We start from the raw sequence: 71023 nt of genomic DNA, 5'->3' as shown, positions 1-71023 counted from the left end.
ACAGAGTTGTGAAAGATGTTAACTTTGAGTATTTCAATTGAAAAAAGAAAGACTAACAATGGTCGAACAATCTTAACTCATGCTGAACATGGCACCAAGAAAAAAAAGAGTTTGTAGAAAGAGGAAAGAATGTAATGTATTAAGAGGAAAACATGAGTATTGAAAGCATACTTGAAACCTGGTACCGCAAGTGGCCAGTATTTAAGGTTTCTATATTGAGGAGGGTAGGTCATGAGAAACATGAGGTCAGCCCAATCCAATTTCTGATCTTCTGAGAACACAAAGGCGTGCCCATATCCCTGTAAGTCATTTTCTGCCATTGAATATTTCTGTTTGTCCTCCATTTCCAGATCGAAGAATCCTGTTGCTGCACCATTCATCTTCTGTAGCAACTCTTCTCCCACCCCATGATTTATTATCTATATAAATGATTCCAGAGGCTATATTTAGAATTTTCCAACACAATACTCTGTTTTCACGCGTAATCAAAGAATCATTAAAAACCTCAAATAATGCTTTCACTAGTGTACCTGGAAGAAACCCCACTCCTTGCAGGCAGAATCAAGCTTCTTTTGTTCATGTTGGTCTCTTTCGGTTAGCAATGAGAAATCTATGACAGGAACTTCAGAAGAAATTGAAGAAAGAGGATCAAAAATTGGTCTGTCTTTGTGGTCTCTTATGTATCTGTGAGGAACAGCGTGAGGGTCAATTTTCACCATCTCTTGCACGCTTGGGACTGATAAGGACTTTCCCACCCTAAACCCTCATCCTTTTCCATGCAGCTTTTGCTTTCTAATTTCACTTCCAGTGTTGCTTCCCACTCCCCAGATCATTTCTCACCATAAAAATGAAGCTTTTCCCTTTTGTTTTATAGAGCAATCTGGTATTAGAACCCTCTTCCTCCTTGCTTTTTATTCAGCCTGCCTTCTTTTTGGATGTTCTAAATTAAAAAAAGAAGAAGAAGAAGAATCTATGTGTAATTTTTTTTTTCCTGACAATTTTGTGATCAGATTCCTCATGAGAACATGTCAAAAGTCAAATGAATGAGGCTCCAATAATGTCAAAAGCTTATGACAATGAGGAGACTCCAATTTTGCTCTAATTTTCTCATTTTCTTAAGGACAAAATAGCAAATTGACCTATAAATTATTTGTTTAGGAATATCTCGAATCCTAAAATTATTTTGTGAAATATTTTTTTAATTTTTAAAAAAAATACAATTTGACCCTTTTCATTAATAAAAGTTAAGTTTAACTAATTAGAAAATGATGAAAAAACACCTTAAAAATTAAAAAAATTACAGTTAATAACTAATCAGATTGTAGACAAGGATCTAAAAAATTATAAAAAATGACCAAAAAAATTTTATTGATTCTTTTCTATAAATTTTGGATGTTCTAAATTAAAAAAAAAAGAATCTATATGTAATTTTTAAAACATTTTTGATCAAATTCCTCATTGGAACAAGTCAAAAGTCAAATGTCCGACGCTCCAATAATGCAAAATGTATACATTTCTATTGAACTACGTACTTGTTCTATTTTAAGTGAATCTTCTGAAAGTGATGTATGGCTGTATGGGAATAGTATTCAAACAACAATATTGAAGTACGCGTCTGTAAGTATTAAATATTTTTTTTAGAGTTAATTAGGTAGGTTGGCTTGTTTATTCTGTGGATTAAGTGGGGTTTTATTTTCAACCCTTGATATTCTAGTGGATTAAATTCCAATTTGTTTAGCCTATGAGTTGGTTTGTTTTAGCTCACGTAGCCTTTTTTGCTCTATGTGCTTCATTTTATATGTAACATGCAATGGATGTTATGCAGAAGGCAAAACTAGTCGCTGCCCACTTCAGGCTAATTTTATATAATGCCCTCCAGTTAAAACTGAAAGATATTCATATGTTTTAGTAAATAAGCTTTAGATTATAAGGATTAATTTTTTTTTCATAAAATATGGAGATTAAGAGTATAGTTAAGTCTCTTGTTATATATTAAGCCTGATCCTTCTCAGTTTTGTATTATGTTATCAACTTGACCATTGCTCGAATATGAAATGACTTGAGAAAGAAAAGTGCACCAGAATTTTTAATCGGCCTGTTATAAATTCTGGCATTATTTGTTGGCCTGAAGCTTAAGAAAATGAAGGGCTTTTCCATTGAGTTCCCTGCCCAAGAAGTGCCTCATATAGTCAATGCACTTGATGCTTCTGTACATGGCAGGAGCATCACGCAGAATTGGTTCCAGTGGGCCCATTTCTGCTTCATCATGTGGAGACACACACGTTGCCATTGAAATTCTTTCTCTTCTTTCATTTGTCACTGCTCTGTACTGAAAACTCTTGTACCTCCCATTGCTCCAAACCTGCAATATGGTATTCAACTCACAATCACATAGCTGATATTATACACCCTTTATTAATACAAGCTTGAGCAGAAGACTGTATATATGTAGGTGAATTGAAATTGTGGGCACCTCAAGAGCATCACCGACGTTGACAACAGAAGCACCAGGAAGAGGTTTGACAGGAATCCAACGGCCTTGGTGATGGATCTGAAGAGCAGTGATGTGATCGTCTTGCAGAAGAATACTAATGGTGCTACTATCTGAGGACTGATACCAAGAACAAGGTCAGGTTTGGGGCATGGTGGATAATAGTTCATACGCATGCCTAGCTTCACAACTTGGTGCAACTCTTCTAGACCTTTATCTTACATTACACCGATAAATTCCCAAGTGTCTCTTCATTTATCCTGCTTATTTCTCTTGTGTAATCTTCCAGTGTTTCCCTGTTCATGTGGGTTTTGTTTATTATGAAGAAAATTTTTTGAAAGATATTAACTTTCCAAGCAATCTTAAGCCATACTGTAACATTCCATGTAAAAATAGTTACATTGGAGGAGAACATAGGTATTGAACAAATACTTGAAACCTGGTATTGTAAGTGGCCAGTACTTGAGATTTCTATATTGAGGAGGGTTGGTCATTAGGATCATGATGTCAGACCAATCCAATATCTGATCTTCTGAGACCACAAAGGCTTGACCATATCCCTGTATGTCATTATCTGCCATTGAATATTTCTGCTTTTCCTCCATTTCCAGATCAAAAATCCTGCCCCTGCTCTCATCATTTTCTGCATTAAGTCATTATCTATACAAATGAATCTAGAAGCTGTATTTAGAACTTTCCAACAGAATACTGTTTTCATGAGGAATCAGAGAATCATTAAAAACTCCAAATAATGTTTTCACTGGTGTACCTGGAAGAAACCCCACTCCTTGCAGGCAAAATCGAGCTTCTTTTGTTCATGCTGGTCTCTTTTCGGCCAGCAATGAGAAATCTATGACAGGAACTTCAGAAGAAATTGGAGAAAGTTGACAAAAAATGGGTCTGCCTTTGTGGTCTCTTGTGTATCTTTGAGGAACAGTGTGAGGGTCAATCTTCACCATCTTTCGCACACGTGGCACTGGTAAGGATTTTCCCCACCCCAAACCCTCATCCTTTTCCATGCAGCTTTTGCTTTATATTTTCACTTCCATTGTTTCTCTCTTGTTGCTTCCTCACCTTGGAAATCAATCTTTTGCATTTTTGCTTTTATACTTCAATTTGGTCTCAAGATTTGAACCCTTTCCATTGGTTTGTCAGCTGGCGTTCTTGTTCAAGGTTCTAAAGAAAAAAACAAAAGAGGAATCTATATGTAATTTCATAATATTTTGTGATCAGATTCCTCCTTGAAACTTGTCAAATACACGATGCTCCCACAAGAAACTAGTGTATAGTTTTTTAGCCAGATATACGTGTTACATTTTATTTGAAAAAGTTTATGACAGTGATATATGAGAATAATACTTAAATTTACACATTGGAGGTGTTCATGTATATTAAGTATTTTAACTTTTTTCAGTTAGGTGGTTAGGCTCAGTCAACCTACTGCATAAGTAAAGTTTTGATTTTTAATTATCAAATTAAAGTGAGCTAAATGAGCTAACTTGTTGAATTTACATCTTATTGTGGGTTGGTCTCTTTAATTCACTTGCTTCATTTGGATGACTCTAGCTACTCCATCATGTATATAACATATATTAAAAATAGGAAGCGATCACCTGAAAAAGGGGAGAGAGGAGAAATGGATAAGAGTAGTGGAAAGACGCTATATTTTAACTCAAAATTTCAAAATTCAAGTTTATGAATCTTTTCTCTTCTTATATTAATTATTAAGCTCAAAACATAGAATGTTTTCTATATTTTTTTAAGTCCACTTACATTTGGGCAACCTAACAACATGTAATTTTTTTTTAATATTCCATATTAAAATTTGGAGTGGTATGTGAAAGGGGGAATGACAGTTTGGGGTTGATAGATAAATTTAGTTTCATTTTGGAATCGAGACATTACAAAATTACAATTTAGGACCTTCGGCTTAAAGTTCGCAAAATTATTAGTAGCAAGTCGCCATATCTTGTATAAAAGTTGGGAAAGTAATTGTCAAATCCCTACACTTAAAATTTAGAACATAAGTAGAAAATTTTTATATTTCAATGTCAAATTGTGGAAAGTAACTATACAGTTCTCTACTTAGATTTTTTGAAAACCAAAGGTCCTAAACTATAATTTTATAATGTCTTAATCTTAAAATAAAATAAAATTAATATATTAGTCCCATAAGGAAACGAAAATGAAAGTTATTGCACGCCTAACTGAGTATGATACTTGTGTTAACTTTCAAATCCCACCCAGCTTTGGTGATACTGCCTCATGTTAATTAGCATATATATAACACTGTCAAGTTTAAACAGAAAGATATTCATACGCTTTGGTAAATAAGCCTTCAAATATTTTTCATAAAAATAAACATCAAGAGAATAGTTAAGTCACTTATTATTCACTGACGAAAGATCTTGAAAGAAGAGGCATAACATAAGAACTTTGACTTGGCCCTGTTCTAAATTTTAGCATTATGGCCTTATGGTCTAATAGCATGTAAACTCCTTTATAAGTGGAAAGTCGCGGGTTTAATTCTGCTTGCAACTTCATGCCGTTAGTGTTTGACCTCTAATTCGAAAAGAAAATCGGCATTATTGGTCGGGTTGGAGCTTGAGAAAATCAAGGGCTTTGCCATCGAGTTTCCTGCCCATGTGGTGCCTAGCATAGTCGATGCACTTGATGCTTCTGTACATGGCAGGAGCATCACGCAGCATTGGCTCTAATGGACCCATTTCTGCTTCATCATGTGGAGCCACAAACATTGCTATTGAAATTCTTGCTCTGCTTTCACTTGTCACTGCTCTGTGCTGATCACTCTTGTGCCTCCCATTGCTCCAAACCTGCATTATTGTATTCAACTCACAATCACATAGCTGATACACCATTTATGAATGCAAGCTTGAGCAGAAGACTGTATACAGATGAATTGAAATTGTGGGTACCTCAAGAGTATCACCGAAGTCGACAACAAAAACACCAGGAAGAGGCTTGACAGGAATCCAATGGCCCTGGTGATTAATCTGAAGAGCAGTGATGTGATCATCTTGCAGAAGAATGGTTATGCTGCCACCGTCAGAGTGAGGACTGATCCCAAGAACAAGGTCAGGTGTGGGGTATGGTGGGTAACAGTTCATACGCATTGCTAGTTTGATATCTTGGTGCAACTCATTGAGACGTTCCTCTTTCATTCCCATCAACACTGATAAATTCCCAAATATCTCTTCACACATCCTGCATATTTCTCTGGAGTACTCTTCCACTGTCTCCCTGCCCATACAGATTTTGAACAAAAAATGGAGGGAACAAAATTAATATAATATAGCCTGAAACATGAGAGAACAAATGAGGAGTACAAGATTCTGTTTACACATACTTGAAACCTGGTACTGCCATTGGCCGGTATTTAAGGTTTTTATATTGAGGAGGGTGGGTCATGACTCATGAGAAACATGAGGTCGGCCCAATCCAATTTCTGATCTTCTGAGAACACAAAGGCGTGCCCATACACTTGAATTTCATTTTCTGCCATTGAGTGTTTCTGCTTTTCCTCCATTTCCAGATCAAAGAATTCTGCCACTGCACCCTTCATCTTCTGTATCAACTCTTCTCTCACCCCATGATCTATCATCTACACAAATAATTTCATGAGTAATGAAAGAACCTTAAAGGTCCCCCAAAAAAAACAAAAAAATTGATCAGGGTGTCCTGGAAGAAATCCCACTCCTTGCAGGCAGAAGCGAGCTTCTTTAGTTCATGTGGGTCTCTTTTGGCCAGCAAGGAGAAATCTATGACTGGAATTTCAAAAGAAGTTAAAGAAAGCTCGTCTAAAACTGGTCTGTCTTTGAGGTCCCTTGTGTATCTGAGAGGAACAGTGTGAGAGTCATTCTTCACCATCTCTTGCACACTTGGCACTTGTATGGATTTTCCCCACCCTAAACCACCATCTTTTTCCATGTTGCTTTCAGATTTCACTTCCATTGTGGCTCTTTATTGGTTTCTTTGTTTGCATCAAGCTCTAGCTTTTCTGGTTGTCTTATAGATCAAAATGGTGTACGGATCCCCCTTCCCCCCCTTTTATTTTTTTATTTCTCGGCCGGCTGGCCTTTTGTTTCTTGTGTAAATTTTTTTTTTGGAAAAAAGGTGTGTGTGTGTGTATAAATATGTTTTTTAATTGAAAGTCAACTTTCATAGATGTAAGAACAATTTACAAGATTATATTATACAAGTTGATAAAACTAAGCTGCTGAAAAATGTTGTTCCATCTAGGAAGCTTGGACCTAGGCAGGATTTCTTCTAGGACTACCTTAAAGAGATGTAATAGTCTTCGTATTTGATTAATGAAGCCTTTGAAGATCATCTACTCAATTTCGTCAAGAAAAAAAACCTTGCTTATTCAGGATGGATGAAGCATATGGTGATTTCAGAGGGTCCTGATGGACCAAAATCATAAACATTAAGTATCCTGTTCAGATGATGCACATGAACCTTTTCTGGAGGCACGGACAATTCATCTGTACTAAGGAGCCGTTTATTGACAGCTTGTATTGAAGAAGCTCATTTTTGCCGATGCTTTGTATGGGCATGACAATTGTATTCCAGGTCACTTGCAAGGTTACAAATATGATTTTGATAATAGGAATCATCGGTGTTCTTCCATTGCCCTTTGACTCCAATAAAACAGTAGCCAACAAAAATAAAAAATATGTTGAATCAAAAGAATCTGTCTACAGCCACAGGCATCTCTCACCAAATATATCCAATCAAAATATATTTGGCTGTATTTTATAGGTTTATTATATTTTAATTAAGTGTAATGATCATTACCCTACATTACATATCCTTCATTTCTCAGGGCTAAATTTAAAGATTTTAATTTTTTTGGATAATTAAACATAAATCCTGTGGAATAGACTTATTTACAAATAAGCATCATAAAATTGAGAAGCTACAATTAAATTTTTGAAGACTTGAGTGTAATTTAAAATTAAAATAAAAAAATTGTAATGTCTCTATTAAATATATATACATTACATCTGTCAAATAATTTACATTTACTTTATCAGTAATTTATAACAATAAATTTAATTTTTTTACAACTGTAACTTTATATATCTAATAATTAATTAATCTATTTAATTGTTGAATTAGTTATAAATAATTAATGTTAAACTTTGATACTAATGTATGATTGTTAAACTATTTATGTAAAGTTACAGTTATAAAAAATTAAAATTATAGTTGTAAATTACTGATAAAATAGATATAAATTAATTAGTTGATGATGTAATGTATGTTTAATAGAGATATTATTCTTTTGGTAGTCTAATTTTAAATTATACTCAAGTTTCAAGGAATCTGGCTATAGTTTTTAAATTTCGTGAGACTTATTTATGAATAAATCTACTCTACGGGACCTATAGATACTTTTCCTTTTATTTTAATATTTAATAGGAGTGCTTGGTTAGCTTGTGGTTTGAAGTGAAATGGGGTGTATATGAGATTACTCAAGTAGGATTAGAAAACAACAATGGCTAACTTTTATGAGGTATTATTTTTGTTTAGATTAAAGTATACTTTTAGACTTTTAATTTTAAATAAAGTTTTATTTTAATCCTTTAATTTTATAAAATATCTATTTAGTCTTTTAATCCTAACATTATTAATTTTAAATGATTATTTTTATATCAATCATTGGTATTTTTTAAAATTAAACTTAATATGTAAACATTTAAAAAATATTTTATTAATATTTAAGATTTTAACTTAAAAATTTTTATTTATAAAACTAATGGTGTTATGATTAAAAGATTAAAAAATATCTTATAAAATTAAAGACTAAAATAAAATTTTATGTAAAGTTAAAGAATAAAAAATATATTTAAATTTTTATTATTGTTATGACTTTGATGGCATTCTTTAAATGCTACATGATGGAACTCAAAATAATTTCTAGTTAAAAAAAAAAAAAAAAGTAAACGGGCCGCAAGCCTGAAGTTACCTTAGATTGATAATCAGATAATGTGACCAGTGCCATCCCAATCCCATCTCTTCAGTAGAGAAGCAGGGTATATAAATAAAAAAGTTTTAAATACTTTCAAAGATCCCTCTCAAATATATAAGAATCATGTTGCTTAGACCCTTTAAATACACACTAGATTGTTTTAGAAAATGCTGAATATACACTTTAACAGAGATCATATCCGCATCGTTACATCCTATTAATTAAAACTGAGTTTTAATGGGCTAGCTTTGTTGAAATTAATTTGTTAATTAAATATTTTATAGTTAGCAATCTGTTAATTTACATCCCCCTAAAATTGATCTTTGGTGAACTAACCTTTGTAATAGTGCTATTATTAAATTGAAATGGAAATTGAAATGGCCATAATAAAAAAAGAGGAAGAGCCCATATTCCATACTAGCAAGATCTTCTAAAAGAATCTGATAATATAGTAGAACTTGTTCAACTAACTTAGTTGTTCAACAACTTTCATGAAAAATAACCAGTCTATTTATACCTATTACAAAATTTTTCATGGTAATTTAAAATTTTATCAAGACTAAATGCAACATGTGACAAAAAGAGATTAATTTGTCAAAACCTGAACACGTAGTTGTCAATTGCAAAGTTATAATTATTGAATTTGGAGTGAAATGCTTCTTTCCATTCTTCAGCTATATTTTCCTTTTAATTCATTTATTAGGGGTATTTTTATTATTTCTTGTCGGAAAATAATTGCATTTCAATCTATCGGACTTGTTGACGAATTTCAGAATTGTTTAAACCTTTGATGTTATTATGTTACTCTTCCATAATTTTTTCAAGGGACCCAAGTGTTATTTTTCAAATATAATAATAATAATAATCTTAGATGGATGAGATGTATCCAAATGGATGAAACATAACCGCGTAAAAGAACAAACGTCTAAGTAGATTAAAGCCAAGTGTAGGTAGACTCTTGTGTCCAATGGAAGCTTTAGTGGAATAGGGCTATTAGAAGTGAATTGTTGTTTTTAGAATTGAAAAAGAATATGCTTTGCATGAACAACATAATATATCTATTGTACGTGAGTCTTTGCTCTTGTGGCCCGGGGAGATCACTAGCTCTAGAGATTGATTGAAGGAGAAACGACAGCGTCTAACTAGTGATCCTAAATTTTGATTACAGGGCAAAATTTTATCACTTTAAATGAGTTTATTTTATTTTTTTGGATTTGTCAAGATATCCTCACAATTAACAGCTATTAGACTAATTCTTCAAGGATTTGAGTGCTATTTAAGAGGTTGTCCTCTTTTTTTGAAAGCTCTCTATATACATTTTCAAAAATTAAGCTTTAGAATTATGCTTAAGGAGTTCAGACCACTACCATTTTTACTATACCTTCTTGGTTATATGAGTTAATTTTTATTAACTTGATATAATGATTTTCATAACTGAGATAATAAAGAACAACAATGTCTTTTTAATCTAAAAATAAAAGCTTAAGAGGTTAACTTTCAAGTTAAAATATTAGGGAGGATATATACAGTTGACATGAAGTTAAGAGAGGTTGCGTATATTTTAACATTTTTTTTAAATTAATGTTATAATTAAATATTTCAGAGTTAGAAAACGGCGGCTTCTTTTTTTTTTTTTTTTGTCTTGAATGGATTTGCATAAACTTGTAGGCTGGGTCTCCCCGTCAATGAATATACATTTAAAGTTAACATGCCACTCAATGTTACATTCTTGAAACATGACAAAAGTATTTGCCAGACATAGTCACTGATTTATATGAGAATTATTAAATTTCTTGTTCTAGCTAAAAATATTTTTAAAATGAGATATCCCTGAAGCATGAGAGATTAACTTATTACTAATACAAAATCTTGGTAAAAGAAGAGCATGCAATTAAGATGATTATGTTAAGGAGGCATACACTTTAGAAGAGAGTTAAGACATAATTGATTCTAAAAGTCTCAAAAGAGGTTTAGATACCTGAAAGTAATAAAGAGAGATCTCAATAAGTCATGTCACACTTAGAAAAATGGAACTGAAAGTATAAAGTTGTCGACAATAATTTTGATGATAATATCGCATGATTAAATGAGGATATTTTATACAAATTTCTCATGAAAAGTAGACAAACAATGATTGGCCAAATAAAAAAAGACAAAGGAAAAGAGGAAATATGAGTAGAATTATATTAATTTTTAATATGTGAAAATCATGAACATGCAGTCTAAATATTTTAAATGTAAATGTTATTATAGGATAAATGAATATTTATGTGACAATAAAGATTTTCACAAATATCTAATGATGTTCAAGTGTATTATCTTGTGGTGAATTTTTGTATATATTATTAATCTAATAGTACATGAAATTGAAATATAATGCGTCTATTAAATATTATAGTTAGTATGTGTGTGTGAAATTAAAATATAATGCGTGCATTAAATATTATAATTAGTGTGTGTGCACGTGCGTCTATTAAATATTGCACGCGCGTGCGTGCATGTTAAAATAGTTCAAACATGTTTTAAAAAAAATGATAGATTTTGATCAAAAAAATTTGACAATAAAATTTTGATATCGAGTTTGGATTTAACTTATTGATTTAATATTTAATACCAATGATTATAAAATCATTATGCTATATTTATTTTGTCTATGAGACTATGCTAATTTGATTGGTCTTGAAGTACCATATATTTATTAATATTTATACATTTTCCTAATATTGTATATGATATAATTTTGTTAGCAAATTTAAATTCCTGGTGAACTAACAGATATTGAAAACGAGATATATTTTTAATATATGAGAAAATATATTTTTAATCATATGAGAAAAGCATTATATCCTGAAAATATATTTTTAATATATGATAATGCATTTAGTATGGTTTGATTAGGAGTAAGATCTACTTGAAAAAAATATTGACAGTCGCATTTGAGAAATTAATATATTATCTTGAAGTACAATAATTTAAAAGTGATGTTGTCATAAGAGGGAGTAAATGCATGTTGTACTTTTTTTTTTCTTAACCAAAGTTTTGTTCTATTGAGCTTTTCTTATAAGATTTTTAATGAGGCAGCATTAGATAACATACAAATAAATGATGTACTCTTTTTTTTTATTATATTTTTGTCTCACAGAGTTTTTCTTAAAGTTTTCAATGAGGTACATTCTTACATAATGGATATCCAAGAGGGAGCGTTATGAATATTAAATGTCATGTGAATGTCCATCTCCTTCACCCTTTCATCTATTCTCATGAAATCCCACCATTTGATGAGTGTTTATTACTCTTTGTTTTCTATTATTACTTGTGTAACCCTTGATATAAGTTTACGTTAGTAAAATAGGGCATGTTATTTGCATTGTAAAGAATGGAAAATGAATACAAGAGAGGTTATGCCTATTTCTATTGCCTCTATTCTTTCTCCTCCTCCTCCTCTTCTCATTTTCATTCTCTCTATATTTTATTCATAACAATTACTGATTTTTTTCCTATTTCTTTATTTTTTTAAAAAAAGTTTTATTCAATCATGTTTTTCAGGGTTAAATACAAACTTAAGTGAAGTTTCCTTAGCAGATGATTGTTAGAGTAGAGGAAAAAGAGAATCTTTCTAAAATAGATGGATCCTTTTTCGGAGAATTATATTGACTCACAAAAGCATATTCCATGGCATATGAAAACAATTCAAGAGCCGAGACATAGAGACGACAAAGAGAAAAGCATGATTTCAAACAGACATGGTTCACAATATTACACAAAAACCATGACGGATATTCATCCGAATTTGAAAAGATGAAATTAAAATATTATTTGATTAGATTGTCTCAAATATAAAATAGCATGTTCGTTTTGGCACCACGAGAATGCTTAGAATTGATACAAGCAGCTTCCGTCATCACTCCTGGCAGTTGGGTCAAAGTTTGCGGCATTTGGATCAGTACATCCTTCCGGAACAGGTATGTTTACTTGCTGTGCTGCTTGGCCTGGATAATAAAGACACAAGCTCAAATTTCAGACCATTTTTATCTCACCCGAACCATCTTTCTTAACTTTGATTTTATCCTAAAATCTCGGTCCTGTAAGTTAAGTGTACTTGATGAAATGCATGGGTCAAGTTCACTTCAATTTGAAACTCAGGAGTTGGCATGCAACACAAGCAATGTGCCACTCAACCCTACACAGTAATACAACACACACATAGGATGGGGCCCAACCCACCCAACAAGTGGGGCCCACTACCTCATATTGTGTGTGTGTGGTTTTTTTTTTTTTTTTTTGCAGCAAGTGCACACTGCTTCAGTATTTGACTATTTGTATTGTGGGGGTGTAAATCAGTCAAAGTTCAAGCATCAAATATTTAGCTTAGCTAAACTCAACTAGTTTTCAAAACCTGACTTGACCCGATTTATTAACCCAGTAAAGCTAGGAATTCAGGGTATCTATTGTCCTCTCTACTTCTACTAATACCCAAAATCTGAGCCCTTCATTAAAGGAAATTAGATAAAATTTCTCATCAATAGAGCATGATATGAATGGTTGAGATTTTAGGTATTAATTCGGTGGACAGCACTGAAAGCAGCAAACACTCCAAATCCAAAACGCTGATCCACTTATACTCAAATTGATCGTGTGTGTGTGTGTGTATATTATCCAAAAATCATGACCAGTACCACTTGTTGATTCCAATCCATATAAATATAATTTATAGACTCTACAAGTATTTTTTTTTTTGGTGCAAAATTGTTGATGAATGAAATCATGCATGTGACATATAACATGATCATCAAGTGATAACTTTAAATATGAGTATACATGAGAGAACTAATGAAAGGTGAGAAGGAAAAGTGAGAATAAAAAAAGAAGGAACAAATGGGCAAACCTCCCCATGAGGGCCAGCAGGAGGGAGGGGAGCTAACCGTAGAAAGTTCCTCTTGAAATAGAATCTTGGTTGGCGTCACCAAGTGCAGCCTCGCTCAGGTACTTATCAGCCAATTGGACTCTCTTCACGTTCTCTTGTTCTTGCACCAACATGTTTCCGTACTCCAACAGCTTCTCCACCGACATCTTCGGCTGCTCGAACGTCGGTGGCCCTTCCTTCGAGTTCACCAGCTTCTTCCCCACGTCCTCTACTCCTATCCCCGATATCCACTTCCTCACTTCGTCGTCATACACTCTTGCCCTCAAAGCTCCGAAGAAATCTGCACACACACACTCATATACATGGCGTCATGGGAATTAAGAGGATGTATTATGTGTGTGTGTGTGTGTGTGATAAACGCACGTACCGATGGATTGGCCTGGGAAGGTATCGACGAGCTTGACGATGTCCTCGTCGGCGACACCGTCGGTGCGGAAGATTCCCTTGCAGACACCGATGCGGTCTTCTCTGGTGGGGGCCCAGTAGAATTTCTCCATACGACCGTCACGGATGAGGGGGGCGTAGAGGGTGGAGAAGTCGTTACCGGTGACGATGATGGGGACACGTGGATTCTCTTCCTTGTTGTACATACCAGGGAGTTGCACGTTGGTTGGGTTGTCAGCGATGTTCATCAGAGTGGCGTTCACCATCTGGTTGTTCACTGTGTATTGGGTGGTTCCTCCCATACGACCAGCTCCGGCGTCCAGATCGTTGATGAACAGACAGCACATCTTTCCCTTCTTGATTATGTCTGCTGCTTCACGGTACCTTTGCCTGATCAGTTTTGCTGGCTCTCCTGCGTTCCCGCTCTCCAGCTCTCCGGCACTCATCATGATGGGGCTGTGTGTGTATAACATCAAAATCATGTCAAGTAACAGAGCGTGTATGTATGCGCGCGAGCGCATGTCATCAGAGCATAATTAAGACATATGACAGTGTGTGTTGGAAGAATCTGATACATATGAAGTGTTTGCTACATGTGTATGAATCTTCTCAAGGTGATCTATGGCTCTATGCTAAGGAACTATATATGTGTATAATATTGTTGCAAATGGAGTTGTCAATTGATGAATTCCCAAGTACTTGGGTCATCTTCGGTGAGGAATATAGGAATATGAAACACAACACTAGACACTGTAATATAATACGACCAAGTGTTAATTTAATATTTTAAGACTGGTACACATGGCATCTGAAAAGAGTGTCATAGGCCCTATGTGCAGCTCAGGCTCTGAAGAATTTTTTCACTAGTATAGTGTATGGTCAAGAACTTACTTGATTCCCATCTTGGCGAAGACAAGCTCACACTGGAAAGATTTTCCTTGACCTTTGCCTCCCCATATACCGAGGATGAGAGGAATCTGTGAGTAAATATAATGAAAAACACATGTATTAAGTGAATTTCTATACCCCAATTCAATAGGCAAATCATAGAAATCAGAAATATCATGTGTCTGGACTTTCTACGCGGACCTTGATGTTAGGCAGGGTCATGAAGTTCTTGGTGATGTGAACAACAAGCTTGTCCATGAAGGCAGGAGCAATGTAAAAGCCGTCCATGTTGTTGTCAAGGTTGTACCTGAGACATCATAAACACGACCAAATTCAGATGAGAAATTAAAGAAAATTGACTGTGTGATGATACTATAGAGTTTCCAAAGTAAAGTGTCCCCACTGGCGAAGACCGGCGCTGAGGTACTCGTAAGAGCTCATGACAGCATAGTGAGTTCCAGTTTGCATGGGAGCTTGGAACAGAGTGTCCACCATTCCCTTCCCTCTGGTGATGTCTTGCTGGTCATCTGACATGTCATAAGCAAGACCCTTCCATCTGTCCTTCTCTGTCTGCTGCTTCTCATCAATCTCTTTCTCTGCAGCAACAACCTTAAAGTTCCCAGATGAAACCTTGTAGGGAAGCCTTGAAGCCATGACCTTCTTCAAGCTCGTGCCCATGAAAGCTGAGCTCGGAACCGAAGCTCCAGCTCCAGACCCATTAATGCTCAGCTGCAAAAACACACCGTAGAGTTAGTTCTTACTCTCTCAATCAAATCTAAAGGACAGGATCTGATGAGACTACATAAACATGCGTATGATGAAATTAAGGTTGGAGAGGCACGTACTGGAGTTCTGTTGACTGCTCCGACAGTGGAGAGGGAGGCAGCCATGGCTGAAGTGTTTGTTTCTTGTGGTAAGAGAGAAGGCGAATGGACTGTTGTAGTTGGGAGGGAATGCAGAGCTAGGAGATGAGTACAGGGGAGAGAAGGACTTATAGTTGGGAGGTGTAAACGAGTGTACAAAAATGCATATCCAGGGGATTAGTGATAGAATCCTTAGCGTCCACACAATGAAGATTACCCTGAATGCCACGTGGCAGACAGACGGTGCATGGAAATTCTCACATCAACCTTGGGAGCTTGACCGTGAGGTTGTGTTTGCAGCTTTATCCTGCTCCACCAATCTGGAGGCGACTTTGTTACCACACAATTTCAGAGGAGCCATGAGAGCTTCTTATTAAACTATTGGTTACTGTTTTTTAGGCCAATATAATCAAAGCATTTGCTTGCTTGTGTTTTCTGCATAATTACAACGTCAAATTTCTTAGTGATAACTCATATTGCATGACATGCTAGCGCGTTATTATCTTAAAGAAGAAGACCAAATTTAGACATGTTTTTTTAATATATTTTGGGAAATTTTAAAAAGGAGGAGGGTTATTCTTGTAGCCTGATATACTGATAACATTGAAATTCTAATGCTAAATTATCCTTTTTTAATTAAGATCTTGCAAAAAGAAAGAATTTCACATTTAAAAATAAGTTAACACTGAAAAGTGTTAAAAAAATAAGGGATAAGTGAGACAAAAAAAAATCCACTAATTAGAAAATAACACATTAAATATTGATAAGATGAAGTACTATGTTTTTTTTACTAAAAATTAAAAATCGTTAAGAATAATTTATATTGAAAATAAAATGACAAAATTCTGCGGTAAAAGAAATAAAAAATGAAATATATTCAGCCAATGAATTAAAACAGGATATTAATGACTTTTAATAAAATAATGGTGTTTATTTTGATGTTATTATATTATTACTCCTCTAGCCGTTGATATAAGAAGAAATTACTTAATTCCGCACTTATTAAGAATTTTTTTTGATAATCCATTAAGAAATTTAATTATTATAACTTTGAAATTGTAAAAGAATATGTGACTTTCTGATTTTATCCTTATTTACCATTAATAATTAATAATTATAATAAATTTCTGTTGAGAAATTTAAATGATAATAAATAAATAAGAAATAAAATTAAAAAATATTAAAACTCTAACTTTATCTTATATTAACTATTAAAGATAAAAAAATTTAAATTCTATCTTATATTAAGTAATGGAATAGTATTATTATTTCCATTTTCTAATTTTAGTAATTCTTTTTCGCTGGTTCTATTTTTCTGATCCCGGTACTTTTTATCTGTAGCTGTCATCTACACAAATATCAGAGGGATCATTTACTTGGAGCTGGAGTATAATTACTTCCCCACAAATATAGTTTTCAAAAATTTCAAAAACATTATCTTTTCATTGAACAGAAATGAGAAAATCAGTGACTCAGATGGTTTCACGAAAGTGAGTTCATCCCCATCACTTCAGACCCTTGCGATGAAGACAACATTACATGCATTTTCTTCTGCACTCTCTCTCTCTCTGCCTCTAATCAACTCAGATTTCTTTATTCATCGAAATTTTCTGCTCAATTTCAGAAAGTCAAGGTTACCACAACTTTTGAGTTTCTTCATTCATTCTTTGGCCATAGGACACTGTCTCGAATATTCTGGATCCCACACTACAAATATGACATTTTGGAATTTTTCATGAGTTTGAATTTTCTCAGCCGCCCAAAAAAAGTTGATTTTTTTATTTCTTTTAAATGTGCATCACATATATTCTGTATTTATCCTCGTTCAGAATAAATATAAAGGAAAAAAAATTCAAAGCTCAAGTATTCCTTTCGTTTCCTAACTATTAACCCATACAACCCCCTCCCCCCCCCCCAAAAAAAAAAAAAAAAAAACTCTGTGTATATGTGTGGGTGCGCATGTTTATCTTCTTCTGGTAAATGTCTTTCTGTTATATTCCGACAGGCAAAATTTATTTCGATTGATTGAAATGGCCGTTGCTTGAGCCTCTTAATTACCTCCATGTCAATCATCAATCACTATATATAAGACTTGACCGAGGGTTTTTTTTCCCCCACTTTATTGGCTAATTAATGAGCCAATGAAACACAGAAACTCTCCACTTGCCGAAGACCAAGTTTAGGAAGCCAATCACCACACGTTATCTTCTCTAAATGTGCCACTCAGTCGAAATAATTGTTGGAGCGTATATGATTCATTGCCTTGGAGTTGAATGCCCTTTTGTCGGAGACCACATGCGCACGTATAATTGTGTGTGTTCTATATATGCTCAAGTCTGCTGGATTTTTTTTTTTTTTTTAATAAAACAAGAGCAAGCAGAAAGCTTGAGAAATAACACGAGGACAACTACGTATAAGTGAAAAGAAATCAAGATCAGGTGGACGTAAGTCAACCAACCTCTCGTGTGCCAAAAAGCTTTCTAAGTATTGAAGTGTCACCATAGGCACCAGGAGACGTCCAGGCGTATCATGAAAACTGTTCTTAGCCATTACATCATTGCACTTTATGTTCTCTTGTCTTGTGAAAGACTTCAACCTCCCGTTCTCCATAGAGCAGCTCACAAATGTCAACAAGTAAGGCTTTGAGGGGATGGATGCCCAACAAATCTCTTCGAATCAGGTTTACAGTGTCCAAGGAATCTGAAAAAATCTGTATCTTAGTCAAGCCGAGAAACCTGGACTGTCAAGTCTGCTGGATGTTGTGGAAGAACAAATGCAACAAAATATTTATTCCAGAGCGATACATAGATACTGATCTATGTGGTATTCCTCCCTCTCCAGATCATAATCGGGGACATGAAGCTTGAGAATTTAAAAACCACTGGATTTCACCTGAACTCGACCGTGTGAGACTTGACATTAACAGATCAATCAATAATGCTAGACATGCTTCTTGCAGTGGGTTAATAAGAGACAATGAAGGGAGATGGAGATTTGACTTTGCAAAGAAATTTGACTATATATGTCGATCACGAGGGTGAAGCTTATTACCATTTACGAGGGGTTACAACTTTAATCTGTTAGCCCATGAGTTCAAAACGATTAAATAGCTATGCACCGATTCCATCGGAACTATCCAATCATGACGCACCAACCATCCGGGCTGCAACATTGTTCAAGACAGGTGCACCTTTTGATGCGAGATTGGGAGATTTCCCGTGAGCTTGTGTATGCAGTGGCAAACCTACATTGGAGGGTCACTTTTGCAAAAATTACATGCAAGACGTAAAATTTACCTTTTTTGACCCCATTAAATTCCAATTTTAATATGTTGTCATTTTACCGCCACTAACTTAGGGTTTTGGATCTGCCACCGTGTGTTTGTATAGAGCAGCTAACACCTTAATTTAAAAAAAAAAAAACAAAAGTTAAAGTATAATTTTGCCCGTAATTAAAGTATTTTTAAAGAAGTAATGTTACCCTTAAATTATTCATCATAGTAATGTTGCCCCTACATTAATTAAATTGGAGTAATATTGCCCTCTCTATTTAAATATTTGTTAATTGTAGTTAGTAGGACTCACTTTTCATAAGTTAAGGTATAATTTTTTTCCTAAACTAACAAATTTTCTAAACTAATTAAATCCGAGCAACGTTGTCCCTGTCATCTAAAAATCATAAATGTCCATTAACCAACGAAAGATAATAAAAATTATTTTTTATACCAGTGTCATTCCATTTACATCCCTTTTAACGTCTAATTTTATGTAAAAACATTTATCTATATCATGATATTCCCTACCAACATTCCAACGAGTTATGAACTATACATTGAGAAGAAGTTCAATGTTTGTACTAATTTTCTTTAGTGACAAATATGACAATAGTTGAAGTATAAATTTACAATGACAACATTATAAGAAGAGCTCTTGATCCAATAGAAAGCATATAAATAACATTTCTAGGTTAAAAAAGCAGCTTCTTATTGTTTTGAATAGATTAGCCTACAAAATTAATTATCATAAATAAATATACTCTCTTATATGCATTATAAAAAAAAAGTCTATTCATAGACCATCATAAAGTGGTTATTCAAAAACTAATTCAGCAACTGAAATGTCACAATCTAATTGAAATCCTAACCTGATTCAGTATTAATTAGAGAGATGGTAATGAAAAGTGCATCCCATTAGCTATAATTAACAGATGTTCCTGATTTTTAAACAACAAGAGCAACATTATTCCTTTGAGAATAGTTTAGGTACACCATGAAAAGTGAGTCCCACTTGCTACACTAGCAAATGTTTTAACAGCAATGGCAACTTTGCTCCGATTTAATTAATTTAGGAGTAATATTACTATGATGAATAGCATAACAGCAAGATTGCTCATCAAAAAATATTTAAAGATAAAATCACACCATAACTCAAAAAGAATGTCTTTTCAAGGATAAAATTGTCCTCTATGACCCAAGACATGTATTAACAAAAATCTGATTTTTTCAATTTCTCTAAATACAATCATGCATAAGCTTGGCCAATAAAAATAAAGACCAGGCATAATTAATTTAAAATAAACATACAAATAATAAAATAAGTGAGCAAGAAATACTTAATTGGTTGATAGCTACTTTGAGGGAGCTACTAACCTCAAAGGGAATTCGAATCATCATCAACATAAAATCAAATCCATACTTTCAGGAGCAATGAATAGTATAGCTTACTTTAAATTGCATGCAATACATTAAAAAATGTCCAAGTTTTGAAATATCATGCTCCCTCCATACTACAATATAGAGCATCTTCCAAGAGTCTTATTTAATTCAAAATATAAGGTATTATTATATTAGGTAGTTTTTATAATTATTTTTTCATTTATTCATTACTCTTTTTTGAAAAAATATACATTAAAATTTCTATTGTCATTATTATGTCACTTTGCGCATAGATTCTTTTTAAAAAAAGGGTCAAAAAAACTAATAGCGTATTTAATGAGAGTGTAATTAAAAAAAATGTAATTTTTAATAAATTAATAGTTTATCTATTGATTTTAACCATGAAATAGTTAACAATATCCTATATTTTGGTCCAGATAAAGTATATCTTTCTTTAAACTATAATGAGATGTTTTGATGTATGTTTGGCATTATTTTAAGTATGATTTTTTCAATATAATTGAATATATATATGGAAATTTTAAATTTTATGAATTTTAATTAAGATTCTAGTCTTATATTTATATGTGTTTGTTTTATAAAGCGTCTTCATTATGAAGGCATGTATAATTAATTAGCAAGGAGATGGTGAAAAATAACAAGAACATATAAGAAAAAAATGAGAAAATTTAGGTACTTAACTTGGGAAAATAACAATTAAGAACTCATAAGACTATTAATTATAACTTAGGACTAAATTATTGAAATCACATTAATGAACCATGATCCTTATTTGAAATTAAAAATATCTATGAGTTTACAAAATTGCCCTTAAGTAAATGTAAAAAACAATTAATTAAATCTCACTTGAAAAAAAAAGACACTACTAAAATTACTTCTATAAATTGGGACTATTATTAATTTGATAATTTCAGTTACAAAAACCAGGATGCACACTTAGGAATAAATTTAACAATAGTCACAACGTATAATAATAATTTCAGTAGTCTCAACTCATAATACTTGAGATAATAATTTTTTCAATTGAGATTAATACTAGTTCCAACCCATGATAGTAATTTTAATAATTTTTTTCTTAAATTTTTAAGTGATTTACCTATATATTGACAAACATAAAAATTCACAAATAATTGATTTCATATTTAGAAGTAATTGGTAAATTTTCAAGAAACTATTATATATTCACAAGTGCTTTTTGCAAATTTCACAAGTGAATTTTAATTTTATATTGAGAAATAATTAATTTCCAAGTGTGGATCCTATTTTTTCTAATTAAGATTAACAATAATCCAAACTTACAATAATAATTTTAGTGGCATCTTTTTTTTTATTTTTTAAGTGATACTCGAGGATAATTTTGTAAATTTATATATGTTTTTAATTTCAAATAAAGATTATGGTCTATTATTGAGATTTTAATATTTTAAAATTTTTAATTGTAATTACTGGTCTTGTGAGGTCCTTGATTTTCGTTTTCCCTAATCTGAAATACTTCATGCACGCACGTTTCTTAATTCTGATCAAATTAGTACAAGTAAATTTTATTTTTTTAAAAAAATATAATTAATTAAAGTTACTTTTTTAAAAAATAATGGACAATTTATTAAAAATCGCTGATCCATTACCAATTACCAACAAAGACTCATTTCTAAATTAGATTAGGCCACAAAACAAAAACAAACAACAAAAAGTAAACATAAAAACATAAATAAAAAAAATGGAGCTTAGAGACAAACTCAAGTTCCCAACTAATCAAACAAATTCACTGTCATCTTGATAATATAGAGATCCTTAACCCAACAATATAGCAACTACATGAACAGATAGCTAGTTTTGTGGTTTGGTGCCCAAAAAGCATAGATAAGAGAACCAAAGGTTCTTGATAGAGAGCCACAAAGGCTAACGAGCAGCAATAATATGCCAGAACCTTATAAAAAATTGCATTGCCTAAACTAGATCTTGCATCATTTTTGTCCTTGAATGTTTGAAATGCATTGTCTTATCACCCCACTGTTAACACACATAACTTCAATTTTAGTTAAGTGAGTCCCACCATTTTTTATTATTTTTATAAAAAAAATATTAGATTAAGGGTTACTTTTATCCCTAAACTTTTCCCTCATCCTCTTTTTGGATGGAAAGAAAATTAGAAAAAAAATATTATCACTCTTTATATTTGGATAGATAGAAGAAAATAGGGAGGAAAGAAAATGAACAACTATCACAATGATTATAATATCCTTATATCAAAATATATATGTTTAATGTAATTACATGTATAAAAATATATTGAAAATGATTATATAAAAATTAACATCATCAAAATAATTCAAAATCAAATTAGTTTGTAGAAATTGCTTTCATGTTATTATATTTTAAAACTAAATAATTTAATAAAAATATGTTATTTTTATTTACAAAATTTAAAAGTGGATATTTTTTAAAATTAAATAAAATAAAAAATGAATGAATTTCAACGTAGCTCTTGATTTGTTGGTAAGAGCATTTTGCTTTTACTTATAGTCATGAGTTCTACAGTGAACATATGAAACTAAAACATAAAATATAAATTATATATAAATAATATCATAAAAATATATATGAAAGTCACACATTTATAAAAATATGTAGTTTGCAGAAAAGAAAAAGACATGCACAGCAGTAAGACAGAGCAATATCAGATTCATTTTTAAGCCAAAGACTTTTATAATCATAAAAATCACTCCTTATATTAAAAATTATAAGGCATTTTCAACTAAATTTTACCCTCAATAAAGTAGTTGTTTATTTTCAAACTAACCCTATATTTTTATATTTATTCTTATTTAATAGGACATTTCATCCTAAAATAAATACAAAGTAATTTATTTAATAAAGGTACTTTAAAAAAAAGGTAATAATCACACTTTCAAAACTAAAAATATGTTATATTTTTTAACATACAACCTCACAAAAAATACCTTACATTTTTTAACAAAAAAAGTATGTGAATCAGTGTTAAATTATTTTTATAATAATTATTGTCACTTATCATGATGTAGCAAATAAATTATTGTAGCAAATATAATGTGAGTTAGAGCACTAAGGTCTTTAAGCAAAAAATGGAGGGGTAGAAGATGATGAAACAAAGACTCTTATGCAAAGGAATAAAAAGGCAGATGTAGAATAAATATTTTTCTCCCAAAATCTCTTTATTTGTGAAGAGAAAATATGATGGGTTTCACACCCCATTTTTTTATCCACTTTTCCTTCTTTTCACTTTTTCTTTGATAGAAAAAAAAAGTTACTTTCTCTCCTATTTTGTCATCATATTTTATCCTCATCTAAATAAAACATTAGAGTCTACATATATCATAAACAAAAAAAGCAGATTCTTACCAATATTTTATTATAAAAAATATTTAAAAAATGATGAAACCTCCTTACCAAAATAGACATTACACGCATTAACAATGAGGTGACAAGATAATGCATTTCAAATGTTCCGCAATAAAAATGATTCAATATCGAATTCAAATTATCCACAGACCCTAGAATAAATATTTAAATACAAAAAATTACCCTTACCCAGTTACAAGCGCCACCCTTTTCGAATACCTCTAAATAATGCACAACACTAAACACTAAACACTGTTATATGTCAACAGCACACACGAAAAGCAAACCGTACGGACTTCAAAAATTCAGCTTCATCTTTCATATTTTATCCAAACAAGTACATGTTAGTTTCCACTTTTCACTATTTCTTTACTTCTCGATAAATCGTTTCTCTTCCCCAGACATTATAAAAAAAATTAAACGAATTACATAATCTCACACAATATATTTAAATATCACAAGATCAATTGATAACTAAGCAAAATAATAATAATATACAATTGTTAATATATATTATAATATTTAATTGTATTGTATAAGATCTCAAATTAATTCTTCCTAAAAAATTTAAATGAACAAAGTACATATAAATACCGACAGGCAAAGGAATCACAATGTCTCAATTTATAAAATATGTTTTAATAATATTATTCATACTAATAAAATTTATTATATGTAGCTTACAATTTTAATTTTTTTTATAAATTTTCAAAACTACCTTTTATTAATAAGAGGGGGGAAGGAGGTTTATTTAAAGAATGAAATAATGATAGGTAATATTAAAATAATTATCATTAATAAAATTTTATACTTTTCACTAATATGTCTTATATTTTGGGATATCAATTTTTCTCAAAAAATATCTTATAAAGTAGAAGGGGGAAAGTACTTTAAAATTTTCTGAGAGAATTTAGGAAGCAAGAAGTTCCTAAATCCTGATCCTAATTCACATCTTTAGAAGCAAACAGTTCTTGAATACAGAGCAACAGAGAGTCACAGACAACAAAAGTAGAGTAAAAGTAGGTGATGAAAGTAGATTCGACACGTAGAAAAAGGAATAACGTACCAATATAGCTAGCTACACAAGATGACAAAGCGACACCACGAAATAAGGTCCATGAGCATTAATCGTAGTGAGTATTTGCTAGAAGCTGGCAAGCTATAACGAGAAGTACTGCTTCTAGAGATACAATGAATGATCATTGTTGCATGACAGAGAAAGACACTTCCATCGTTAAACTCGAAAGCCGAAAGTTCACATCCACCATCTCATAACCCTTCCCCTTCTCATCATCCTCCATGTGTCAAACACAACAAAACAAATTAAACGGAAAAGAAAAAAGAAAAGGAAATGTTCACCTTCATGACTATGACAGAAACCTGAAATTCATCAAGTGTGACAGGCACTGTCTCTAATGAATTCATTTCACCTTTCAAAACCTTTCTGTTCTACAACCGCATTGGAGGTCAGGGAATAAGTTCAGCAACCTGGAACTGTTGCTGATGGATGTTTTATGAGCTAGTGGCCAGAAAGAGTCAGAAATGAACACTTCGAGAATATCAATGGTTATTTTACCACTAAAGACCAAAGTTAAGTGGCCAACAGCCAAACCTGAATTAGCGTAGAATGACATTTACATGTGCGTGTGGAGAGAGAGAAGGGGGGAGGAGAGAGAAGGAATGTAACGCGCAAATGATTGACTGAGTAATGAACATCAATATACAGACAAAAGGCCGCAATGAGCCATGCACTCTAGGTTAGAAAATTAGTTTAAGCAAAGCATGCACGATAATTCAAGCTCATGGACCGACCATGCAACTTTAGTTGGGTTGAGAGCATAAAAATATATTAATAAATGTATCGAGTGGATTGTGATAACTTTCACAGGACCCGTTACTTACACAACTTGGATCCGCTCAGCAGCAACTAATCCAAAAACAAGATAGAAGGAAACAAAAGAACTTTATCATGTCATCATTTTGAGGCTTTCCTTCATTTGAGCTGTTATTTTCTGCAGAGTACAGATAAGCATCTTCAAGATGTATTCATGCATGTAAATCTCGTTCAGTGGAAAGATACATTTTCCCAAGATAAGGTAAGAAGAAGCTGAAATAGTTTATGCATCACACCTGTCAACATCTATTCCCTACCTTTTCTCATGTTTCTGAACCCAAATTGGCATTCTGTCAACAGTAAAACATTAGAGAGAACATTCATTTCGAGGCATAAAAGAGGAAAGGTTTTCCCTAAATGACAATGACAATGTAGGCCACAAAAGAGGCCTACAATAGCTATTTAAACTAAAGTATATCCTGTGGAGACAACAACAAAAAAGAACTCACCCTTCTAAGTGATCACTATAAAGTGAGTAAACTTTGAGTTCTTAAACAAACTAGTGGCAATATTCATACTACTGAAAAACAACCGTCGACATGCAAAAGTACAAGGTTAGGACAACGACAGGGCTTAGCCCTTCATGTGGAGCATGCAAGTTCCTCAGGAGAAAGTGTACTACTGACTGCATATTCGCTCCTTACTTCTCTTATGACCAGGCTGCAACCCATTTTGCAGCAGTGCACAAGGTTTTTGGTGCTAGTAATGTCTCTAGGTTACTGCTACACCTACCAGTGCAGACTAGGAGTGATGCTGCTGCCACCGTGTCTTATGAGGCGCTGGCTCGGATGCATGATCCTGTATATGGTTGTGTTGCTCAAGTCTTTGCCCTGCAGCAACAGGTACATCCCCAGAACTTATTATATCACATCACACCATAATTTAAGTAGAGAAATAATTTTCAATATTCTGCTATATCCAGGTTGCAAGCTTGCAAGAGGAAATAGATAAACTTGGTCATTTGATGGCCAACTCTCCTGTTTGTGCTGCCAATTCTGGTGGTGGCAGTTCTCAAGCCTCAACAAGCAGAAACATAGATGGGATAGAATTTTCTTGGCAGCAAGATGCAACAAATACGCAGCTTTATCATAATCAACTAGCTTCTTTACTTTCTCACCAAGGAAGTGTTGCGGCGTACCAAGGCTTGGAAGGACAGGTGAATTTGGATTTGCCAGATGCTCTTCAGTTGGAAGACCACTTATTTGATGAGTCCGACCTTAATTCATTGGAGAAGCTCCTATCAGGAATTGACCAACAGGTTTTCATCAATCATCCTTGATCCTAAGTCCAACCATTTCAAAAGGTTAAAATATCAAGCCTGGAACTAAAACATCTGTTTATCACGTGAAGTACCTTGCATGATAAGACTGCTTAAAATCGAGCTCTGTTGTGAGTTTTAACAACCATTTTACCATCCAAGGAAAGCAAGCCGCCTCTCTTTTGAGCTGGCTTTATCCCAGTTTGGTCACCCAAATCACTATCATTTGCAGAAATATTTAATCTCATCCCACAAGTTTAAGTTGCACTTTGTATTTACTTGAAATGTGCTAAAGCTTGTTCACTTATGGTCCCACACATGCACATCCTGGACTACAAGCCTCAAATCTCACGTCAGAAGTCTTAATCATTCGAATAAGATTTATGACAAATTATTTTATTTATGACCAATTATTGTTAAGTAACAATAATTGGTAGTCATGAGTTTAGTTACCATACATCCTATGTGACAAATGTAATGTGTTAAATATATTATGACAAAAATAATAAATAAAACAAATAAATAAGAAGCAAGCATAATAAATCTGTTGTGGTGCTCACAAAAACTAGATCTCTCGATCCAGTATACGCTAATGTTTAAGTATACTTGTAAGCAAGAACAACACTAGAGAAATTATACTGCAAAATCAGAGAGCACTCCAACTTAACAATTTAAAGTGAGCAAGATCAAAAGAGAGACCTCCCCACAAGGGCATTGGCAGAGCACTTGAATATAGATGTGCTTAGACCCTCATAAGGCTATGCCACTATGTTCCATAAAAACCAAGTTTATTACCACAATATTACCATCCTACGGCTCACCTTGCTTCTAGAACAATGTGGCTTACCTCAGTGGAAATAGTCCAAAGTTATAGCTAGCATTCACTATGCACAGGACAGTCGATATACAGGGTAGTAGTAAATTAACTGAAATTCATTGACCCAAACTAGATCTCAGATCGAGATCAAATCAAAGTCAGGTCACTATTTATTGACTGACAAGGAGAGGATTGAGACCAAACAGGCAACGGACTGAGCTAATATTGAAAGGAAAGCAAATACATCCAGCGAATTTACACAATCCAATATAGATAGGAAATTAAATATTTTTAGTCAATGTAAGAATACAATGTTAATATATGCCAGCAAACACATCAAGATGACAAGGTCAATCCTTTCATCCTCTGTTAATACTAGGACTGTTAATACTAGGAGGGAGATGCTTCTTCTTCCTGTTTAAGTGAAAGAAGCATCAACATTGTATAATCCTCCAACAATATTGATGCCAAAATAAAGACACAAAAACAAATCAGTTCCGCAACATTGTGCATATATAATTACCATTGATTCAAATTCACTGTCACCAACCGAATGTCGTGCTAAGATTCAGCTTTTGTCCAGTTACGTAATCAGATAAATTGTGGCCGGTAATGATTGATAACAGATTATCATCCCTTCAATAGATCTTTCCTTTTTCTTTTGGACTATTCCCTTCAAGAGATCATAAATCACAATTATTACAATAAAATTCATTCTATCAAAAAAAAAACAGAGCCAGCATCGACAAAGAAAAGAATAAAGAAACATGCGATGAAATACACAATACTAGTAGCAAAACATTTACTATAAGACAAAATGTGTTGAAATTGTTTGCTTAAATTATAACTTAAGACATAAGTAAAATTGCACTGGGAGAAAAAAAACAAGAACAGAAAACAGTAATTAAACTTCTTTTGCATTTGCGAAGGAAAAGATCTTCCTTCTACTCCACAAAGGGAAGAAATTTTCCCGTAATCAATCAGGTGCCTTTGCTCATTTGCTGTATGAATTAAGAGGTGGTCTCAATTCATCACTAACAAAATGCCATTACTCAAAAAGCAACAATGACCGTTTACCTCAGTGCAAATGGATGTCCTTCCATTCCATCATCTAAGTTGCATTGTGAACCTCTGAGGGAAAACTTTTAACGCCACTTCAAAGGGCATCGATCCATTTTGCTTGGAGCTTTTGCTACAAAGTTGAATAGCTCATTGAGCGAAAGAAATCAGCATCCATGGCATAAGCAGAATTTTTTTTTTCTTTTTCAAACTAACTAAATGTCGCACTAATAGATGGAGAGAACCAATATGTCAATTGCTGCAAACGGCATTGGTCCACTCTATAATTTTGAAGCCCAACTTAAATAAAATTGTATTTATAAAATTAGGAAGGCCTCTTGAGCTAGAAGCCTGGAACGATGCATGGGTACATCCTCCGTTGTAACTTGCAAGAGGAAATAATCTTTGGGAATGTTACGGCTAACTCTCTTGTCAGTGCTGCCAGTTGTGGTAGTTCTCCAGCCTCTACAAGCAGAAAAACACACTCATTAGAATTTTCTTGGCAGCAAGTACACATTTATCACACAACTGGCTAATCTATTTTCTCACCAAGGAAGTAGGGTAGCGTCTGAAGGACAGGTGACCTTAGAGTTTCCTGATATTCTTCAGTTGGATAACCAGGTATTTGATCCAACCCTAATCCAACAGAGAGGCTCCAAGCATGAAATGGATCAAGACAATTCATCAATCATTCATGGTCCTAACTCCTAAGTCACACTGTAATGCTGGCATCAAAAAATTCCATTATCAAAACTGGGACTAAAAGAATCTGTTTAGCACGTGCAGTACCTTTCTACAAAGTGGATTATCTCATAATGACAATAAGATTGAATTAACATCAAGTGCTGCCTTGGCATCCATTTTACCATCATAAAGCTCGCCTCACTCCCACTCTATTCTACAAAGTAGGTTGCCTCATGCAGACAGTAACAGTACAAAGTTTAACGTTTACTAGTTAATATGTTAATAGTGAACTTAGTCAAGGAATATTACATAATATAATATAATTTAATATGATACTTAACAATATATTGTTGAATCACAGCCGCAATACATTATGCATTTATGTTACACTTAGCTTACACTCCATGAACAAATGCAACAACAATAACAACAATGCTAGATGGAATCGGCAACATAGATTATACAACACCATTGTGCTCTATCATCAACCAAGCTTTTTTGCATGAATAAATGAAAAAAGGAAATTGAGAGTTGCACACTTTACAAAAAGGAGATGAAGACAAGGCCTAGCTGTGATGAAAGTGTTAAGTGGAGAGGCATTATTTTTCTCATCTATATGTTTTGGGGGGAGGGAGAGGGAGTTATTGTTTCTGTTTTTCCTTTGGCCAAGTGCTACTGTTACGATTTTGACCACTAATAAAATGATGCTACTTCGTGAAAGTATGAAACTTTCTCATATGGGGAGCACTTGGCAACACAAACTTTTCCACACTGGCTCAGATATTATTTCGAGGAAAAAGAAAACAGATAAGAAGAGAAACAAGGTAAAATGTGTCTCTCTCAAAGATGCCTGCAAGATATTTGAAAGCCATGCAACTCAAAATAGTTAAAACTAAATTTTATCACATTAGATATTATTTTCACTTCCCAAGGAAAGAAAACTGAAATATCTAGCAACGAGTTTCATAAATAGAGAAGACCATAAATTCAACTAGACTGCAGTTGACTATAAAATATCTTCAAAACTGAGCAACCCCAATCCCACTTTTCAGCAGCTGAACAATGTGTCAGAAAGTTATTGAAGCATAACAGGGATTAGTTAACAACCAAAGCAAAGGAAAACGAACTCCAAAAGTGACAACTAGCCATTTCATGAACACCACTCTCTAGCATTCTGGAACATGCGCAGCCACGGACTAGGCCCCTTTTTGTCCACATCCCACTGCTTTGGATACCATGGAAACTGCCACATTAAGAAGCAACGCTCCGGATGAGGCATCATGGCAAGATGTCGTCCATCTGGAGAACAAATAGCTGCAACCCCTAAAGGAGAGCCATTTACATTGAAAGGATATTTCTCTGTTGGATTGCCGCCATCATCACAATATCTTAGAGGAGCTAACTCAGAATGAGCAATACGATCTAGCACACCTTCATCTGGGAAATATGCTTTTCCCTCGCCATGTGCAGCCCACACCCCAAGAGTACTACCCTCCATGCCCTTAAACATTATTGCCGGAGAGTCCTTTATTGTCACACTTGTAAAGCGGCACTCAAATCGCCCAGACTCATTGTGAATGAATCTTGGTTGTGAAAGGTCCCCACCAACACCAAGAACTCCTCCAACCTGTGGGCCTGGTACCCATCCCAACAAAGCCATTAGTTGACACCCATTGCAAACTCCAAGGCTGAAAGTATCTGAACGGTTGTAAAACTCTTGAAACTGCTTTATAAGAGGCTCATTAAATCTTATACAAGCAGACCATCCTTTGGCAGAATCAAGCACGTCTGCATAACTAAATCCACCAACAAAAACAGCCCCATGGAACTCTTGCAAAGAGATCACTCCATTAAGAAGGTCTGACATTGTAACATCCCATGGTTCAAAACCAGCAGCATAAAATGCTGCAGCCATTTCTCTATCTCCATTGCTTCCTTCTTCTCTGATCACAGCAACTTTTGGTTTTGAAGTTGCAAGCATGTACTTTTTGTCAGTGAAGGAAGGAGAAAAGGACAATTTCCATGAAGGTGCACATCTATGTTTTAATCCTTCTCTTTCCATGTCAACACAAGATGCCAACCTTTGGAACTTTTCCAGCTGAAAACTGGTTTCTTCCCACATATCCCTGAGGATAGAAGTACTTTCTTTCAAATAAGTCACCCCATCAACCTTAACTTCTATCAAAGAACTAGCAGTTACTTGTCCTACAATCTCACCAGTAACACCAGCATTGTTCAACTTACCTAGCACAATACCTAAATTTTTCTTGCTCACCTCGACAATCAACCCAAGTTCTTCTGCATAGAGGGTTTCAAAAAGACTATTTCCTTTTGATGTCAAGTCCAAAATAAACCCACAATTTCCAGCAAATGCCATCTCTAAAGCACAAACTAGCAACCCCCCATCACTTATGTCATGTCCAGCAGAGATCAATCCATCAAAAAGAAGATCTTGGACAGTCTCAAAGACCCTTTTAAAGTAAGGAACATCATCAAGATCAGGACATTGATCCCCAATTTGGTCAAACACTTGGGCAAGAGCAGATCCACCTAGTCTTCGCTTTCCCTTTGCCAAATCAATATGAAGCAAAATGCCATCATCTTCAAGTTTCAAATCAGGAGTCACTGTTTTTGTAATATCAGGACAAGTGACATAAACACTAATTACAAGGTTTCCTGGAGCCTTAACAACTTCACCTCCAGCATGAGCTGCCATAGAAAGGCTGTCTTTCCCACCATCAATAGCAATACCAAGTTCAATCATAGCTTCTGACAAAGATAGAGCAGCATCGTACATGGAAGCTCCTTCCCCATCAAGCTTGGCAGCATACATCCAATTACCGCTTGCCTTAACATCAGAAAGGGAAGTGACCTTTGCCCACACAAGATTTGTGAGTGCTTCTCCAACAGCTAACCTTGCCATTGCTTTAGGATCTAGCAAACCTTTGATTGGTTGCTCCCCAATGGCACATGCACCTCCAGTCACATCAGTAAAAGTCTGAGCAATAACTGCAACGTCAGCAAGAGGAATTTGCAAAGGACCAACTGTTTGCTGCTGTGCAACAAGACCAGTAACACACCGATCAACTTTTGTTGTCAAGAAGCGCTTTGAGCAAACAGATGGCAAATGCAATACCCTCTTCAAAGAATCCATTACCATGACCGTTGGAGCTAGATCAAATGGATCTTGCTTATAAACAACTCGGGAAAAATTAAAAGATTTTTTAGGCATGTCACCAAGTACCTTCTCCAATTCAAGATCCACAGCAGGGGGAGGAGGGGGAAGTCCACTTGATAGACACTTATGAGTTGCTAAAGTGTCTACTAAAACAACACGTCCGCTGCCACTAATAGTTCCAATCACAGCCATTGGTAACTTTTCCCTATCACAGATTGATTGTAAAAGGTTACGACTTTCAGGCCTCACCAAGATTGCATCTTGCTCTTGGTATTCTGCACCCCAAATTTCTAGAACAGACATTGTGTGATCACCAACAACAACTGCTCTTATATCTATCTCAGCACCCTTTGGGTATATAATTTCCTTTACAACATTGCAATTCCCACCAGCCCCCTGATCATGAATGCTAATAATTGGATTTTTCTCTCCCATCTCTATGCAAGCACGAACAACACGATACAATTTTTGAGCCATCTCAGCATCCCCACGTTGTACGGCGTTGAAATCAAGCTCTGCGTCATTCTGGCCACTGACCATGCTAGAAGCTGCCCCACCTCCCATACCAATACGATAAGCAGGGCCTCCAATCTTAACAACTAACATTCCAATGTCAGGCTCTCCTTTTGTTATATGAATATGGTCGATCTGTCCAATGCCTCCACTAAACATAATTGGTTTTAACCATTCCCGCCTTTCCCCACTAGGAAGTCTCATTCCAAAAGTCCTGCAAAAGCCTTGAATCAAAGGCTCTCCAAATTTGTTGCCATAGTCAGATGCACCATTACTAGAATCCAGGAGGATCTGCAAAGGTGATGCAAGATTTGAAGGATATGTAAATGATGAGTCTTCCCATTGAGCATAAGACTCAGGCATGTTGAGATTCCCAACACAATAACCTGCCGTAGCTGCCTGGACAAAAGAACCCCTTCCAGTGGCATGTGTATCCCTAATGCGACCTCCTGCACCTGTCTCTGCACCAGGATAAGGAGCAACTGCACATGGAAAGTTATGGGTTTCAGCTGTAAATAAGATATCCAGATCACATGCTGTCAAGTTTAATGGAGATGTTGACCCAGGCCAAACTGGTCGCAACTGCTTCACTGGGAAACCCTTAATTGCGCTAGAGTTATCCTTAAATCCAATAACTGAGTTATTTGGATTTACTTGTAAAGTTCTTTTCACAATCTGCATCAGTGACTTATCCATGAGTTGCCCGTCAATGATAATCTTTCCAGTAAAAAACCAGTGCCTGCTATGCTCACTGTTGGATTGTGCAATATCAAACAATTCAACATTAGTTGGATCACGCTGAATATCCTCTCTAAAAAGTTTAGTATAGTATTGTATATCCTGGTCATCAAAAGCTAAACCCATTTGTTGATTGATTTCTTCTAATGCCTTTTGCCCCTTCTCCATGATGGGAATATAACAAACTTCCTCTGGAACTACACTAGCCTCAAAAGATGTTAGCTTTTGGGCGTAAATACATTCAGTCATTCTATCATGCACCATTGCTGCAAATTCATTGATTTGAAAATCTTCCAAATCACCATGAGTTATTAACAAGTACCTCCTAGAACGCTCCAAACGTGTCACCTCTGTCAATCCACATGCATGGCAGATTGCAACAGCGTTAGTTGACCAAGCTGTGGTAAATGACAGCCTAGGGCCAACCTCTATTATAACAGCACTGAAGCCTTCCTTCCCTCTTTTCTCAAGAAAGCTCTCAGATTCCAATGCTTCTGGTTCATATGTTTCTTGAAGAAGCCATTTAAGTACTGAAAGTTTTTGACTTGAAAGTTTTGCTTTAATCCCAATGTTGAAACATTGCTCCGTTTGCAATGCCACTATCTGATCAGAGATTTTAGTTTTAATCTCCTTGAGAAGTTCAGTAGCTGCACCTTCTTGGATTAATGGAACCCGGTAAAAATGAATAACTTCCATGGCAGGCTTCTCAACCAAGCTAGATTGATCATCTACAGATTTACTAACACCCCCAGAAACCACAGCCTGGGGATTTTTTTGAGCGTGGCACCTCAAAGATAAGGCTCTTCCGGTGGAACCCCATACTTGATCTCTTCTCCAAACTGTACCCCAAAGCAAATTACTCCTCTGCCGATGAGATTTCTTCACAAAAAACAGACTTTGTCTATAAGTACCCTGAAATCATTGATACATAAAACAAACGAACACAATAGCATTAATTCCACAAGACCCATAGAATGTTAATCAATTGGTCAATGAGAAACACGAGTGAAACTGAAATTTACAAACCCACCCACAAAATTTTATTACAGCCATACAATGTGCTAGAAAGTCCCAACAAAATAATGGATATTGTATGATGATATGAAACTCTGGGTGAATTCAAATAAAAGGCACAAAAGCAAACCTGAAGGAATTCAGCAGCCCCAATTTCCCCAGCAGCAGCCATGTTCTTAAGAACACCAATCTGAAAGGAACAAGGCAATATTCTAACTCATTAACATGCACTCAGCGAGTCTCAGAGACTACAAGAAGGGGGATATTATATATATATATATATATATATTCAGAACACACCAAAATCAGATATAGCCTACAAAAAAACATTAAACATATAGAAACTTGGGACCCGTTGACTCTAATTTTTACTTACATGGTCTTGAAACAGATTTTTTCACAAATAAGTTTCAAAAAAATTAATCATTTTTTTAAAACACATTTAAAAACAAAAAAAAAAATCATGTGTAAAAAATTGATTCGCAAAAGCGAGTTCTACAAAAAATGAATTTTTTGAAAGGAGGTCAACATCACAAACAAAGAATCCTAAACCCAAAACTCAATATCTAAGTTCACGGAATAGTCACGCCCAAACAAGATATAAAAGAGCAAAGCCAATTAGAAAAACCTAGCAGCCCACTTCAGTAGAATCAAGAGAAACAAACCTGGGATATTGAGGAGCTATGCTGAAGCACTGTCTTCTTCTGTGTGTCTTTATGCTCAACTTCAAAGCTGGTAGGGAGGAGCTATCTTGAAACACCGTCTTATTCCATGTGTATTTTCCAACTGGGAGGAGAGAGCTGCACAAGATGATGAGAAGGAAGACTGATTGCGTCTTGTGAAATTTACATAATTGCCATCATGTACATAATTAGGATAAGACAGCCATTAGACACATCTGAGAACCAAAAAAAACAGAAAACCCGTATTTTTTAAATGAATTTCTTGAACTGAGGAACTAAGAAATATTTCACAAAAGGTTATAAATAAATTAAAGGTAATCAAATTACAAGCTTCTTCACTTGAAGTAACAATGTTTTTTCTGCATTCCACCCAAAACCAGCGTGTTGCAAGAGTAAAAAAAATTCACGATGCATACTCCGCAATCTATCTTTCGCTTTAGTTTTTTAACACTAAATAAACCATTAGTTATGCATGGAATTTCATATCCTCGGGTGAAAGCTTTAGCTATTGCGTCATACCACGTCTTCGAATCACTTTCCATCTAACATAAACATGAAAGAACCAAATATAGCACAATTTCTTTCCGAAAATTTATTCAACCCGGATAAAGCATAAACATGATAGTAAATTTACAATTAAAAAAGTGAAGATCACTTCATAAAAATCTATACCAAAAGAACAAAAAAATGAAAAGGTTTTGCTCAAAAAAGTAAATGCCAGAGAGTATTGGTAACATCAAACAACGGTAAAAGATTGAGTAGTTTCAATTTTCATGCTAGGGCTTGGGATCAGTAAACATCCTCTCCAGAAACCTTGCTCAAGATTCTGCAAGCCTCCTATATCTTTCGTACTCTACTTATTGAAAGAATATGTGAAACTAGTTATTCTTATCTTATAATTTCTGTCCCTGACCCTTTATGCAATTACAAAACCAAGAATATCATTGTGTACCAAACTCCCAAATGGAAACGGAGGCATTCACATATTCCTATTTAAACTAATGCAGATGATTTGGCACCTTTTCCCATTACTAAACCAAACCGGTGACATTTCATGCCGTAGTTTAACCCAATTAAGTTGCCGTACTGTGACACAACTCATCAATTTAAGGACAAGTTGAAATTTCAAGACTACTTAATTGCCTTACAGTAACAAGAAAGACTTGCTGTGGATGAAAGTCAAAGACCCATTTAAAATTTATTTACAAAGTAAATGATCATAGTTTTAATTTAAATTTGCAAAAGAAAATCACTAGAAGACCCATTTAAAATTTGAATGCTAAAGGACTTAATTCAGATGAACATCTCCGTCTACCAAATCAGATGAACAAGCAGATGATCGAACCCAATTCTGCGAGATGAAGACGATAACGTGGAATAGGGATACGTGAAGGAATCAAGACGTTTAATATCAGTACACTTCTGGTATTTATTATAACCCGATATTCTCACATATGACTAGCCAATTATGTTTGTCATTATTAACAGAAACCGTTATATCTTCCCTCCTAACTAATAGAACAGACTTCTTAGAGCAATCAACATGGAACAAAGACGAAGCTGAGAGTGAGTGACAGTGAAAGAGAGAAACCTCACCGAAGATGATGAACAAGCTGGAGCACGAAAGTGGGTTCAAGCTGAGAGTGAGAGCGAGGCCGGAGAGAAGAGACGACGTCGGGAGGAGACTGCGCGGCGAGAGATGAGCGAGTGAGGAAGTAAGAGACGAGAGAGCGGCAAGAGAGAGAACAACAAGGAGTCAAGAACTGAAACCTATGATTTTTGGTTTTACTTTTAACAGATTTGAATAATCTGATACGAGAATGTCATAAGAAAAGGATACGGAAACATGCAAAAAATTTATAAAAAATCTTTTGATTAAAATTTTTATAAAATTTTAAAATAACTGAATAAACACATATCTTTCAACATGCCATAAAATTTTAAAATTATTATACAATAACTATTTTTTATTATTATAATCAAATATGTAATATTTTAATCTTTTTATAAAATCTCTAATCATTTAAAAGTTACATATTTTTAATCATAAACAAAGAAGTCCCACATTTGATCGTACGGATAATTTTAAAAAGTTTAATTAGAAAATAAAATAGAGATTTTTAATAAAAGCTTAAAATGTCAATTTAATTTTTGTAGTTGGTAATTAAAATAACGAATTTTTTAACATCATTAATAATACTAATTATAAAATTTAATTATTTAATTTTTTTTATTATTAATATGTGATAGACAACAGTTGACTCTTTATTGTATAAATATAAATATAAAATTTATCTTAAACAAGACATATTTTATACTTTATATGGATAGTAAAAAAACATATAATACAATAACAATTGAATCTAACAATAGAACTATAGAAGCTAGTCTCTCATCATACAATGAATCAAAATTTAAATTTTAATTAAAAGAGGTGTCTATATTTATTTAATATCTAATTGCATTTCAAAATTTTAATTGAAAAAAACAGCCGTGCCCAATAAAAAAAGGGAGAATAATAATTAAGGACCTGCTAAGAACATTAATTTCAATTACAGACCATGAAATTTTGAAACCCTAGTTAAAAACCATGGTCCTTAATTGTAATTAAAAGAATGTAATTGTGAGGTGAGATTTATTATTGCCACTTAGGAATTCACTAACCCAACTTGAAAAAATTTGTAACGTATATTGTGAAAATATAAAAACTCATTTGGAAATGAAATGTTTAACAAAAAGTGTCACTTGAAAATTCACTAACTAGACTTGAAAAAATTTCTAACGTATATTGTAAAAACATGAAACTTTACTTGGGAATCGATTGTTTAATAAAAAATACTAATTTGGATAAGTCACTTTTTATTAATGATTCTCAAGTGGGGTTTCATTTTTTCACAATATACGTTAGAAATTTTTTCAAGTCTAGTTAGTGAATTTTTAAGTGACGCTTTTTGTTAAACATTTTATTTTCAAGTGGGATTTCATGTTTTCACAATATACATTAGTAACTTTCTCAAGTTAAATTAGTGAATTTCCAAATCGCATTAGTGAATCCCACCTCACAAATTATATTTTTTTATCACAATTAAGGACCATGGTCCTTAACTCTAATTTTAAAATTTCACAATCTGTAATTGAGATTAATGTTCTTAGCAGGTTATTTATTGTCATTTTCCCTTAAAAAAAAAGGTGCTCAATGCAAGAATTCCTGAGAATATCGGCATTCAGTATCAATTTTTCCCGCTTTTCTTTGATGCTCTCCATCACTTTTTATCTGAATCAGGTTCCTTCTTTGTAAGCAGCTTGCCTTATCCTCGCTTCTTCTTCTTTTTTATATTGTTTATATTTTGTTATGTCCTGAGACCTTTTTGCGTGTTTCGAGTGGACGTTTGAATGATCCAGCTTTTATATAAACATCATTATGCGGTTTCAATACAGGTGTGAGCAAAATTAAACCAAAACCAAAAATTAAAAGAAGTTCAATCTATTTGGTTATTCGGTTTAATTTAATTTTTTTTAAAAAAATTTGGTTGAACACTTTGACTCGATCATAAATGTTAAAATTGAATAAATTGAACCGATCGAATTACCATTCATATACATACATATATATATATATACATATACATATTATTAATTTACAAATTATGTATACACAGAGAGAGAGAGAGAGTTTATTACTTTATTTTATTCTTTTTATAATCCAAAAATATAAATCTATAAACAATTTAACTCTAAAACCCTAAAAGGTGCGTAATTTAGATAGTTTTTTTTTTCAAATTTATATCTATCAAGTATTTTCACATTTTAGTCCTCCACAATTTGTTTATGAGTCTGTGTGTGTGTGTGACTTTATCGCCTTGAGAAGACAATCCATAATTCACAATATCGACTTAATCTCATTTATACATGTATATGTATATGTATATGTTTTTATTAGTTTTGTTATAAAAAAAATATAGCAGATGAAAATCAATGACATAGGTCCAACAGCTCAATATAAAATTCAAAACCAAATTAAATAACTGATTCGAATCTTTAAAGTTCAATTCAATCCTAATTCAATTGGTCCATTTTAAGTATTTTTCAGTTGATTGGTTTTGTGTATTTTGGCACTAAATTAAATTGAACCAACTGATGCTCACTCATATTTAAATGAATTTAGAGTTGTAACATATTCTTCAACTATGATAACATTGTTAATTTAAAATCTTTTACCTTACATTACCTCATCTTCCATGTAACAATAATGCTATTATTGCTTGATTAAGGTATTAAAATTTAAACTAGTTTTTAAATCAATTAAAGCATTGAATCAAGAGTTAGTTATTAAATTCATTATCAGATCATGATTAGATCAATTATGAACAAATCATTTTATTGAACTGATCAATGTACCAATTTAATAAATTATCAATTTAAGCAGCCCAGATAACCTAGATTTCAATGCTATGAGTTTGATTGAATTTGCTTCTTCCATGATAACTTCAGTTTTGATGACTCATTATTTTGTTGTTTATCCTTATTTAAATGGAAAGCATTTCTCTGAGGCAAAACACGCAAAAGCTCCGATCAAAATAGAGGATGTTCAAGATTCCTCAAACAGTATAATTTTCCAAAGCTTGTCTGTATTCTGTAATCTGTAACAGCTTAATTGCTACTAGAGAAAATCTTTGGAGGTTTCAAAGCCTTCATGATCTCATTCGTCAATACCACTTAGTTCATGATATTTCGAGTCTTTGCCATTCTTTTCAAACTAAATCTTTTTGCTGGATTCCGAAATTAGTGAACATGATGTTGGAATATTTATATATGAATTTATATTAATTAATAAGTCCAAACAGATTGATCTTTATAATCTTGTATGAACTGTAATAAATGAACCACACAAGTGAACCCAATATATAAAGGCTCAATCTACAACCCAATAGCTCTCAGTTATTCACTCTTTCTTAATTAACTGAGTCAGAAATAATAAAATATAATTAATTTATTTATTTAATATAGCAGTTACTGATCATGTCTACATAAGCCAATCAATCAATAACCACAAAACATACAATTGCTTTCATTTACTCTACTATCTCTGTACTCTCTGAAAACTATAAGAGTCCAATAGATTATGTATCTGTCTATACTTGAAATAATCAAGCTATTTCTAGTGATTATGAATTCTTCAAATACACACACAGATCTTTGTTTATTATATTTGTTCACATAAATTGAGATATTAAACCTAACACGTGGTATCATATTACTCTATTCAATCATATTATTCTATTCAATCTTATTTGATACATGAATGATGTATATCGTATGAAATTTCAATAAATAAATCACATTATTCATTCTATTAATAGTGTAGTTTGTTCGCCAGAATGAAATGAGTTACATAACATACATGGCCGCGACAATTTGTAAACAAACTAATAATATCTCCATGCTCTGTCTAATCCATAATAGATGAAAATTTCTACCGGCTAGTATTGGTTTAAAATATAAAACAATTTGCAAAAAATTTCATAGCATTAAATTTTTTCTTTCCCAAATGCTCTTATAGTCCTATTAATCATATTGCGCAGATATATTATATACGAAGGGAATTAAAAGTAATTAAGATTGATTGATTTTAATCTTAGGATGATCTTAAGTAGTTATATGTTTTTAATATTTTAACAATACAAATTTCTTATAATTAGCCTTTTTAATCCTTTCAAACTAGGTAAATGTATAGTTGGTTGAAAAAAATAGTTAAAAGTGTAAGAACACAGAAATATGAACAAAAATAGGGTATTAAAGTCATATTGATATTATTAAAAAAAATCACACACAAATATACACACACCTTGCCCAAAAGTTGCTTACAAAAATTACATTGCCACCGAACACAATTTGCATGGTTAAATAAAAAAAATAAAAATTATAGGAAAATGAAGACAGCATGTATGTTTTCATTGTCAAAAATACACACGAATAAACGAGTATATAATCCAACTAATAAAAAATTGTGCTAACTTAATTAGTAATCTCAAATTTAAATTTTAGCATGCAACTGTGAATAATATTTGTTGAAAGAGCTTTATTATGCCCATTAGATCCATAAACCATAGGCAATTGTATTAAAAAAACAAAGTCAGGGCTAAATGTCTTTACGAATGGATCCTAATTCTTGTTTCGTACCCAGGCCAGGAAGAACACAGTGTACCCGAAGTTCCAAACCCAAGTACTCCGTACTCACTTTTTTTCCCCTCTCCCAATCAAAACATGACAAATTATTTTATTTTAATCTCAACTGGCAATTTTTTAATCTATTTTATTTTATTCTAAATCTCTAACCTCTTCCACCTCCAAAACCCTTTTCATTCTATTAGCCAAATATTACAGTGAGACACAAAGATGCATGCAATTGAGATGGCTTGTATAAATCATATTAAATTTTTAACTATTAATCACAAAAATGTAGTGATTGAAAACATGTTTGGCTGTGTTTTATTTTTTATTTATAAAAAATATTTTTAATTAATTTTTAAAATTGCTTTTGAAACAAAAAAAAATTTGATCGTATTAACTTAAAAATAATTTCAAAGTTAAAATCATCACAGTTAATGGTCACAATGATAATAATTATTATGGTGACTACAATTTTCAAATAATAAATGTAATATAACTTGGAAACAACAAAAATAAAACGAAATTGGCTGTAAGATGATTTTTTTATTTTTAAAAACAAAAAATAAAATCTATTTTAGAAACAATTAAATTCAAAACACTCAGCTCATTAAGTTTTTTAAAAAAAACAAAAATTGTTTAAAAATAGAATTCAAATGTGCTCTTAATTTAAATGAAAAAAAACTGTTCCAAACAAATCAAATCTACAAAAAAACTGACCAAGATCGGTTGATAAACATTAAATAAAGAAAAGGGATATCAATACTGCTATATATACTGGCTAACTAGCATGCAAAAGACATCCTATTTCACCGGACCCGATTAATCATCAGACGAAATTTTCTGTTTGCAAACAAGCTTCGACTAAAGACGAGAGAAAGCCATGAAGCTGACGAACTATAAGAAAAAAAACGCTCGACAACTCTATGAACTTCCCTTTAAAATGTAAAATAAAAAATGCAAATCTATGAAATCATCAAGAGTCATTCATCACAGGAGAGAACGATATAAAATATAAACACTACATACTTTTCCCCCTCCAAATTATTATTTTCAATCAGCCTTTCGCTTCTTTTATCTAAATTCTAACCCTTCGAATTAATCGTATTTAATCAGAGTCTAGTGACCAAGAAAGCTCAGATTTGTTGGATCACACAGATGACATATCAAGCGTTTGTAAGAAAACCATGTAGCTAATCCTACGGCTCAACAATATATCGGGCAGTACGCTCCTAGAAAAGAAAAACCACCTAGCAGCAAACTGGATTTTCGCCCAAGCCTCTTGAAAGAAATAGCAGCCAAAATGGCCAATGCTTCTGCTTCCCGTACTGTCTAGGATAGCATGAAGCTTGAGAATGATAAAGTCTAAATCATAATTTAGCAATATAGATGGTATCCACTAGACCATCACTGATCATACTGATACAGTCCAAATTTGGCATCACACACTATGCTAAATATAGATGGTGGCTCATTACATTGCATTGCCTAAGATATGTGCAAAAAGTTTTTGACGTTAAGCTTCTCTATCGCAGTACACAGACTAGTACTCATACCATATAACCTCTCAAACACCGCCAATTGATCTTTATTCCTTGAACATAAATTAAGTTCAACAACTCAGTGTGCTTACCATAAATGTCTTCATATATTTATGTAGATTCAATCCTCATTACCTAATCTTTTTAACACTTGCAACACAATAATAAGTTGATGAAGCTCTACTAGAAATGAAACAGTAGATTAGAAGGAAGCAAGAAACAAGTACAGAAGAGTTCAGAATAAAAAAACATCTTTCAAGACTATCAGAAACAACAAAACAAATGAACACAAAATCCCTAACCTTGCTAGCTATGCTGTGCTTTCAAGAAACCTTTTCAACATACTGCACAAGTCTCTTTCAGTAAGGAGGTTGGCGAGCAGGAGGCCCCCAGAACACATCGTGTGGCATCTGATCATTACCTGGTAGCAAATTTGGGTTCATATTATTGAACATAGGCATTGAAACCTGTTCATTCATAGCTTGAGATGCTGAAAGCCCAGAAGTTCCAGAGTTTACTCCTGATTGTTGCTGTGCTTGTACTTCAACTTCTTCCCCCGATGGCTCGTCCTCAAGTGGCAATCTTTCATAAGTGGCATTAGCGAATGTGGCTGCAATCACCAATACAGGACCCGATGCTACTAGTGAACCCACCACATTTCCACCAACAACCTGCCCCTGCCCGCCGGCTAGATACACTGTCAGTCCAGTGGCCCCGGGCGGCGAAGGGGCCGGCAAAAACGCTCCGGATAGTGACAGAATCTCGAACCTTCCATTTAGTGTGATAACCCCACCTGGGGCCGCCGGATGCCGGAGCGTGACGTTGGTCACAATGCCACTTCCGCTAAGCACCGACACCCCACGGTGCCTCCGGTTCGCGAAGGTGGAGAGGCTCTCGGCAACATCGCTGCCGCTGGAGATTTCCAGCACGTGGCTCCGGAGGGCGTTGGGACTCTCTTTGGTTACAACGACCGGTGCCTTCGGCTTGTTCTTCGACCCAGGCGGTCGGCCTCGGGGACGTCGGCCACTGCTTCCCGGCTCGGCAACGTCGTGGCTACCTGGGTTTTGGTCATCAGCCTCGCGGCCATTATGTCGGCTCTCGTCGTCGTCGACGTTCTGGCTATGCGAAGTTGTGTTTGTGTTGGCGTTAGTGTTGCTGTTGCTGCTATGGGTCGGTGTCGTGATATTGTTGGTGTTTTCCAGGAAGTCTTGCTCTCGTCTCGGCCCGAGTTGATTCAATCCGCCACGGTCATCTTGCGGATTTCTCAGATGAAGTGATGAAGAAGACATCAAGGGATCTTTAGGTCTCATTGCCACGTTACCAGCCCACCACCGATTCGCCATTTTTGAAAACCACCGCTAAAATGAAGCAGCCTACGGCCAGAAAACACGCTACAAAACCAAGCTTCAATATCCTTACAGAAAAAGAAGGAAAAAGGCACCCCCAAGTTCTAAATTCGTTTACTAGATTCAGATCTCTACAATCGAACCCCAAAATCTAAAACCCAAACCTCTTTCTATCGAACCTTGCTGCATAAATTAGACATCAGCCACATGGCTTTTGCTTGCAGTACATGAAAACCCTAACCACATATAACATCCCGCCGACTCGGGTGTCACATTCACCTAATTATGATTAAGACACAGAAGCCACTCCCGACACAATACTCAAAAAAGCAAATTCCAAGATTCAAAATCAAACTGAGCAAAACCGTCCTTGCAGTTCGGTTATCAGCGACCCAGCCAGGAACCCGAAAGAAACACTCAAGTAATCTTTTGAAAGGGGCTAATAAACGGAAGTATATGCTTTTGTACCTCAGTGGATTTATGCCTTTAAAGGGTCTCTCAGATTGGTACGATTCAGCAGATTCGGACAGTATTTGGGAAGGCTGGGGTCCCCCAGTGGTATTATCTTCAAGCCGACTTCACCATCACGCCAGTTTCTATCTGAGGCTCCGAGTGGCTGAACTGAACCAGGAAGGTCGAATCGAGCGTACGATTTATGATGATTCCCCCTCTGGAATCGTTCGCTAAACGTTCTGGTTTTCCTCGGGAAGCAGTTTTTCTGTGATGCTGCGTTCAAAGTTTTCGACTTTTCATGTTTGACAGATCCTTTCTTTCTTCTCCACTTGATGGAGCTGTCTGCGCTAGCTTCGCCCAGAGGCCAGCCACACACTGCTTGCTTCGTTCAAAGCATGATCATTATCGTTTTGACCAACCTGCATATATATATAAATGTGAAATTACCGTAAGACCAGTGTGGCTTGGCGGTGCACACTGGACAGGTTTATTTTCCTGCTTTCCCGGTGTCCAGAAGAGTTGTCCGAGCGAGGTATTGTCATTGTGATTGTGAGTGGCCGCCCACAATTGACCTCTAGTGCCATGGAAAAGTCGGACTAATTCCCCTGTGACAAAAAATTTTCTTGGAGCCGTTTGGTTTAATTTGCGTCTGACACATAAGTTTGTGTTATGCGTAGGGAAAGTCAAGGTTGATAGATGCTTTTGTTTCGTGAAGTCCTTATGTACCTTTGTCTCTAATTTTATTGAATCAATCTATCTATTATAATAATTAGTAAACATGATTCATGACATATTTGTGGTGGTAAGGCGACGAGCAGATTTTAGTACAATGACATACAGTCTCCGTAGTACTCAGTGGAAGCATGTGTCAAGATTTATGAGTCCCTATCACTAATTCAATGACATATACCATTATGCCTCGCTTAATTAAACTCCGACATTGTTTCTTGGTATACAATAAAATTATATCATTTAAGGGAACTGGTTAACTATAATGATCATGTTTGCAATTAAAAATTTAGATTCAATTATTTTTATAATAAATGAAACAAGTTTATCTTATAAAAATGAACTTTGATTTCGGGAGGGATAATTTGAGAAAACTATGATAGATGTTTTTAAATTTTGTAAGTTTGCTTACAAGAAAATAAGGCAGCATAAGAACGTTTTTCTTATAATAAAAAACAAAGGAAGTAATGCTGAAATATATATTAATTAATTATTAGTGTATGGTCCCACGTGTGCGTATTCCCTTTAGTGAAAATCCGCTCAAATTTGTATTCCTGTTGTAACAAAATCTTTGCAAGTCCCTTGTAGTTGCACTTCCTTCAATCCTTTTTATAGAACCATTTTCAATGGTTTGTTTTGTCTTTTTTCAGGACAATTTTCCAAGGGTTAAATGATGTCGAAGATTCTAAATGATTGGGCCAAGATAATACGAACCCTAAATTTATTTTTAATATATTTTCAATTCTTAATAATTAAATTTAAAATAATCTCACCCTTGCTCCCCTTACATGTGCTCCATGGGAAATGCTTGGGTGCAGCAAAGGAGATGGTAATTGTCGGACTTGACTTCTCTCTAATTTCTTTTCATTTTTCATCTCAATTATAAAATTTATATTTAAATGATTGATATTTAATGTTTTATAAAATTAATTTTCTATTTTAAATTATAATTTTAAATTTTAATTTAGATTGAATTAGTTATATTTTAAATCTTAATTATTTAAAAATATATTTAACGGTTGAAATAAAAAGTTAAAAAAAAAAAAGAAAAGATCAGGAAATGAGGAGAAGTCAAATCCGCCGAGTTAAGGTGAGCGCCAAAGACGTGGCCGGTGGAAGAGGAATATTTACCTGCGTGTTTGAAATACTTCATCGAGTCGCCTATATATAGCTTCCCAATATCCCAAATAATAAATTGATGCCAAATATTGTGGCAGGCGGAAAAGAAATATTTATTTCGAGAGCGATGGAGCATTTTAAGGCGGTGAAAAATGAGATTCTAGAGACGGAAAAGGAAGAGAAATATCTCGTACGTGTTTGATCGGGTTTGTGCTTGCGCTTGCGCTTGCAGTCTCACAGACACTAAGCGATAACTCTCAGAACCAACGCTTGGGCCTTTCTCTGATTTCCCCCATCTACAGAGCCTCTTCTTGTTGTGAGGGAAATCTCTTGAACGCTAATGTGTTCTGCTGTCTTCCTTCCCATACTGTTTATTCCCTCAGTTTCTCTATTTAGAAACTGAGTATTTAGAAACTGAGTTTCTCTTGTCTGTTATTCTCGGCGCCTTGTGTCTTCCATAGGTGCCCACGTGATTCCGGCGACTTGCCGCGATGGAGACCCCAGATGCAGACTGTTTTTGCTTTACGCTATTCAGGATCCGGTTTGGGCACCATATGCTCATCAATGTGATCAACTCTAAATTTAATTGGATAGTTGAGATTTAAATTTTTATTATATATTATGTTTATTAAAATAAAAATTATGAAATAACTTTAATAAATTTTATATTTTTAATATGGTCTAAATTTAATTTAAAAGATATAATCTAATATTAAAATTTTTATAATTAATATATATTGACTATATAAATGTATTTTATATAATTTAAATTTAATTCGGTGTTAATCTAAATTGTGTAGAGTATATTCGAATACTTATACATTAATTATAAAAATTTTAATATTAAATTAAACTTTTTAAATTAAATCTAGACCATATTAAAAATAAAAAATATTAAAATTATTTTATAAATTTTTATTTTAAAAAATATATAATAATAATTTAAATTTGTATTGTCTAAACCAAATTTGAAGAGAGAAGGGGAAGAAGGGAGGGAAACAAGTCACCTGGACTCACCACTTACTAGTTTACTTTAATTTAATGGTAGAGTAAGATCAATTTAAATTTAATTATTTAGAATTAAGAATGTATAAAAGCCAAATTTAGTATTCAAATATTAGGATTTAAATTATCATTTAATCCATCTTCAAATTATCTCTTGCATTAATCACTTTCCTACAACAATGCCCACAATCACTTAACATTTAATTAATTAAATGGAAAAAGATTATGAGTGAGTGTCCAATAATTCTTGGGATAATTTTGAAAAAAAAAAAAAAAACTAGTTGGGTGAAATTTGTGTATAAAGCTGTATATATTTAATATATTTTTATTTAATTAAATTAAAATATGTATATGTTCCTGATACTTCTAGTCTATGATGCTGCCAAGTGCCAATACTTCAAGGCCATCTGTGGACGCTTCTACCCCAACTTCCAGACTTAGGGTTGGTTGTTTTTTGTTTGCTGTTGCTTTATTTTCTCGATTTGGCTTTAGTTGCCTGAACCGGCTTGTTACTCATCGTTTTAAGCAATGGCAATATTATTTATGAACAAAAAAAATCAAAAAATATGTATTTTAATATGTTAATAATATTAATAACAAAAATTATTACTATAAATTAAATAATCTAGAAAAGATATAAACATTTTGATTTAATTGAAAATAAATATCTTAAATATATAAATGTAAGCTTTTCCCAAAATAATGTAAATTGTTAACAAAATTAATAGAAGTAGCTAAATTTTTGCGGTTAAAACGTTTGTCCAATCTCCTGTGTATAAAATTGAAGGGAGAAATTTTTGTTCATTGACCCTGGCTCTTATGTAGCACCGACCACGTGTTGGCCAAAAGGGGTCAGAATGGTTGTTTAATTCAATAATATGTGTTGTGTATATATAAAAATTTCAATAAATCGTACTCCTTTTATACTAAATATAGAACACTTCTAACTATTTTATTAAAATCAAATATAAAAGTAGTTAAATTATTAAAACCGTTTAAAAATAAAATAACCTTCAAAATTTATCCATATTCAAAAAAATGATTTTTTTTTAAATCCTAGTAACATGTAAAATATTTGAAATTGAATTGGAAGAATTTTCAAAGCACTAGTTTGGAGAAATCGTGGGAGAGGGTGAGGTTGTGCACGGTGGAGAGCACAGACGGTGGTTTGGTCAGAGAATGCAGACCCCCATACTCTGTCACCATCATCATCTTTATCCTCCTTCCCTTCTACATCCTTCTTGCCGCTTAAATTTAAAAAAAAAAAAGACAAAAAAAAATCTTTAAATGAAAATAAGATGTCAAACCACAGTTGCTGGTTAGAGATGTTTCACCTTAACCAGAAGTTTCTAATTCGAATCTTGAAAAATACAACAACATAACTGGCTAGGGAGTAGGGACACGCACTTTTATGATGCTTGTCATGTTATTACCTCGATTAGTTTAAGTTTGTTAAGTTCTCACGACTAGGGTGAGCCAAACATGGAACACCATGTGCTTGGAAAAAAAAAAATCAGATAGGTCATAAAAAAATTAATTAATTTAAATTAAGTCGTTAAATTCTAACAATTTAAAAGTTCAACTATTAATTTATAATTTTATTATAATAAATTTATAATTTATTTTTTAAATTTTAATATAGTTGAGAAATAAATAAATTTATTTTTCTATTTAAATTTAAAAAAATAAGTTACAAATCATCACAATGAAATTATTAAAATAAAAGTTGAAGTTTTAAATTCATAAAATTTAATATTCTGAAATATATTTTAAATTAATCAATTTTTTTAAAATTTATATGTAATTATCTAAAAAAAATTGTCAGGTGTGACTTATCCACTAATTCAACTTGAAACAAGTCAACCTCGAATCCTAACAAGAGATGCGAAGATATTAAATTCTTTTTTTTTTTTTGAGCAATGATGAGATCCACAATGTAAATTCACAAATTCTATGGTTGCCAGAGCCTAATGCTCAACATAACTGCTTGATTTGATTAGGCTAACTCAATTTTCAAACGTTCAAAACATCAATAAATGTTTCGTTTGACCCAATTTTTTAGTTTGCTGACGTGGCAAGCCGCTCAAGACAATACTCCCTCCCATCTTTGTTATATCATGAATTTTAGAAGTTTTTTATTTTTAATTAATATTTCTTTCATCTTAAATTATAAAAAATTTAAAATAATTTTATTATCTCAAAATATAAAATAATATAAAAAGAATAAAATTTTATTAGTAAATTCTTTTTAATATTATCGTCTAAGAGAAAAAAAATTTAAAAAATATTATAATGTGATGATTAAGTGTATCAAACAATTTTTAAAAATTTACAATTTTGTTTCAAAAAAATTAATTTATAAAGTGTTTATATTGTGTTTTATTTATAAACTCATCTCAAGTTATCTTATAACTCGAGACAAAAGAAATAATATAACATAAAGTTACAGTAATTATTAATTTTTCAATTTCACCGCTTGTTTATTTGTTGCAGTTTGAATTCTTATACAACAATCATCTATGCTTATATGTGTGTGTGTGTGTGTGTTATAATCAAGGCTCATAAGTACATGTGCCGTCATATTAACAAGGCACATTAGTTCCCCATTTTCCTCCCGTGCTAAGGCGTGGCTGGGGCCATGACGTAAGATTTAAAATACAATTTACTTTCAACTTTTCATGTTTCACACAATAATATAATTTGATCATATATTTCTATACTTTGGACGATCCAAATAAGGTCAAAGTATAGAAATTTTTTTAAACTTCAAAACCAAGCTTTAAGATTTTATTTTTGACATGTTCAAATTGATCTATCAGATTTAGTCTGAGTTATTGCCTCTAATCAACTCGGTGTTCAATAATGAATAATATAAGACTGCAAATCATAAGGGTAACGAGAAATACTTAATAAGTGATGTTTCCTCTCTTATATTTTAAGCTATCATGTTTTCAAAAGCTTAGAGACAATAGGGTATTGCATTATTTTCAAAGGGGTGAGATAATTGAAGTGAACAACGATGAGAAGGCAAAGATCACTATTTTAGATAACATTTTACTTTAGTGCTCAAGTGAACCTATAATATATAATTGAATTTATGTATCAAAATTTCATTGGTCATCTTAGTGACCAATCTTATTTTAGAGATAGGGCCATACTAGCACTCACATTGTTTATAGTGGTTGAAGTTAATAAACATATGTTATCCATGACTCCTGGAGAGGATGGTGTCTATCAAAGCTTAGATAATGTGTGTAAATAAGATGAAAATATTGATTCAATAGATGACTTATATTCTACTTAGTTCCTAATTTTGATATCAATGTCTAGCCTCTTAAATCATGCATTAAAGTTTAAGGTTTGAACTCCTGTTAGGTCTTTGTATTAGAACGAGTCTAATAGTAACTCAAACAAGAAAATATATTTTAGAAGCACAAATAATTTCAGGATTAAGTAATAGGATTAATGTCCACATTTCATGAATTGACATGTCACATGACTCTCGATTGCCATTTTTTTAGGAACATTGTTTCCTATTTGATGGTCCTTTGCCATGAACATAAATAAAAGCTAGGATTACAACCTGCTTAGTATGGGGCTATACTTTCCAAGACATTTTTTTACTTATGACCAACTATAATTTGCTAAATCTCAAGCGTGAAGTAAGCAAAGGCTGAAGATGTAATTAATTCTTAATGTAGATTGTAAACCCACAGTGTTACTTCTAATATAATGTACGAGGAAATTTTTAATAATTTGACTAATGTTTGGCAACTACCTATTTCCTAAGATGCCACACTCTATTTTATTTTATTTCTCATTTTTGTCTAAATTTCTTTCTTTATCATAGCAATTTGTTGCATGCATATCCTTTATGTGTTATTTATCTATTATGTTGTCACCATACTTTTTTCTTCATTATGGATTACTATGTATAGTTTATTGATCATGTAGAGATTTTTTTAGTTGTTTTATTCATATAACCATTCCATATATACTGATTCTTTTCATCTGAAACTTTAAAAGATTTACAAAATAACATAATATACAACACAAAGGTGATACACTAGTTATATATATAAAAGTAGAATAAAATGTTACGTATGAATGTCATGTGTCTATTTTTAAAAATGCTATAATTTTATACTTTAAGATACTTTTTCTTATGATTTTATGCTTTAGATTTAAGTTCAAAATTAGGTTCAAAATGATTTATTATTTTCATATGAGCTAAAATATACTTTTAGTTATCTAACTTTATATAAAGTTTTAATTTGATCTTAATTTTATAAAGTATCTTTACAGTCATTTAATTCTAGCACCATTAATTTTAAATAATTATTTTTGTATCAATTATTGTTATTTTAAAAAATTAAACTTAATATGTTAATATTTAAGAATATTTTGTCAATATCTAAAACTTTAATATAAAAATTTGTTGAGATAAAACTAACAATGTTGGGGTTAAAAAATTAAAAAAACACTTTATAAAATTAATGAACTAAAATAAAATATTATGTAAAGTTAAAAAAACTAAATATATACTTTAATCTTTTTATATGTATATATTTAAATTTAAAGTTAAGTTCAGGATGATTTATCATTTTTTATATATAAAATAAATTAATTTTTCTTTTTACAGGTTCGGTTTGACAAATAAAATAAAATATATAAAATAAAGGATTTATTACTTGTTGTATATATTTTATTTTCCTCTCACCATATCTATCTATTTAAAATTTAAAGTAATGTTTAGTTATGGAACAATTTTATAATTTTTTTGTATTTCTGCAATTTTATAGTATTCTTTCTCATTTACCTCATTAGATTAAGCAATCAACTTATCTCATTTAAAATTCAATTGATTGAAAATTTTAAAAATTTTTGTATTTTAATAACCCTAAGCACTTTACTAAACAAAAATTTTTAGCTAGTTATTTGCTAGTTAAAATCTATAAATTAGAATTTTCAATAAAACACATAAAATATGTGCAGCAGAATGTTTGACAATAGAAGATAATTTAAATATCTGCACTTCCATTCAAAAATATAAGGTATTTTTTAAAGAATTGAATATTAAAAAATATAAATCATTTTTAATTTTTTGAAGTGTAATCATTGCCTTTTTTCAAAAGTGCTCATATTGATAATAACTTTATATTTATTATAAGATATTTATAGAAGTAAATATGAAAAGATAGGGTTAATTTGAAAGTAACTAACTACTATACTCTATTGGAAGGTAAAATTTGATTAAAAATGCCTTATATTTTTAAACGAAAGGAGTACCAAACTTAACCACTTCATTTTAAATTACTCAAGGTGAGATTATCAAATATTAATTGGATATGATTTTATACGAGATATCCATGATTATTCTTTATTTGAGGTTATCAAAATCAAACCTTGATATTTCCTTTCAATTGATATTATACCAATCATGAATTATTAGGGTTGGCTAATATCACCCTCCAAAGCTCCATATTTAACTCACTCTTGTAACCTTCTTAGATTTGTTTTGAAGTAGAGTATTCTTCAATTTATTTGTCAGGCTCATCGTTTTCTTAGATAATGTTTACTAATTAATTCATCTTTTTTTTCTTTCTTTTGTTTTCTATCTACAACATGTTTAAGGAAAATTTTCATGCCATCTATGGCTTTTACACTTGACATTCATGCATTTTGTATCATCATCACACAAGGAAAAAGGAGTGGCCTACTATGGTTTAGGTGATTCTAGTTAGAGAATGCTTAGTACAAATTGATCTAATGACTCTAATGAGATTGAATTGGTCTTCCAAAATTTGAAGTCAGTCTTTGTGACCTTTGCATTCCAATTTCCATAAATTATTACCAACTTCATTCCATATATAATATTCGTTAAACCTATTTGTTAATTTATCTATAGAGCAATCAAATTTATATAGTTATTTGAAAGCTTTTTGTAAGGCATTTCAAAAATAGGTTGTAGCCTTTTAATGCTAATGAAATTTTATAATTAGGGATCTCCCAGTGCTCTATATCATATCAGACAATAGACTACTTGTACAAGATTAGCTTCACAAGCACTCAACTATTATGACGTTGTGTTCTAACATAGGTTCTGTCCATCATTTTTTTTAACATCTGTCCATCATTTTATTGGCTTCAATTTTGCCAATATCCCAGATATTGCAAATAGGAAGGCAATAAATAATAATTACTTAGTGAATATGTCTTTTAAAATTTTAAATTTGTTATTCACGAACTTTAGGTTGTTTATCATAGGTTGTGCCTTTGTGGTATCTATTAAAAAAGGGAAAATGATAGCCAAGGACCACTGTACCAAATTAATATTAGTCAAAAACTAATTGATTTTAAAATTGCATTATAGTCCCTTAGTTTTTGACTGATATTAATTTATTACATCAAAAGATCAAATTGCCCCTAAAGTAAAAAAAAAGTCACCTCTACTGTCATCGACGCTAATCACTGGACTCTTTACTAGTAGTAAGGTCTTTGAGCCCCTGCAATTGGTGGCTGGTCACTGGAGCTCCAATGCCAATAACATTTTTATGTAAGAATAATTGGTTTAGGTGGTTAAGGAAGAGTTTGATCCTATGACCTTTTAACCACCTAATAGCTCTTTAATTATATATGACAAAAAAAATATAAATAGTAAACTAAATTTCTAACCATTTTCATATTATAACATAATGGTCTATTGTTAATTCTCGAACAACACTTCTTATTTTATTAATGTTACTTGTTAATTTAATACAAACAATTACAAACTGAGAGCTTTAAAATTTCATACATTTACTTGTTAAAAGTCTGAATGTATTGTTATTAATTATAGATAGGTTATTATTAAAACTTAAATAGATGCTTGTTGATGAAAGAGTCATATGTAGAATTAAACATATCCTATTAGTTTTTCTAATTTATTAAAACCTGAATAAATTGTTATTAATTTCAAATGAATTATTATAAAAATCTAAACATATACTTATTGATGAACGATTAACGTTTGTACAATCAAACCCATCTTATCCATTTTCTAACTTTTTAAAATTTGAATGAATTATTGTTAATTTAAAATGAGATTGTTAAAGTCTAAATGAATACTTATTGATGAAAAACTAACTTATACAATTGAGCTTATCTTATATATTTTTCTATCTTTTTAAAGCTTGAATAGATTGTTGTTAATTTAGAATGACTTATTGTTAAAACTCGAATGGATACTTGTTGATAAAAAATAACACATATAATTATGCACATCCTATATATTTTTTTAACTTGTTAAAGCTCAAATTGACTATTGTTAATTTCAAATAAGTTATTGACAAAACTCGAGTGGTTAGAAGCTTGGTTTATTATTTTTTTTTTGCTATATATAATTAAAAGCCATGGCTTAGTGTGATATGATACTACTTATCATTTGAAATTAACAAATGTTTATTTGGACTTCAATACAAATAAGCTCACTGAGTCCAAACAACTTTTTACAAGCTTCAAAGAGCTAAGCTTAGAAGCTAGTTATATTGAAATTTCTCGATTTTCAAGCCTAAACTTTGAAAAATAGGTTTACATTGGTGACCCATCGAGCCTAGCCTCATATTTTCAACTCTAATTCAAACTACCATGCTTAAGTTAAGATATTGTTATGAATTTAAATCTCAATATCAATTCCTTTTATGTTGTCAATTAAATCCTTGATTTTACCTCTTATTTAATCAAAGCATCTTACTTAGTTTTTATTTATTCAAATTGATTTTTTTAGTTTTTCAATCTAGTAAAACTTATGTATTGATTTCAATATTGTTATTATATTTTAATTAGGTTATGTTGTTATTTTTAAGGTTAAATCTATTTAAAACCTAATTAAGGCTTAAAAGTATGCTTTAATAGGCCTAAAGCTCATTTAAGACTTTAAAACTTCACTAGTAATCCTATTTAAATAGGCTTACTTTTCTTTTCAATTGACAAAAAAATCAATTCATTGAAAGTTGATTTGATAAAAGTTAGTTTAGTAAAAATTAATTGTGATAACAAAATTTATTTTTAGATATGTTTTCCAAAATTCAATTTAGTAAACTAAAATTTATTTAAATTATATAATAAAAAAGTGCTTTTACATATAAAATTACCTAAAAGGATATTGATTTTCATGATTTATAATTTTTATTATACAAATATTTCATATTAAATTAAAATGATATATATAAAGAATTAAAATTATAAATTGAATTTAATAAACTTATTTGATATGTGTAGTTTTGCATAAAAAAGTGTTTTATAAATTGAAATAGAAAAAGTATTAATTAATAATAGATTCCATTAAATGTTAGGAATAAATTATAAATGAATAACAAAATATTTAATACAGTAATTATTAATAAATTATTTAATTAATTTTATTAATTCTAAATTTATCAATAAATTGGAAGAAATTAATGTAAAAAGAAAAAAAGTAAAAAGAAGAAAGGACAAAAATACACAAAGCATTCGCTGAACCAGGAAAAAAAGAAAGAAAAATACAAAAAAAAAATTCATGTAAAAGTAAAATGCAAGGACAAAAAAGTTAACATGGCAAAATGTTATGAATGTGTTTTTAGAAAATTTCAGCAGACTGCGTTAGCAAATTCACATCCTCATTGCTTTTGTATGTGTTTTTGAACAGTCACTTTGCACAACTTTAAAGTATTCAAATAACATCTAGCTTTCAAAATGTGAGAATGTGTTTTTCAAACATTGAATATTGTAAGTCGAAATAGGATATAGTTGTTGATGTGGATAGCAGTGATGATGATCTCATATTGAATACGGTAAAGCATGTAAAGATAGATAAATGAACATGTATGAAGATACAATGTATCCTATTTATGTCATGTTCCAATAAAATGTCTCTCTTATGTTCATTTTGGGGTATTGTGTTTTGATGGGTATTTTTGTTCTTTTGTTTAATTAGGGATTTTCTCAGTTATTTTTGTTGATAGTTTCTATTGTTATAATGCAAGTTATTTTGTACACATAAATGCTGCCGGTGTTCTTTATAAATTCATGTATTGACCACCATTTTTGGTCTCTCGCATGGTATGACATGCAGATCAAGTGAAAATATCCATACTGCATGCGTATTAAAAGTTATATTTGGATACTTTTGACTGGATTCTTTTTTAAAAAATAGTCAATGCAATTTAGAGCATTGTTTTAGGTTTCAAATAGGGTTAATTTGTTGTGGTTATGCCTGCATTATTTCTTTTGTTGATCAGAATTTTATTGGCACCTTTTTACGATAATTTTATAACTTTTAGTGCTAGCCTTAAAAATTGAAGGATGAAAGCATGTTAAGAAAATAAACACTAATTATTTAAAAATTAAAAATTATTATATTCACATAAATTAACTAAACAATCCCACTACTTATAAGATAATGCGGAAGATGTGCTGTTACATACTATTATTTCATAAAAGATTTTTTTTCATGCAAAATTTGGTTATAAGTGATGGATGTCACGTATTTTAAAAAATTTGCCATGTATAACCTGTGCATAACACAATTGCTTTACTAATTTATTATAGTTATTAATGATAAAGAACTACAAAATTAAAAAATTACAATTTTTTAACAATTTTAAAGATATAACCAGAGGGATGTAAGAATACGTGACAAATTAATTGAGACTATGTTAACAACAACAACAAAAAGTGAAAAAAAATCATTCTGACAGTGGGTGCCCCCAATTTTTGAAGCGAGTTCAAAAACTCCCTCCTAAGTTAAAAATTGAATGACATTGGACGCTTGTTTTATTTCGTAAAATAAAATTTAAGTAAATTAAGTCTTGATAGGTCAGCAAAAGTATGTGTTTGTGAGTTCAAAGAACACTCATAAATATATTTACAAATTACTTATAAAAAAAATCCTTACATCTATGGGTGTTCAATCTTACATCCATTTTGACTGATCTAGTTCAACCTGATCATATCAGTATAGTCTTTCTCGGCCCAGTGATATATTGTTTTACAATGTATTAATTATGTCAATACAATTTATTTTTATATTTATCTATTTAACAATTTTAGTTGAGATATTTAAACATTGAAACTAAATAATAATAATAATTTGATGTTATGTCTGACTTGTTTATTGCTTTTGCTCTTGAAGCCTGAAAGTCACTTCTAATTGTTATCATGATATATTATGTCTCATATATATTTAAATTTAAATTGTGTACCTTTAGTTGTGATTAATATCACTCAAAAATTAATTTTAAATCATTGTAATTTATGTAATTCAATTGTTTTGGTTTTAAATTTAACAAATTATGTATTTTAATATTTTACTAAATGTTATTTAGGGCTTTCTCCTATGTTGTTTGCTCTGTTGGGATGTCCTCATTTGGTCCTAATTCTTAATAAGATGAGATGACTTTTGAAACGAGATAAAACATAACTGAGACAAAAATTTAATCCCTATAATTTTTTGGGATAGAAAATGGGACAAGAATATCCCAACCCCATCTCATCCCATGAACATCTTTGCTTATATTAACAGTGAGATTTAAATATGTGATGTTATGAATCAAATTTTGATCAATATTATTATGTTGCACACTTCAGTGAAGGCCTTCTAAGGATTGTGTCACAAGACCCTGAGGATAAGGACAGACGTCTTTATATGCCAATTAGTTAGTGTTAATTGGGTTCGTATTATGATACATAGTGCTACTTCCATCCCATCCAGAAGACATTTTTAAATAAAATTATACATATTGATAAAATTTATTAAATATATTTTACATTTTCAAAATAAAAAATATAAACTTTTATAAATACCTTTCATGAAATATTTTAATTATGAGAGAATATTAAAAATTAAAAATATATGAAAAAATTAATATTAAAAAATTAATAAAATCTTTTTGTTATCCAAGTATATTATATTCTGGAAAGACAAATTTCCTTTACAAGTGTCACATGAATTGGGAACAAGAGAGTATAGGAGTCTCGTGTTTTTTTTACGAGAACAAATTAGCTTTGTTTGGTAATTGGTCGGATTGACTATCGGGGTCCCAATTAATAAGCTCGACACTGTTAACTTCTCAAACTACTACCCAAGTTTTAATTAATTGCAACATATTATTTGTCGACACCCTTAAAACATTGATAAAGAATCTACGCGTGATGTTCACAAGTGGTCGCGGTGGATAGCCTCGTCTATTTGGATTCTTCAAGTGGCACTGCAACGTCAATTCTTATATGTGTAAAGTCTTTGGATTTGATTTTAACATGTTTATTTCTCCTAAAGTGTTTAAGTTTAAATTTATATATCTTTCTAGTGGAACTGTGGAAGGCACCGCAAATTTTTGGGGATGAAGAATTTATATTTAAAAGAAAATAGTCAAACAACCTAAACCATACAAACTGGTATAAGGTCCATACTCACTAAAATCTGTTAGATGAGTTATTAGTATGTAAAATTATTAATATGACGCATAACTCACAAAGGTTGGCTCAGCGAAAGAAAAAAAATTATGACTTTGTAGGGTTTATATCTAATCATCACTATTAGATGTGTTTAGAGATCTGTTGGTCCTAGTCAAAATCATGTTTTGACTAAACCGCTGTCAAAATATTTTGTTTGGGAAGTTATCAAATCCCGTTCTCAACTCAGAACCAATGACAGTTCATAACCCAACTTGAAGAACTTGCCCAACCCAATTAATTAGATTAGGTTTGGCAGGACTAAGTGATAAATTAGGCAGGCAAAATGAACCAAAACTGGACTAGAATAGTGTGACTCATCTCATGCTTTATTAATTAATTTGTAGATTTTAGATGAATTTAAAATATATGTTAAGGCAGCGATGATTATAAATATTGAATCAAAAGAACAAGACATATATGGACTGCGAAATCAGCACTTCCCAACTAATCTGGGCTACTTGAAGAAGCTGTCGATTCACGAACCCATGGTAGTGCGTGTGTATTTATTTGCAACTATTTTTTGTTTTGAGATTTATAACTATGCTATATTATGTAAACAAGCATCCTTTTTAAGATAAGTATAAAAAGTTCTTGGCCAAAATAAAACATTATGAATGATCTCGTCGGAACATATCACATGCCATTCTCCTAATTATAACTCAGATAAGAAATAACACATCTGGCCCAAAAAAACAAAAACGAAAAGAAATAATGCACTGAATCTATAGTAATGAAACCCAAGATATTGTTGGTATCTGAGTGGCCCACTGAAGGAGACAAAAGTACTAGAAGCCAAGTACGTTCATACATGGATTCATGTCTTCATTTGTCGGTCAGGATGATACACAAGGGACACAACTGAGTCACAGTACACTTACAGAATCTGGCTCTTTAAATTACTAAAGTAGATATGACTCCAATATTATACAAACCTTTTTTTTTTTTTCCCCTTCCTTTCTCTCTTTTTTTTTTAAATATACTCTTTTCAATTTCATTTATAAATTACATTTTAAAAAATTAATTTAATTTCATTTATAAATTATAATACAGTTTTTTTAAATAATAATTAAAAAATATTTTTAAAATTACCCTTTATTAAAAAAAATAATATAATATTATTTTTTAAATTTATTATATAGAGATGTATTTTAAATTCTACATACTCTTATTTATTATCATTTTTATATTAATATTAATAAAGTTAGTAAAAATAATTTATAGAGATTTAAAAGTGTAAATTCAGAGCGAGTGACATGGATGTACTCTTATTGTACTTTAATATTTTGGAACTTGCACACACGTTAATACTGTTTAAATCATAAACATCATATAACGTAAAATTTTAATAAGTTATACCATTTATAAATTTAGTGTAACTTTATTTTATACTCCAAACAACTCACCATGTGTTATGAACAAAATATAGCCAGAACAGGACCAAAAAAATGCCCCATGCTATAGTGAAAAGGAATAAAAAAAATAAAATGAAATAAAAAACTTATGAATAAAATATTATTCTTCTAATTTTTTTTATAAATTATTTTTACTAATATCATCAATATCAATATAAAAAATAAAAAAAATAAAAGTATGCAAAATTTTTAAAATATCCTTATATATCAAATTTAAAAAATGATGTTATATTACCTTTTTTTCCATAAAAGATAATTTTAAAAATTCTTTTAAATATTACCTGAAGAAACTTATAAATGAAATCAAATAGACATTTTAAAATGTACATTATAGGCGAGGCTGGAGGAAGTAACATTTAAAGGTTAAATGCTCATTTTTGGGGGAAAAATTATTTAACATATAAAAACAGACGAGTAATGATTAATACACAATTTTGTTTTTTTTTTAAAAAAAACATTGATCACTACACAAAATTTTCAAATTCCTTTTCCAAAGACACCCCAAGTAATCCCAATCTCCCTCACCCCCCTCTTAAAATACATTTTTAATATGTGAACTTTCATTCTTTAAACTTCAACTCAAAAAAACATAGTCCTTAAAGCTTTTTTCACTCGATCAACTCAATTTTTATAAATTTTTTAACACTCATTACAACTCAATTGTTATAATTATTTAAACTTAATAAAACACAAGCATTAAGATACATTGAATCAAAATTTAAAGAATAAATTGATAATGAGAGAAAAATCTAAGAACTATAAAGTAGTATCATCGTTTTTTGTTTAAAGTAATTCTCAAAGAGAAGTAGAGAACTACTTCCACCTAAAATAAAATTAAGAGTGCAATGGTTTTCTTTTACTTTTAGATGCAATGGGCAAGTCCACAATTAGGTGCGCTCTCATTGGCCCATTACATTAAAGTTCCTTAGATAAATAAGAAAGTGTTCTAAAGCAAAACAGTATATTTTCAGAATCAAGTTCTTAACAACTCTAAAGCTGGACACAATCTACACAACCTTTCACACGCCATCCAAATCAACCATATTAATAAAAGCACAAACCCGGTCGCTCATCTTCCCACCAACATTGCGACTTTCCAACAACTCTACTATAGCATACTCCCTCCCGAGAGTTTTCTAAAAATTTATTCCATCCCTGAATATAAAGGATGTAATGATATTTTTAAATAATTTTATGTAATTTCAACTAAATAATAAATTTTAGTAGGAATTCAATGACAGAGGAGTAGATTTTAGTAAGACTAACAGAAGCAAAAGCAAGCAGATTCAACAACTCAAGTAACTTACCTTCAATAAATGCCCCGGCATAGCTTCAATCCCATTTCTGGATCATTTCACACCTTCCCAACTCAATCATACATTAATTAAATAACCAACAAAATATTAAACTGGTAGTAGATCAGAAGGAAGAGAAAGCAATACAACTAGAACACGAGGTCTCTATACAAAACATCATCTTTCAAGACTCTCAAACATAACAATTAACAATAAACAAATAAACAAAAACTTCCTCACCTTGCTAGCAAAAGTCATCAGTAAGATAAGACCAAAGATCTCTCTCGGTTACGCTTTTCGTTTTCTTCAATAATCTCAGTAAGAAGGAGGGTGGCGAGCAGGGGTACCCCAGAACACGTCATGTTGCATTTGATCATTGTTTGGCAGCAAATTAGGAGGCAAATTATTGAACATAGGCATCGATACTTGTTCGTTCATAGCTTGAGTTGCTGCAGGAGGCCCAGAAGTTCCTGAATTTACTCCTGACTGTTGCTGGGTTTTCACTTCAACTTCTTCCCCAGATGGCTCATCCTCAAGTGGCAATCTTTCATACGTGGCATTAGCGAATGTAGCTGCAATCACCAATACAGGACCTGATGCTACCAGTGAACCCACCACAGCACCACCAACAACCTGCCCTTGTCCGCCGGCTAGATACACTGTCAGCCCGGTGGCCCCAGGTGGTGAAGGGGCCGGCAAAAACGCCCCGGACAGAGACAGAATCTCGAATCTTCCGTGTAGTGTGATAATCCCACCTGGTGCTGCTGGCTGCCGGAGAGTGACATTGGTCACAATGCCACTTCCGCTGAGCACCGAGACCCCACGATGTCTCCGGTTAGCGAAGGTGGAGAGGCTCTCAGCAACGTCGGTGCCGCTGGATATTTCCAACACGTGGCTGCGGAGGGCGTTAGGACTCTCCTTGGTTACCACCACCGGTGGCTTTGGCTTGTTTTTTGACCCAGGAGGGCGGCCCCGGGGCCGGCGACCGCTGCTGCCCGGCTCAGTGCCGTCGTGGCCGCCCGGGTTCTGATCATCAGCTTCGCGGCCGTTATCTCGGCTGTCGCCGTCGTCAGCGTTCTGGCTCTGTGAGGTAGTGTTTGTGTTGGCGTTAGTGTTGCTGTTGCTGCTATTGGTCGGAGTGGTGTTGTTAGTGTTTTCCAGGAAGTCTTGCTCTCGCACAGCACCGAACCGGTTCATCTCGCCATGGTTATCCTCTGGATTTCTCAGATGAAGCGATGGAGAAGACAAGGGATCTTTTGGTCTCATTGACACGTTACCTGCCCACCACCGATTCGCCATTTTTGAGAATCACCAATAAAAAGCTTATGACCAGGAACAAGATGGGACTTTTGTCTTCACACTCCGTTTCTTGATGCTTCTATGAATTGAGCAAAGACAAACGCGACAAAACCAAGCTTCAATCCCTCGAATAACAAAAGTGAAAGAAGAAAAAAGCTCTACTTCTTGAACTACTAGATTTAGATCTCTACAACCGTACCCGAAAATATAAGGAACACAATCCCAAAACTCGGACCTTTTTTTATGTCAAACTTTACCGCAGAAATCAGGCACGGGGCACATGGGTTTTGCTTGCTTGCATTACATGAAAACCCTAACACAAATAAAGTCCCCCGAATCAGATTCACCTAATTATGATTTTGACAGAAAACCCACTCGCCACACAGAAACTTAAAACGAATTCCACGATTCACACACTACCATTAAACGGAAGAAGAAACCGTCGTGGCAGGCGGCTTATCCGAATCCCAGCTTTCCCAACACCCTCCGATTTACACACTACCATTAAGATTTTCGGAGATGTTTAAAAACGGGAGGGAGGGTCGTATGCTTGTGTACCTCTACGTATTAACGCCCTAAACAGTATCGGAGTTGTTCTTCACCGCGACGCCAGTATATAGCAGTGTCTCGTGTAATCTGGGTTGAGGATAGGATTGATTCATTGAACTAGAGTGGTGGCTGCCCTCGGGAAGAGCAGTTTGAAAGTGGAGCGTTCAAAGTTTCCGACTTTCCAAGACGACAAAACAACAGACCAATCTGGTTGGCTCAAACTTGAAAGAAGCGAGGTGAGACCAAGACCAACTTGGATACAACTTACCAGAAAAGGAAAAAAGAGAGGAAAAGAAGGAAAAGACAGAAAAAAAAAAAAGAAAAGATAAAGGGTGAGTGAAATTACCTAAAGGCCCAAGGGGCTGTGGCGGTGGAGAGGTTGTTTAGTCTAGTTTGGTTTGGCTTAGCTTGGTTTTGTCTTGTGGTTCATAATGTGGGGTGGCGTGGGAAGGGGGCGATTATAATGGAGGGTTCATAATTGAGCTGGGACAAGGAGAGCTCGAGCACCTCGTGGGCTTTGCAAGTGGAAGGCCGTCATAACACGCGGAAGAACAATGGCGCACGTTGACGTTGTCCTGATGCCCTCCCTCCGAATGGCTGCTACTGTCGATGGATCAAGTTTGGTGATCAAGTTCCCGTGTATGCCTCCGCCCAGTATCGAAACACGACTGATGATTTATAAAGCGTTGATCATAGTGAAACAGACTTTGATTGTCGAAACAAGAGATCACAAGTTCCAACACATGTAAATATAGAAAACGTTTTTCTAGAGAATTGCATCTCATTAACTCTAATACTCATTCCATCTTAAATTTTAAAACATTTTTAAATACAATTTTATATATTAATAAATATTATTAAATATACTCCCTTTATCTCTATATATAAAATATTTTTAATTAAATTTTATATATTAATAAAGTTTATTATTTTGTTAAACTCACATAAAAATATAATAATTTTTTAATTTTATCCTTAATAATATCATTGTTAATATTATAATGGCCGTAGAGAATATATATATTTAATGATCTATTTTATTTTTTAAGAGAAGGAAAAAAATTTTAATTACTCAAAAAAAATTATTGCCACTTCTTATATTTATGAATAAAATAAGCTTTTAAAAAATATCTTATATATATGGGTGGAGGGAGTATCTAACAATATTATTTTTTTTAAAATAAAAATATAAATTTTTAAAAATACTCTTCATTTAATATCTTTAAATCTATACCTAATTAGTATTAAATAGAGAGAAGAAAGAAAAATATTAAAATCAACCTATTTAATGACACATTAATCTTAAAGTATCTTATATTTTAGGACGACAATTTCTTCAAAAGCATCATATCATTTAAGACAAAAGGAGTAATGTTTAAAAATAACTTATGATCTCTAGTAATGTTTAGATCTAATTAGTAATTAGATAAAAATATAAAAATTGTTGAAATGCTATTATAACCCAAGATGTATTACTATTTTATCTCAATTTAATTTATAAGATATTTTTTTAAAAAAATTTATGCATATTAGACAAATAAAACTCTTTGAATACATTTTACAATCTTATTTTTTAAGATAAAAATATAAAATTTTAAAAAATACTTTTTATTTAATACTTTATTTATAAAAAATGTTAAAAAGAGAGAGAACATGATGGGAATGATAATATTAAAAAAACATTATTAATAAAACCATATTTTTATTAAAAAAATATCTCATATCTTGAAATGCCAAATTACCCCAAAAGTGTTTTATAATTTGATATAGATGGAGTAATTTTTTTAAAAAAATATTTTTAATTTAAAACAATATTTATAATGTTTTTATATTACACACTTACTATTTATTCCAATAATTTTAAAATAATACTAATATTTCTAAATGTGAAAGTAAATTTAGTAATGCAGTCAATATCAATATATTTTTATATATTAATTGTATTTTAAATATTTGTATAAATACTTTAAAATGGAAGGGGTATAGGTAATGTTTATTATAAAATCTTGCACTTTTATTATTTTCATGCTATTAAAAATTAATAATATGAGTATTTATTTCAAATAAAAAAATATTTTTCTACATATTTACAAAAATGATCATAATAATTATGGTTTTTTTTCTGACTGAGAAATACTTAGGTAGACCGAATGCACCACGTCATTTGTGGTCTGTCTAATTAAAATGTATCAAGTAATCTAAATAAAATCTTATGTGATATTTTTAAATTAATTTTATTTTTATAACAAAATGTATATTTAATTTTTTACTTTTTTGTACTCTCATTAATATTATAATTAATTTAGATTTAATAACATCTAAATGTCATATTTTTATTAGATAGATTATAAATAGCATGATACATATAATTTACCTAAGTATTTTTCTTATATGACTATCTGATTAAGTTATATTTGACATAATAAGAAAAAGGAATTCAAGTATTTGCACTAAATATAGAAAATTTTATAAACTCTTAAACCCAATTTTAAAAAGTTATTTTGGTTTATACAAACTAACCCAAATTACCACCTTTAATTTTGGGTCAAATATGAACAGAGGTTGTTCAGATGGAATCTGGTCTTGAACAAAGAAATTATCATAAAAATATAATCCATACAAAAATATTACATAACAAATTCAAGAAAATCAAGTAACGATGATAAAAATTAAGAATAATGTAAAATAATAGACATAATAATCACACAATGGAGGCTGGAGCCCTCCACCGGGAAGGACCACCGACCATTAGAGAGAGAGAGAGAGAGAGAGAGAGAGAGAGAGAGAGAGAGGAGAAGGACGCTGTGGCTCGCTTGCCTCGTGGAGGCGCGGGGGGCGGCCGTGCAGCTTTTTCGAATCTCTAAACTTAACCAAACGCCATATCTCGCTTTCTCCATGTCACTGGGCCTTGGGTTGGATACGGGAGACGTAGAAACAATTTTTTTTTTTTTTTACTTTTATCCTGATTTTCCGTTGAAAATTAAAGTAAACTGTTTAATTAGCTTTTATGTTTATGCCTTTTATGTACTTTCTCTCTGTTTTTAAATATATAAGAAAATTCTAACCAATTCATATTATTTAAAAAATTAATTAATTTTAATAATTCTATTTTTTATTTTAAAATATATAATATTTTTAATTGAATCACTTTTTTAATAAGTTTTTAGGTAATTATCTTTAAATTTATATCATGTTTTTATATTTTTTTCTTATTTAATATAATGTCTCATTTAAATGTAAAATATTGATTATTTTATTTATTAAGGATATTTTACAAGATTAAAAATAGTTTATATTTTTGAACATTTAATCTAAAAAAATTCCCTTACATTTTTTTATGGGAGTGGAAGAGGAAGTGAGGTGAAGATGAGGTTTTTTTTTTTTTTTTGCATGAGATTTAATATCTTAGGTATATGACCTAAGACTAATCTAATTTGCAATTGAGGGCATCTTTCTGTGTGACATACTTTCTATCATGAATTTAATTATTGTTGTATATCAAGGACTTAAACTCGATACCTTATGTTAAGAGAGACCAACTTCTTTATTGGTTGATTCAAATGTTTGGTGGTAGACATGAGTTTTTAGAACGTATTTGATATACACATGAAAATGGATCATTTTTATGAAGGAAGTAAAGAAGGAAGTGAGTTTCATGAATATTAAGGTAGATTGAGTTCAGAACCAAATTTTTTTAAAAAATTAGGATTAACTAGACCAAATAGAATATTTTTTAGCTCTACCTCCCCTCCCATTTCTCCAATTCCAACTCTACGCCACAAAACAGGTATTAGGATTTTAAGAATATCTTTATTACATTCATGAGATAGTTTTCAAATTTCAATGCAAATTATTGACGTACTCTCTCCATTATTATATATAAAACAAAAAATTATATCACACAGTTTAATAAAATTGGTTAATCATAATACTTATATTTGAAAATAAAAAAATTAAATTAAAATGTCTTATGTTAATCAATATAAGTATGTATTAATTATTTTTTATTAATATAAATTATAAGGGGTGATTTAGAAAATGTGTAATAAATGGTTATTGAAATATATGATTTTACTTTTATAAAAAAATAAGTAAAAAATAATAGTTTCTCTTATAAATAGAAACGGAGGGAATACGAGCTTCTCAATTGTTGTTTGTTTTTATTCTTAAACTTTATATAAAATAAGAGACATCTCGATATTTTATCATAATAAAATTATGCAATTTTAATTTTTTTTACATGTTTCTTTTAAAAACCCTAAGGTTGCATTTAGATTGATAGATTTGAATTTGAATCTAGATTTAAAATCTCATATTTAAAACATATGTATTTAAACTACTTTGTTTAAATATTGTAAAAAAAATTAATTTGAAGAGAAGCAAGCTAGGATTCAAAATAATGATAGATTAGGAGTGACAAGTTTATCTTTATTTTTCAATCAGTGAAAGATAAAGATAAGAAGTAAGATGAGAGGCAAGAGTAATAAAGCCATCAATAATAAAAAAATATATATAAAAAGAAAAGAAAGGTTAGAGTAGCCAAAATTTTAAATAATTAAAATTTAAAATAAATTTAAAATTACAAAGAAGTTATAATAAAATTTGAATTTGAATTTGAATTTGAGTCAAGTTTAAATCCATAAATTTTTATATATTCAAATAAAATATTTAGTCCCAATTCATATCCAAACATAGCATAAAATTATTCACTTTTAATTTATTTTTTGAAAAATTGTAAGGAAAAAATGCACGATCTAATCATAGTAAAATATTGAAAAATGTAATGATTACGAAACTAAAATTTACAGAATAAATAAAACATAATTATTGTCTCAAATAGAACGATAATGTATTATTTCTTCTACTATAAATTTCACCCTCATTATAACAGCAAAATTTTGTAACGAGATCAGAAATAATTTTTAATGAAAAATTTAATTATTTAATTTAAAAGGATATTAAAAAAATTTCACAATAATATCAGAGGGATAACCAAATTTTATTAAATAAAAAAATAAATAGTATTGCCTTAATAATTAATACCGGTAAAATCTCTCTCAATATGATATAAAAGTTTGCTTGTATTAATATAATTATCATTTTTATTTTATTATATTTGGCCATTTTATCATTACATTTATTCAGCCTTCAATTTTGATAAATTTTATTGATTTATTAATAAATATTTAAAATTGTAATTTTTTGAAAAATAAATTAATATATGTTATTCTCCATTTTGCCTCGGTAAATTTTTCATCAATATTCTAATTATTTCGTAAAAAATTAACTAAACACCCTAACATCTCTTTAAAATACTTTTAAAATAATATTGATATTTTCATAAAAAAAGAGAATCCATATCTCATATTTTATATTTTTTCTTTTACTGGTTAGTTTTAAAATGAATAGAAATAGATAGGGCTGTGCAAAAATCTCGTAGTCTGATTCGGTCTGGTTTGACCTGTGAAAACCTGGTCTTGTCCAGTCCTATAAAATGCTGGTCCTATAGGACCAAAAAGATAGGATTGATTTTTTGATAAGACCAGACTAGAGACCAAACATCTGGATTAAGTGGTCCGATTTGGTCCTACATAATTATTTTAATATAATTAAAATTAATTGATAAATTATTAATTAATAAGTCTTAAAAAAAAGTCTATAGTCCAGGTCCAGCCTTGCATGCACTTTGATAAAAAAAAACCTCAATACTGTTACTCAATTACTCAACAGCACACTCAACGTCTCAACTCTCAGCCACTCACTCATGACTCAACCCTACTCTTATTCTTAGTTTCTTCAGTGTGTCGAAGCCCTAGCCACTACCCTCCTCCAGTGCACCACGAGCTAGGGCTGTGTAAAAGTTTTGTAGTTTGGTTCGGTCCGGTTCGACTCGTGAAAACCCAATCTTGTCTAGTCTTATAAAATGTTGGTCCTATGAGACCAAAAAGATAGGACTAATTTTTCAAGTAAGACCAGACTAGAGACCAGGTATCTAGACTAAGTGGTCCAGTCTAGTCCTACATAATTATTTTAATATAATTAAAATTAATTGATAAATTATTAATTAATAAGTCTTAAAAAAAGTCTTTAGTCCAGGTTTAGCCTTGCACGTACTCTGATCGAAAAAAAACCTCAACACTGTTACTCAATTACTCAACACACACTCAGCCTCTCAACTCTTAACTCTCAGCTACTCACTCGTGACTCAACCCTGCTCTCATTCTTAATTTCTTCAGTACGCCGAAGCCTTAGCTGCTGCCATCCTCTAGTACACCACGAGCCCACCACCATCAATCACATCGACGGCATTGTACTATCGCCTGCCCTTGCTCTCCATCACCCCTAACCTTTAATTCATTGCTAACCATGTAGTGCATTTAAGCTCGTCACACTATCGAGTATGACAGCACGTCCGCCATCGCCCCTGCTCTCCATTGCCCTGTCCTCTGTTGAGCTCCCACACCGTTAAGCACGCCTCACTATCAATCGAGTTGCCATACTATCGAGCCCTATCCTTTGTCAAGGTCCTGCACTGTCGAGCACACTGCACTATCAAGCACGTCGGGTATGTGAAAACCAGTGTTAACTATTAAGAGTTCCCAGATTCACTTCGATTTATTACTTGTGGCTGTGGGTTAATGCTAAACTTTTCATATTGGCGCTGATATGGTATGCTCTTCTTCAGAAGAAAGAGATTTAGGGTTAAATTGTGATATTGATAGACTATTTCATACTTATTGTGACATTGTTTGTGGCTTCTGGAGAAAGCTTCTTTTTTTTTGTTAAATTTTCAAGAAAGAGATTTGACCATATTGATCTATGTTGATCTTGATCTGTTTGAACTTTGAAGGAACATGTTTATGGGTTGATTTTTATTACTTCTGTTCTTGCTAATTTTTTTCCTCTAGTCTATTTCCAGTCTTTTTATTGTGATTTTCCTCTGTGTGGATATAGTTATTAGTAATCACTTTATCAATTATATGCCCTCATTTTTTGGTTTTATGTTCCCTGCCATGATTTTATACTGTTATAACTCATCCATTTTGCTTCTTTTTTATCATTGTGCTGTTATAACTCATCAATTATATGCTCTCAATTATATTTTATCATTGTGAAGTGATGGATATTGAGCAAACATCCAGATCATCTCCTTTTACTGGTGAAAATGTGAGTTCAACTTCTTCTAGACCATCTTTGAC

At 32.1% G+C, this 71023-nt stretch overlaps 7 protein-coding genes and 1 long non-coding RNA gene across 19 annotated transcripts in view; 1 reads left to right on the top strand and 7 right to left on the bottom strand.

Annotated features, from left to right (window-relative positions):
* The window catches only part of LOC129302553 (protein SRG1-like), a 1621-nt gene extending 731 nt beyond the window's left edge, over window positions 1–890 (bottom strand). The window contains exons 1-2 of the mRNA XM_054941490.1: window positions 531–890; window positions 172–419 (exon numbers count right to left, since the gene is read on the bottom strand). Coding sequence (XP_054797465.1) covers window positions 172–419; window positions 531–719 — 437 coding nt within the window. The 5' untranslated portion in view covers window positions 720–890. The remainder of the gene's footprint in view (window positions 1–171; window positions 420–530) is intronic.
* Window positions 891–4853: 3963 nt separating this feature from the next.
* Window positions 4854–6504, bottom strand: LOC129304223 (probable 2-oxoglutarate/Fe(II)-dependent dioxygenase). Of its 3 annotated transcripts, XM_054943914.1 has the most exons (4): window positions 6207–6503; window positions 5859–6113; window positions 5428–5752; window positions 4856–5325 (listed from the first exon to the last, which is right to left on the bottom strand). In XM_054943914.1, exons 2-4 carry the CDS (start codon window positions 5918–5920, stop codon window positions 5077–5079), a joined length of 636 nt encoding a protein of 211 aa, XP_054799889.1. In that variant the 5' UTR covers window positions 5921–6113; window positions 6207–6503; the 3' UTR covers window positions 4856–5076. The 3 variants fall into 3 exon arrangements, with proteins under 3 accessions (XP_054799890.1, XP_054799889.1, XP_054799888.1); XM_054943915.1 differs by having other exon boundaries at window positions 4854–5325; window positions 5855–6504; XM_054943913.1 differs by having other exon boundaries at window positions 5859–6503.
* Window positions 6505–12195: 5691 nt separating this feature from the next.
* Window positions 12196–15687, bottom strand: LOC129303107 (ribulose bisphosphate carboxylase/oxygenase activase 2, chloroplastic). Of its 2 annotated transcripts, none has more exons than XM_054942155.1 (7): window positions 15528–15687; window positions 15086–15411; window positions 14884–14989; window positions 14686–14771; window positions 13778–14250; window positions 13372–13690; window positions 12196–12475 (listed from the first exon to the last, which is right to left on the bottom strand). In XM_054942155.1, exons 1-6 carry the CDS (start codon window positions 15570–15572, stop codon window positions 13404–13406), a joined length of 1323 nt encoding a protein of 440 aa, XP_054798130.1. In that variant the 5' UTR covers window positions 15573–15687; the 3' UTR covers window positions 12196–12475; window positions 13372–13403. The 2 variants fall into 2 exon arrangements, with proteins under 2 accessions (XP_054798130.1, XP_054798129.1); XM_054942154.1 differs by having other exon boundaries at window positions 13409–13690.
* Window positions 15688–17456: 1769 nt separating this feature from the next.
* LOC129300642 (uncharacterized) lies at window positions 17457–18863 on the bottom strand. The gene is made up of 3 exons (XR_008590804.1): window positions 18597–18863; window positions 18004–18255; window positions 17457–17884 (listed from the first exon to the last, which is right to left on the bottom strand). It is a non-coding gene; the product is annotated as an uncharacterized LOC129300642 (long non-coding RNA).
* A 7152-nt stretch (window positions 18864–26015) lies between these two features.
* On the top strand, window positions 26016–27209 carry LOC129303689 (LOB domain-containing protein 16-like). The gene is made up of 2 exons (XM_054943166.1): window positions 26016–26334; window positions 26415–27209. Exons 1-2 carry the CDS (start codon window positions 26032–26034, stop codon window positions 26769–26771), a joined length of 660 nt encoding a protein of 219 aa, XP_054799141.1. The 5' UTR covers window positions 26016–26031; the 3' UTR covers window positions 26772–27209.
* A 2961-nt stretch (window positions 27210–30170) lies between these two features.
* Window positions 30171–37202, bottom strand: LOC129303687 (probable phosphoribosylformylglycinamidine synthase, chloroplastic/mitochondrial). 3 transcript variants are annotated; one of them, XM_054943164.1, is made up of 4 exons: window positions 37033–37202; window positions 35419–35651; window positions 34884–34943; window positions 30171–34651 (listed from the first exon to the last, which is right to left on the bottom strand). In XM_054943164.1, the coding sequence occupies exons 3-4, from the start codon at window positions 34923–34925 to the stop codon at window positions 30461–30463; spliced, it is 4233 nt and encodes a 1410-aa protein (XP_054799139.1). In that variant the 5' UTR covers window positions 34926–34943; window positions 35419–35651; window positions 37033–37202; the 3' UTR covers window positions 30171–30460. The 3 variants fall into 3 exon arrangements, with proteins under 3 accessions (XP_054799139.1, XP_054799138.1, XP_054799140.1); XM_054943163.1 differs by having other exon boundaries at window positions 35419–35553; XM_054943165.1 differs by having other exon boundaries at window positions 35419–35539.
* Window positions 37203–43329: 6127 nt separating this feature from the next.
* LOC129301773 (AT-hook motif nuclear-localized protein 15-like) lies at window positions 43330–45436 on the bottom strand. 2 transcript variants are annotated; one of them, XM_054940367.1, is made up of 2 exons: window positions 44960–45436; window positions 43330–44518 (listed from the first exon to the last, which is right to left on the bottom strand). In XM_054940367.1, exon 2 carries the CDS (start codon window positions 44486–44488, stop codon window positions 43505–43507), a length of 984 nt encoding a protein of 327 aa, XP_054796342.1. In that variant the 5' UTR covers window positions 44489–44518; window positions 44960–45436; the 3' UTR covers window positions 43330–43504. The 2 variants fall into 2 exon arrangements, with proteins under 2 accessions (XP_054796342.1, XP_054796341.1); XM_054940366.1 differs by having other exon boundaries at window positions 43330–44536; window positions 44960–45435.
* A 16646-nt stretch (window positions 45437–62082) lies between these two features.
* LOC129303799 (AT-hook motif nuclear-localized protein 15-like) lies at window positions 62083–64078 on the bottom strand. Of its 6 annotated transcripts, none has more exons than XM_054943324.1 (3): window positions 63696–64078; window positions 63475–63588; window positions 62083–63354 (listed from the first exon to the last, which is right to left on the bottom strand). In XM_054943324.1, the coding sequence occupies exon 3, from the start codon at window positions 63273–63275 to the stop codon at window positions 62292–62294; it is 984 nt and encodes a 327-aa protein (XP_054799299.1). In that variant the 5' UTR covers window positions 63276–63354; window positions 63475–63588; window positions 63696–64078; the 3' UTR covers window positions 62083–62291. The 6 variants fall into 6 exon arrangements, with proteins under 6 accessions (XP_054799299.1, XP_054799300.1, XP_054799297.1 ...); XM_054943325.1 differs by having other exon boundaries at window positions 63511–63588; XM_054943322.1 differs by having other exon boundaries at window positions 63475–64078.
* Window positions 64079–71023: the final 6945 nt, after the last annotated feature.

Source organism: Prosopis cineraria, unplaced genomic scaffold, assembly GCF_029017545.1.
Source record: "Prosopis cineraria cultivar Desert tree isolate PC_DT_omini unplaced genomic scaffold, ASM2901754v1 PC2, whole genome shotgun sequence".
NCBI classification, from domain to species: Eukaryota; Viridiplantae; Streptophyta; class Magnoliopsida; order Fabales; family Fabaceae; genus Prosopis; species Prosopis cineraria.
The sequence above is the reverse complement of the archived record's forward strand: the minus strand, read 5'-3'. Positions and strand labels throughout refer to the sequence as shown.

What these genes read in the sequence shown, in the direction of transcription:
- LOC129304223 (XM_054943913.1), bottom strand. Translation starts at nt 5,920, where the DNA reads ATGACCCACCCTCCTCAATATAAAAACCTTAAATACCGGCCAATGGCA. An exon ending in ATGGCAGTACCAGGTTTCAA is followed by an intron (nt 5,753 to 5,858) that starts GTATGTGTAAAC and finishes CTGTATGGGCAG; the next exon opens with GGAGACAGTGGAAGAGTACT. An exon ending in ACTTCGGTGATACTCTTGAG is followed by an intron (nt 5,326 to 5,427) that starts GTACCCACAATT and finishes ACAATAATGCAG; the next exon opens with GTTTGGAGCAATGGGAGGCA.
- LOC129303107 (XM_054942154.1), bottom strand. Translation starts at nt 15,572, where the DNA reads ATGGCTGCCTCCCTCTCCACTGTCGGAGCAGTCAACAGAACTCCA. An exon ending in GAGCAGTCAACAGAACTCCA is followed by an intron (nt 15,412 to 15,527) that starts GTACGTGCCTCT and finishes GTGTTTTTGCAG; the next exon opens with CTGAGCATTAATGGGTCTGG. An exon ending in TTCAAGAGGAACTTTCTACG is followed by an intron (nt 12,476 to 13,408) that starts GTTAGCTCCCCT and finishes TTTATTATCCAG; the next exon opens with GCCAAGCAGCACAGCAAGTA.
- LOC129303689 (XM_054943166.1), top strand. Translation starts at nt 26,032, where the DNA reads ATGCAAAAGTACAAGGTTAGGACAACGACAGGGCTTAGCCCTTCATGT. An exon ending in TCTTTGCCCTGCAGCAACAG is followed by an intron (nt 26,335 to 26,414) that starts GTACATCCCCAG and finishes TGCTATATCCAG; the next exon opens with GTTGCAAGCTTGCAAGAGGA.
- LOC129303687 (XM_054943164.1), bottom strand. Translation starts at nt 34,925, where the DNA reads ATGGCTGCTGCTGGGGAAATTGGGGCTGCTGAATTCCTTCAG. An exon ending in GGGCTGCTGAATTCCTTCAG is followed by an intron (nt 34,652 to 34,883) that starts GTTTGCTTTTGT and finishes CAATGATTTCAG; the next exon opens with GGTACTTATAGACAAAGTCT.
- LOC129301773 (XM_054940367.1), bottom strand. Translation starts at nt 44,488, where the DNA reads ATGGCGAATCGGTGGTGGGCTGGTAACGTGGCAATGAGACCTAAAGAT.
- LOC129303799 (XM_054943322.1), bottom strand. Translation starts at nt 63,275, where the DNA reads ATGGCGAATCGGTGGTGGGCAGGTAACGTGTCAATGAGACCAAAAGAT.